General features: G+C 39.9%; 1 protein-coding gene across 1 annotated transcript; it reads left to right on the forward strand.

The window, feature by feature from the left end:
- The first annotated feature begins 25,993 nt into the window (after positions 1–25,993).
- On the forward strand, positions 25,994–54,427 carry xirp2b (xin actin binding repeat containing 2b). The gene is made up of 9 exons (XM_030786649.1): positions 25,994–26,116; positions 26,333–26,379; positions 39,492–39,651; positions 41,830–41,961; positions 42,666–42,728; positions 43,010–43,076; positions 43,214–43,311; positions 43,791–53,211; positions 54,336–54,427. The coding sequence occupies exons 1-9, from the start codon at positions 25,994–25,996 to the stop codon at positions 54,425–54,427; spliced, it is 10,203 nt and encodes a 3,400-aa protein (XP_030642509.1).
- Positions 54,428–60,948: the final 6,521 nt, after the last annotated feature.

Here is a 60,948-nt window from a genome sequence, read left to right on the forward strand (position 1 = left end):
TTTTTTCTCTCTGTAAACCTTAGAATGTGATATTACAGAAATGCAGACGGGAGTTCTGGCTTTGCCTTCGCCGCTACGTGTCGGTCTCGCCCCGCTTTCCGTGCAGACTCATTCCAGTCACGTACTATTGAGGCATAATCAGGTACGAAACGCCCCCCCCCCACCCCACCCCCCCTCCCCAACTTGTCTTCACCCCCACCCGCCTCCCCCCCCTCCACAACCCCATGTCAATCACAATGCACACCTGAATAATTCATTGCAATATATTTTATTTATGTCAGTATTTTCCCATGCCACCTAAAAGTTATAAGAAGCAAAGACTGATGCTGAGGCAGTACTGGCAGAACACCTCTCAAAGCCAGCGCGTCTTTCATCTTTAAAACACGCCCTAGGAGTACGGGAGTAACGGGGTCTGCTCTGCCGCTCAGAATGCCTGATTATTCAAGCTTTTTTTTCCCCCCAAAGAGACCCACAGCATTTTCATATGTAAAACTCTTCGCTCTGATACTATAGTGAGTCTTTGAGAAAAAGAGTTGTTTGTATTTATCAAAAAAAAAAAAAAAAATACAACCTCAAACAACTCAAAGGTGAAGCATGAAAATATAAGATGATAAATTAGCCATGGCTGTGGCTTTTTGTGGAGTTGAATAATGTCATGTGTTATAAAACCCAAAGAAAGTTTTGTACCGAGAGAAAGAGTTGGAGTGAAGTTACACACTGAAACTAGGCCATCAGGATGAACTCTGGAGTGACTGATAACATGTAGCCTATTATTTAAACATCTTATCATACTTTTATAAAGTATCCAGCAATAGAAATCCTTCATCTTACCTTAATGATGTCACTCATCTTTTTGCACAATCATGTATCTTTGAAAAATAGCAAGCATAACAAATAATGTTGATAAATCCCAAAACAGTAGGTATTCAGCAAAACATACTACTCAGTTAACAAGGGCCCTCTTAGACAGCTGAGCTATGCTCCGTTGATTGACAGGTAGCTCACAGCAAGACGGCTCAGTCTAAAATTAGGCAGGATGCTGAGACACACAGCATGTCACAAAAAAGATGAGTAAACCGCTCATTTATTCTGGGGAGAACACATAAAAAAAGGCTATTTTCTTTTTAAATGTAGCGTATCACTAGTATGTCCAGATTTTAGAGTTAGCTATATGAGCAGAACTGAAGAGTTTAAACTGCCCCTCTAATTTAGCAACCTCATTATAACTGAGTGAAATGTATTAAAAGGCCAAAAGAATACAGAAACATTCCTTACTGCTTATTACCGAACAAATCCCTTACTTTAAGGAGTTACTATCAGGCAAGACTCGTCAAATAAATCTTCACACACAGAATCAGTCCAGCTATTTTATCTCAAAATGCCCCTTTACAAGCTCTCATTCTGAAATCCTTCCGTGGCCAACACTGTGCCGAATTATGCAGCACTAAAAACGACTTTACTAATAATAACAATAATAATAATAATAATAAAAACACTACAGCTTCAGCATTCCACAAACTGCTTGACACTCCTTGACTGCTTTGTATATTTTACGATTTTTCAAGGATAGAAAAGCTCCTCTCCTTATTCAAATAGGAAACTAGGCCTATATAATGTTGCAATCCTACCACGTCACTGCATCTCCCAGTCTAAACTGATGTTAGATTTCACCGCCGTTAAACCCCCCCTTTTTTTTTAAACAACAGAAGCTCAAAACATTATGTAGCTGTCCTATAAACTATAACAGAATCTCAGTCTATCAAGTTTACGCACTGTACTGCCAAGAAAGCGTCAGCAAGCCCGTCAACGACACGTCAACGTGTCATACTGCCTGGGTAGTCTGAGCGATTTAATTACTAATGACAAAAGCAGCCGCAAATCAACTTCCAAATCAAGAGATTATTCTGTCAGATTGGTGCAATTGACTCATCAAACAGCTATGGTAGACTTCTCCAATTAGCAAGCCTGTGATTCATCTAGTATCTGACTAACGTTGGTTTCTCTCCAGCTTGGCTATTTCCAAACGCACTAGAATGTATTAACATACGGCAACTGTCTCAGGAAAGAGTTTTTTCCCCCACATTAAAATTGGTTGCCATAGTTACGCTGAGGGAGAGAAGAGAGAGCGTAAGTGCATGGTGGGAATGATCTGAGGAGAATATAGAGTATGAGGAATCACATTTGTTTTTGTTTTTTTGTAATGAAATTGTTCTCCGTAATGACACTAGCCTCAGTTTGGAGCGTTAAACATATCGAATACAATGTGATGCACTCGCAAGCGACGACACAAAGATATTCCTCGAAACAGTTGACGGTACATAACTGTTTCTCCCAAGCGTTATGTACTGTCTTCAACAACACAGAAATATACTATGTCTGCTTCCATGAATGTGTATTCAGTATCAAAAGCGTTTGTGGCGTTACAACACTTTTAAGATTATATAAAAAACAAAACAAAACAAAACACTGTCCTTTCAACTCCGTGGTTAAGTGTCAGTATGAAACCAAACTGAATTTTCGCATTAACTGATCGTTCAATTGCTAGATAATACAATTACATTTTAATAAAATGTAATTGTATCAATTTTGTACATTTTAATAAAATTATTAACCAGAGAAAATGAGGAAAACCAAAATCGTTATATTACTCATGTAGAAAGCACATAAATCGTTAAGACAATAAAAACACTGCAATTGTTTGGCTGACAGGGTTTGGTTAATATCCCTCTATTGGACTCTTTTTTTTAAAAGAAAATTGTCACATATTTAGTGCTGGCAACACTCATCCTGGGATTCGGCACTGTGCATTCGGGTGTGAGTAATTAACAAAAGGCAGGGTGAAAAGTGCGGCCCTTCTTCAGCACGCTGTTTATGAAACATCTGCTCACATCTGCAACATTTAATATGCTAATCCTACTGATGACACATAAATGAATGTTTAAAAAAAAAACATATAAACTAAAGCACACTTTTATGTAACTCTATCTACAAAAGCTCAGGAGACAAGTTTACAGTGATTTAGATTATTCATTTTAAAGTCAACCAAACAGACAACTTCAGCCCCCTAACAGACTTTACAAGTCGCATATTGTGTGTCACAGGAAACAAAGGAAGAAGATTCATGTAATGGAGCCATTTATACAACGTGTTTTATTGCTGTATTTACTGCAAGCTTTTAAAGGACCCCCCCCCCCTTTTTTTTTTGAGCATATTTCATTTGGGATACGTAATTAGCTACAGAGACAGACTGAACATTCTTTGCTGGCGTCATGGCAACGCATGCTGATGTCCTTTTGGACCAGGCCTAGCCGTGCTTGAGGGAGGGCAGACCAGAGAATCTCTGCATGAAACACATCAAAAGCCGCTCCTCTCCAATTCATCTTCAGGAGTTCCACCGCTGAAGACAAAACGCACATACCACACATGCTAAGTCCTGACGGGTTCATTTGAATGCCACAGCATCCGCACAGAATGTCATGTTTCCCAATCATAGCTTAGAGATTCAGTTTGCAGCAAAGCATCTTTCATTGCACTAACGTTTGGATCTACAGTGTACAGACACACGGCCTTGAAAAGAAAGAAAACATTCAACGTTATCTTCCCTCTTTGTAACTAACATGTCTCTGTTCCTAAAAGCCTGGAAAGTCTGGAATGGTTTTTTTTTCTTCTTTTTTTTTCATGGTTGAGAGTCCTTTTGTTCCTTAAATCAGAAACAGATTAAGGCATCCTCGCTTTTTTTTTTCCTGAAGGCACATTAGAAAGCAGAGCATTCTCACTGATCGGACTGGTTGTATGACTCCCTCATGCAACGCCACTAGTCTTTGGCCCTAAAGCAAATCTTGTTGCCTGACCTTTTTTTCTGCTGTGTCTTACAGCTGTAAGCTAATGTTTCTCTGGGTCAGGCTTGGAAACGAGCATGAACCACAACTGTTCCCACACAAAGGGAAGTCAAATAGATTTGGCTTTTGTGTGTAAACGCACAGCGTCTGTATAACGTCCCCCCCACCACCACCATCACCTCCCTGTCCCCTCACCCATGCAGCAGTCATGCAGGGAGGGCTCGTTCACCGCGGTTATCAGTAAACGCAGCACCACCTTTCCTGTGAATCTTTAATGGCCCAGATTCAACACAGCCAAGCACCAGCCATCTGTGCACTGTTAGAGTAATGCATAGAGAATCTACCCATTCAAATGACCCAGCTTAATGATCCCTCCCAGCATACAGTAAATACATTTAGTAAATGTTTCAGTATGCTTTCACTGTGTCACATTTAGTAATTAAACCATATTGTCAAGGGAGACAGACATTAAATAGACAGGCTGACGTATTTAAGAGAACAAAAGCCTCTTCACTGATTTCAATCAACTGGCTGATAAAATAGGGATAGAGAGAAAGAAAGAGAGAGAGAGAGAGAAAGAGAGAGAGAGAGAGAGAGAGAGAGAGAGAGAGAGAGAGAAAGAGAGAGAGAGAGAGAGAGAGAGCACGCCAGAAGAAGACTGTCAAGCACAGCTGACTATGGAGGTTTTGACGCTGCATAACAAAGGATGGAGACTGAATGATACACCATGGTCACTCAAACTCCCCTGTCACTGTGTCACCAACACAGTTTCCTGACTGCAGCAGATAACTATCTCTGGCACAGTCAAACCTTCAAACACCAATGGCTTCGCATGATATAATCCAGCATTTTTCAACAGCATGACAGGGTTGTCAATAAAGATAAATCCAACCAACAGACATCTACTCACAGCAATCTTCAGGAATGTCCACACAGAAAGTCCTAGCACTGCTTATATCCACAACAGCCTAACCACCAACTGGTGTAAAGTAAATGACATATACGTTCAGGATCTTTCTAGAATCCCACAGATGAAAACTGTCACACAAATTCAGGTTGATGCAAGACAACCAACACTTTTCCAATGGAGAATCTCCATCTATATGATTTGTTCTCTTGAAACAGATGTTAAATATTGATTTGTGTGGACCAATGTCAACATTTGAATGCCATTTCCATACTTTCTTCATTTATATACACTCTTTCTCCATTGTCAGTTCTCCTTTTAATTTTCAAGATGACTTGACACAGATTGTTAAAAAAAAAAAGAAAAGACAGCACTGGTTTAGATCAGGGTTTGGATTTGGGAAAATAATACCAACTTTTGAACTTTCCACAGGACTTTTTGAGTGACATTTCATGCATTGATGAAGTGAACATGTTATTATGTGTATAGTCATATCTTAATGTTTTTTTCTAAATGTTATTTGGTTTCTTTTTCATTATATGAGGCTGCATTTGGTCTCTTTACTCATAAACCAATCTGAATGTCTAAACATCAAGAAACAGTAAAGCAGAGAGCATTTTTACAATTATTTCAAATAAGGTTGAAATCAATGATAGATTTAAAGGAGAGGCTTGTTCCTCCTCTGGCAGAATCTTATTTAATAATTAAATAAGAATTGATGGCTGTTGATAGACAGAAACTACCATTGCCTTACCTTATACAGAGGATGTCAGTATTTTCAGATCCCTAAGAAAACAAAAACAAAAGAGGCAATTAACCTTGAGGATCAAGCTACATTTTTCAGCAGCTAATTATAGAATCTCATTTACTCCAGAACAGAAAATAATGATAACAAACCAAATAATTATTTACTCTATCCAAATTGCAGCAAATTTCAGTATTCAATCTCCTGGATTTATGAAACGTTTCCAGTGAACACAAATGATCTGAAAATGAAATCATTACAGAGAATTACCACTAAGAGAGAGAGAGAGAGAGAGAGAGCAGAATAAGACAATCTTCCCCTCTCTTTTACTCTATTTTTAATCAACAGCAAATTACAGATTAAAAGGACAGGCATTTTACATTCTATCTGACATTTTTACGGAAACATTTGCTAATAATATAGTTATATGACAGCCTGTGCTGTTCTGCTGTCATGGGTAGAAGCAGCCATTATAATCGAGGTCTGAGAGAAGGAGAGTGCTGTTCATCTGAGCATTCCCTCATTACTAGAGGCAGAGCTCCCAGGAGAGGCAGGGGCAGGGCAGGCTCTGTGCCTGACACAGCTGCTTCAACTCAGGGAAAGATGTGACGACAGTCAGTCCCTGCTTACGCTCTGTTCCACTGCCTCACACAGGCAACAAAGCCACTGAGGTAAGAGCGGGTTCACACACGCAATTACCCATACTCTGACGCAGATATTCACATACACACAACACGCGCGCGCACACCACACACACACACACACACACACACACATATATATACATACATTAAGTGTAACAAATTTGATCTTGGTCTGACTACGCTTTGACTGGACTCCGTGAGTTAATGTGATTATTTGAGGATATGACAAAGAAGGTTTTCTGCAAATTCATGAGGCTAAATAGATAAGGGTGTGATGATCAATGTAAAAAAAGCTAATCATATGAGTAACATTTTTAACATCACCATGTAATCTAATATACTTCACCTGAGCCACAGGCTATTTCCAGCGTCTCTACGTTACACGTATTTAAACCCGATATATCTACTTCGCCTGGCTGGAACACCATTGATACATCATTGATACATAGACACTGCACCAGATGCAGAGAACACACCTAAAGCTTCGTTTAACAAAATCCATATAACAGTAGAATAGCAGGCACACGTTGAAGAATTTAAGGAAAGAACAATGAAACAAACCTGTAAAAACGGAAGGGCAAAACTGACAACGAAGAATACATCGACACTTACCATTCATATCGTTAGATCATTGTGAAGCCACTGACCAATACTGTTTCGTTTACTATCAAATGCTCTTTGAATAAACTGGCATTAGATGAAGTATTGTCTCTGTATAGCATATCATTAATGCATATACGATTTACAAAAATAGCAGCGCTGTTCGTTACAGAGCAATTCGGATTACCCTACCCGGCAATTGCCGCATCTACACAATTGCACAGGAGAGAGGGGAGCCCTGTTCTTCCGGCTGCTCGTGGGAACAATGGTGCAGGATCAGTCTGACAGCTACACCAGCAACGTGACTTGACTCGGCCAATCAGACCACTTGGAGCAAAGACTCAAGAGTCTCTCACAGGGACTTCGGACCGTTCATCACGTTGAACCTGCATTGGGGGACTGACACATCCAGGGCTCATTGTGAGAGATTACTCTTACATACCACTTTCTGTCTCTTCAGGAGATAGAATATCTTGGATTGAATTTGCGCTCTACCTTTACAAAATATTTACAGAAATGTTTTTCTTTTGTTTGATATCAACGCAAATTTAATGCATAATAGCATTGTTTTACTTATAGGAAGTTTTTTTTTTTGCTTTAGACATTCCTTAAATGCCAAATGACCACAAATGACCAATTCGACATGAAAACATCTACAATTAAGGTTCAGCGCACATTCCCTGTAATGTTCTTCTGACAGTTCAGTGTTGGGTTATTAAGCGCTGTATCAGGTAAAGAGGATAACACATAGATCGACGCTATACTTACTTCAGACTTTCTGCAATTGGTATTTAATCATTGGACGCTCGAAGAGTGCTGTGAGATGTGAAAAAATCCAAAGGTGTCTTTCTCGATACGGTGAAATATGGAGATATTGAAAATATTAAATAGTCACTAACAGTTCGCTAAGGTCAGCGGACTGCGCACGGTACATGATCGAACTAGTTGTAATCGTAAAGCTAGTTGTGTCCATGAACACAGATACACATTGCGGGATAGACATGTGGTTAGAGTTACAATACGATTACTATTGGTAGGAAAGTCTAATAAAGAAGCAAAACGTACCAAAACAGCAGCATAAACCTCTGAATCTCTCACGGTGTTAAGGGACAGTTGACTATTCCCGTATGTTATGCCATTTTCGCAGTATGATCAAACACTGACACTCGGTGGAAAGTATATGTCATTACACTGCTAAAACACGAGGAGTGTAAACGGTTATGTAATACAAGGCCTTGCCCTTTTAAGTCTAGTGAGTCTTCAGGAGACTTTTTGATGGTTTGCCTCAGAGTAAAGCCTTGACGATAAGGGCCTTTATCAGTGAGTAATTACAGACTTATCGCATCGCAATTAATCGGTTTAACAGGCATTGTTATGTAGGCTGTGGTGCTATTTATTTTCTGGATATTACTCAAGATCTCATGTTTTAAATGTGCACTGACACGTATATAAGGTAACGAAGAAAAGGAAACGACAACAGAAGATTTCTTTATATTATTAGAGAGCTAGAATGTGGGAAGAGGCCAGCAAGTATTTATATTATAAATATATAAACATAACCTATGTGAACTGTTAACATTAGTTGTCGATCAGTGAGGTATAACATCACTCCAAGAGAGCTGAAAAATCTGACTCTCACTCCAGGAGACCGGGAAAAAATGTGATTTCGGCTTAGCTGAACTCGCATTCGCCCAGACTCTTTTTTGACCGTTGTGTGGAGCAGTATCAGTAGCGGCTGGTGAACTGGAAACAGAGGAGGAACAAGCCTCTCCTTTAAATCTATCATTGATTTCAACCTGTTCCCGTTAATCCGCCTTGCTAACGATTCGCAGCATTATTAACACCAATCGCGCAAATAGACTAAATGATTATCAGTGTCATTTTGTGATAGAGTTACTGTTTTTTGCAAACCAGTTGAGACCTGAGTGCTAAACTTTATTGTACATTGCACTCAACGCTGATGCATTATACAGATAAAAGATACTATTTTTTCTAACCTAAAAGTTTATTCTTAGAAATTGAGATCGATTTCAATAACTTTTCTAGGGTTTTATTTAAATATGAATATCTTAACACAAGAAAGCTACAGTGTAAACACATTGAGGGATTCGTTTTCTAATACGTTTTCAGATAATTGCCATCCTTGTCAAATAGTTGCAAGCTTTAGCTTTCGCTATAGCTCACAAGCCTCAGACAATCTACGGTGTTTCGCGAGCATTTAAACGGCAGACTCTTGCAAATCAGACGAGCGCATTTGACATTAATAATCCCTGACGTCGAGTACAGAGCGAAAAGTACAATCGTCCACAAATTACAAGAACGTGTGGGTAAGACAAATGCTACACAGTTCAGTAAAGAGAAATAATACTAGCACGAAATGACACTGGTAATCATGTACTCTATTTACGCGATTGGTGTTAATTATTCTGCGAATCGTTAGTTTTATTGCTAATTAAGGCGGATTAGCGGGAACACGTTGAAACTAATAATAGATGTAAAGGGGAGGTTTGCTCTCCCTCTTTTTCCAGATCACCAGCCGCAACTGAGCAGTGTACTGCTAAGTATGGTATAAACTTAGGTTAGTACGTGGTGTGCGTTAATACAGAGATATCGATAGCTCCATATACAGCAGAAAGGGTAAATTCGCAGTCTCATTTTGAGTCCAAAGTCATCGTTTGTATTGTGATGCACCCTTACCTGTTGACCAATGGATGTAGTTCCTATGTGGAACAGTAGATGGTGCTAGCACCTTTTTCCAGTCTCGTTGTAGTTTGCAGTCTTCCTATAGCTGTGTAACATGTATTCTAGTGTTTCACATCTATATGATTAAATGATTTTCAGGTCTGCTACTGAATTAAGTTATGAAGTTATTCACAGTTATTCAATAGTGATATATAATTTATAACATATACATATTACCCTTTTGAAAACATGACACTTTCGTAAAAAGTCCTGCGTCAAAATAGCTACCAACCTGAAAAGTATCAAACACTGAGTCTGAGTCTAACTGTAGTTATTTAGAGGAATGAACCAGAATGCTGTTTGTGATGTTTTGCTAACTCTATTCTTCCATATGGTCAGAGGTTCTGAATGAGTCAACTAACAGTATATGACACTTCTTTCACATGTACAGTCAGGTGTGCTCAGAGAGGTAGGTGTGTGTGTGTGGGGGTGGGGGGGGTGTACAGTGTTATAATATTACATAAACAATGCATATCACTGCCCATGACTTCTAGTTCAGATCCTGGGATGTTTGAGCACAATTGAAAAAAAAGCACCTAACTAACTAGTTAACTAATTAATTAGCTAACTAAGTAACTAACTAACTAAATAAAACTACTGCTACCACTGCTGCTACTAACAACAACAACAACAACAACAACAATAATGTCAGACTTTAGCTGGACAGAATCTGCTACTCCATGCTGAGTGTGATTTAGACAATGGCAGACAAGTGCAACTAACCCTGTTTGTTAACTCACATTTAACAACTGTGACAGTTCTCACTGCAGATGAATGAATAAAAGAAGGGTGAATTGGCAAAAGGTTTTTCATAAATCTGTGTTTTAATTGCAAATTCACACATGGCTGATTTGCTGATTATTACAACAAGTCATTAACGTAAGAGCAGCCCAGAGAAGTGGTGAGACTCTAAAGAATCAATTTGTGCCAAATGGTTTGGAATGGCCTTCAACCATGAACATAAAATGCAAATTATGTAGGTGTCCGTAGAACTGCATCTGATCATTTTAAAAAGACTAAAAATTTCTAAAACAAGGAGAAATTATGACATGAATATTAGTCTTTATTTTTTCAAGACAGCCTTATTACCTGGCAAATGACAAGATACAGTGATAATACTCTATATTTAAATGAGATAACTTCAGTCTGATCAAGCTGTGATTTATGACTGAATGGATAATGATACCAGATTTGACACTTACATTATGTTAATACGGCAGTTAATTGACATGTTAAACATTCAAAACATTAAAATTCTGTTAGCAATATCCAGGATTTTTACTGTTGAAACATGTTTAGCACAAAACAAGATCATTCTGGCACAATATACCGTGTTTGACAATGCCGCTAAATGTAAAACTATTAAAATAAAATAAAATGCAAAACAATACAATTCTATCTACGCCACAAGGTGTGAAACCCTTGTTCTATGTATTTGACAAGCGTACCCTTACAAAACAACTAATTACTGCATAATTGGACTCTTTACAAGCATTTACAGCCAAGTATTAACATGATGGAGGGGTGCTCAAGAGGAGGTATAAACTGGCTAAAATGACAGTTGCTTTCCCTTTTACACATTTGTGTAACATTGACATTCGACTCTAATATGTAATTTGCCTGGGCATCCAGGCGTGTATAACTACCTTTCATTTAATATTGGAGCTAAGAATAATTTCTGGGATTGCTCTGAGCCTGTGCTGCATTACAAATATCATAGTGCCTAGCAACGGTGCCCTGGTGTCTTGCAAAGGAGAGAAAGACCGTTTATAATGATTTGTAAGTTCCAGAATCTTTTGTGGATGGTTAAAACGGATTTTTAGATGGTTAAATATGGTTTAATTGTTTTTCTCTTCTTACCTCTTTCCACTCGTGCTCACGAAGACAATATAGCTACCGTTTAGCTCTGCTTCCCCAGGGTTTACTGACAGCAGCGGTGAGGAAGCTAAGGTGAAAAGTGCACTGTTTAGTATTTTCTATGATAAATAATGTGTTATCTATTTCCTTGCCCCTTGTGGGTTTTTTTTTTTTTTTTTGTTCTATTTCCATTCACATGTTCACTTCATGTTATGTGGCGTCATGATCCTGATTTCCCATGCTCAAAGTGAGCCAAGTGTGCTCCATTCAATTGAAATGGCATTTATTAACTCAAATCAGTTCTCCACGGGTGGATTTGCCTCATATTTCCCATCACTCCTGTTTTGTGCTGTGCAACTGTGGGTTGACATCTCTCATTAGCGCTCAGCTCAGGTTGGTTTTGTTAATGTGTGTTCTGCCATGCGCATTACAACATCGTGTTTTTACAACAAATCTGGGGAAATCTCATTTTTTTTTAAGTGTCTGCTTCTGACAATAATCTAAACATTACAAATTTGACTGAGGATTTGAAACTGTTCACACATTAGCTATCAGTCTGTGTGACCAATGGCCTGTGTAATTTTAACACAACACTTTTTATAGTCTTTACATCAGCCAGCTGGGTGTTTTGACACAAAAAAATGTGTTTCCTAGGCTACCAGTTCACTCTGTGATTCGCTCTGTGTGCCCTAAACATCCTTAAACAAATCAGACAAATCCTTTGGAAGAATAATCATGAGACATAATAATTAATAAGGAAGCAACAAAACAGCTAAATATAATTTCTTTTCATTCTCTGTCTAATGATGCTGGATAGTTGCTACATGTTGTTTCAACAGCTGTGCCATTCTAAACTAATAGTTATGACTCTCTCCACAACACATAGACACTATGATGTGTGTCAACTGTTTCAAAATAGGATGTGACCACTGTGTTGTGCTTTAAGGGTCCTGATTTGTAAAAGCTAATAGTAACATGACCACTGATTTAGTCAGGGTGTTAATAACACCTTTTTCACTGGTGATGTTATAGGTTGTACTTGCACTGGTGCCAGGCCTGTGTAAACTTGAACAGGATGGCATCATTTAATGCTTTATGTGGGCTTTCGGGCAGAGGTGAGCCAACAGCGTTCTCCTGAACAAGGTGGTAGTAATGTAATACTCAGGTCAGGCTTGCGTCGCGTACTCATATTACATTCCTCTCTAGGCTTTGCTGAATTATGCATATCTAAATGGAAAGCTCAAACTATCCAGTGTCCCTCTGTTCACCATCAAAACCGCTAAACCACTTATTCACTCATTCGTTTATTAAAATTGTGGATTTTTATTTTCCTCCCGCTTTAAAGGTATGTTTGGGAAAATATTCTTTTTAGCCCGAGGAGTCTTCAGACACAGCGAGATTGGAATCCTCTCAAATGTTTCATTTCTCAGCGCTTGTTTCTGCTGTACGTTTTCCAGCAGAAGCTTAACCTTGTGGATAAAGAGGAAGATAGAAAGGGGAGAGAGAGAGAGAGAGAGAGAGAGAGAGATTCAGTTTCCTCTACAATGGAAACTCAATCAGGAAACACACCAGCGCTGAATGGCCCCAGAAGCCCAAGTCCTCATCCCCGTGCTGGCCAGAGAATGCCAAACACAGAACTGGGGCATTCAGAGACACACAGCTGACCTGCCTGTGTAAATGGAGGGAACTGCATGATCCTGCGGACAGGCTGATTGGTCTGTTGATGTTTGTAGGGCCCCTTGACCCCCACCACAAATACTGTGAGTACAAGTGCTGAAACTAATACATGTCTTTAAATTATATGTGTGTAAACTTTCAAATAAATTAAAGACTCGCTCAAGACTACCTCTGCCTCACTATTCCGACAAAGCTTTTTGGCTGCTTTTCTCGTGTTTGTATCGATTTAGTCTGAAGCCTTCACCTGTATATGTCTCATGTGTTTATAAAAATCTACAGTCTATTTGTATTTCACTGAAGAAATCACATACTAAAATAATGACTGTCCATCAAGAGGCATGGAATTTGATGGCAATTTGCAAATGCTCTGAGCACCTTGTTTTGTTGAAGAAAAATCTTGACACCTTTTCCCATGTACATAACTTACCAACATCTTAGCTCTTTATTCCTCCTTGGTTGAAGCACTGCTTACCGACAGCAGTGACCCATTTTGCGTTTGAAAATGATCTGCAGTGAGAGGCATAGGAACTAGCTGGGTTTGTAACACTTGTTCCACTGCTAAACGTGTACTGTAAAAGGTGTACTGTGCAGTAAATGTCCTTTACAAGCAGTAGGTTTCATTGGAATGCACAAGAGAGGATGAGCAGAACAGTTATTATTTCGTATCAGCCTAGCTTAGTAAAACACCATAAACATTTATGGAAATCAGTGTTTTATATGCAGGGGAGCTGCGCTTTGTGAATCACAAAGGAAAAGGGCAATTCTTTGTTGTCTTCCTGTCTTGCACATCAGCAAACAAATGTTCAGATCACTTCTTGTCTTGAATAAAGAGCAGTCTTCCCACCTTAGATCAGCCAGCTGTGTCATACAGTACAGGGTATTATAATACAGAGGAGAGATCTGATGATGATACATGTCAAGAGAACAGTGTGAGCCTTAATTAGGGAAACATCGAAAGTCCATGAATATTGTATCAAAGTTTTATAACAACACCAGTTTCTCTCAGGTTTCTCCCCCCTGTCTATCTGATACGGTGCCAGGGTTAAGAATGAGGTTTTATTTAATTCATGTCGCATAGTCAGATTTAAATGAGCTTCCATATAGATTAAATTAGCGTCGAGAAAAAAAAAAAAAAAGGCATGCGCTGCATGATTTGCGAGCTGTTGAATTATATTTACCGTGTATACACATGCTGCCAAGAGATCACAATCGTTTAGGTACAAGGAGATTTTTTTATTTATTTATTTCTGGTTTGTTTGTTTTTGTTGTTGTTATTTTGTTGCAAATGCTGAAAGATGCCACAGGTATTTTATTTCTTTGCTGTTATTAGTAACATACTCGGAAACATGAAGCGTGCCAAGACACGGTGCTCTCCCCCACTCAGTAGTGGTTTTCAGGATTTGTTGACGCACCTGGAGTGTATTTTGTACCACTTGGCAGGATGTTTCTCCAGTTTATTGATTTTTGTAAGAAGTGCATGCCTTCCGTTTCACCCAAGCCTCATTTGAGAATTGTTTGCACGCTCTCCATCTTATAAAGGGTGACTCAGAGAGAAGGCAAATCTGATTTGCCAGGCTGTAGAATGAGCTATTTAACAAACATAACTCAGCAAAACACCACAAGTCAGATAGAATCATTCACCGTGTGCTTTTACTGCGTCTTCCTGCCTCACTGCTTGTCTTTTCCTGCAACACTTGCGGGTTCCCAGCCAAGTCGATTCAAAGACATACGAAGATATACGCAGGATATGAACATTTAAAGAAACTGGGAAATGCATTGGGAAAGAGTGACATAATCAAGAAGTCTTGTCTCATCTCACAGGCTGCTCAGGAGGTCTATGACACTTATAGGATTAACCGAATGCCTTTCCTTATTGTTGAGTTTTGAATTGCCTTGACTGCATCCACCGAGTCCACACACTTAAGTCATTTTACACCTTTGAAAACTTCATTGCTCTGCCTAAATCTTTTTCAATCCCTATCCGCTTTAAATTGTATTGTACTGCGTTTTGACTGAAGGAGCAGTTGGATAAGGAGAGGTCAGTTGAGGGCAAGCCACGGTTGTGTTCTCATACTCTGCCTGACCACCCTAAAGTCCCAACACACAGCTATGAGAGGATTACACTCTTGTTGTGTTGTTGAACTCTTGAATGGAGGGGGGATTACGAATGGTCCAAAACTTCATTACTAGAAAACTGTTTTCCCCGTCGACGTGACCCTATCTATCCCCCTCTTGGGTCATTCAACCATTTAAAGCCTTTGTAGACCAAACAAAACGTCATTATAGCAATTCTCCGGCAACTCTTGATAGCCTATCCCACACCATGCTAAGAGACTGTTTAGAATGCAGTGTCATACTCAACGGTGGAATAACTTGGCAAGAAAGATTTTGGTCATGCTGTAATTTATTACATTTAATCAGGGTTTGTGTCTAATTTGTTTAAATTCTACTCTGTGTGTGTGTGTGTGTGTGCGGGCGTGAGCGTGTGTATGTATGCATGTAAGGAGAAAGAGAGAGTGAGAGAGAGGGAGGGGGAGGGGGGGAGAAACTTTGAGTTTTGAGTAATTTTGCTTATAATGAATATTAATTAGAGCTCCCTAATTTTTCTATTTACTTTTGCTGCCGTTTCTTTCACCCTTCTTGTTTCTGCTTAATGTGCTACACAGGTGCATTCTGGGTATTGATTATTGTAGTCTTCTCTGCAGCAAGGTGACCTGATATGTAAAAAGCAGAGTGTTGGATCTTGATGGTAATTATATAGAACCAAAACAATGGAGCCGATGAATAAGTCCATGCACTTGGTACGGAAGGATTTTTAGTAGTCAGTGAGGAAACGCTCCGCTATCAGGATAACTATAATTTTCTGTGTTGTGTGCTGATTGTGTGCCAGCATGACTTTGAGACGTCCTGCGTACTCCTACAGGACATTTCAAGACACTATGCTCACTTCCAAATTATGAAGTACATCAATCCTGATTATATACCTTCTCATCTCTTTGGTAACGCATTCTGAGAGATTAATTATGATTTGTGAGACAGTGCAGAGTAAGCCAGAGTAGGATGGATAGCCTGTAGCTGGGTTCAATCACATACAGCATTCTAATGAAGACAAATGCTACGCCTTCTGTGACACCCTAATGAAAGATGGATTAGGGTAAAGGCGTATTAGTGAATGAATGATAGCCAGTTGATCACTGATGCTGATTCCATTTTAAGATGCCTTTATACACAAGGGGTATTGCCTTTTTTTCATGCTTGTGTGTGGGATGTATCGTGGTTACAAAGGATGTTTGATCGAAGTTATGGGCTTGTTTCATTTGTGCTCTTGAGACCAGTCGAGATAAATAACTTGATATGTTAAAATAATGACTTAAACATATTGCTTTGTTGGCTTTGACTTGTTTCAGAATTTGTTTTTCTCATATATAGGGCAGTTTTAACATATGCATCAGATAAAGCATCTCTACAGTGGTTTTGCCAAAGGATTCTGTAGAGGAATATTCAAGCTATATTCATTTAGGCACTCTGCTTGCCATTAACTTCAGCTCTGACTCGATTGTTCCACTGAAGCAGTAATACAGGCATCTCTAATTAGCTGCAAGTGAGGCAAACAAGGAAAACAAACAACCTCCTTATACCTTTTGAAATGCCAAATGTAATTATCTTTATGCACCACTAGGGGGCAGTGTGACGTTTAATGAGATTTTCACCATGACCCTCAGCAGTTTATTATGAAATGTTTGGCTACAGCAGACAGCACAGTCTGTCAGAAAAAGTGTGGGAAAGGTTCCATTTCAGCCATACATTCGTCCTAATTTGACTAACTACAGGACAAAATATGAATTATAATTTTGTACTTTTTCATGTGAAGATTATGTACTTTAGCAGGGTATATTGTTACTTCTCTTTTGTTCTTTAAAAGGGGCATCTGGTGGATGAATGAAATTGTAAACTGTAAACAAAAACACTCTTATAGGATGCGTAATTACCCATCAGGGTGGTGTTTTTCCACCAGTGATAAATCTCTTTTCATTTTTAAATTGGAGTCCGTGGGACATAAATATTTACACCATAACTTCTGTGCTTGCTCAGCTGTATCTTCCATAAGTTCCTCCATAAGTGCTCCGCATAGCATTTTAATGAACACAATGAACATGATCTGGGTAAACACAACATCCCTTTAGAAGAAAAATCCACATAACACCTGTTATATAAAACCTATATAATAAAACTGATATACTCACAGAAAAATCAGAGCAGTCTTTTCATAATTTAACTTGAAAATAGACAGGTAAAATGAGTCATTAAAAAGAGGATAAAATGATAGACATTTTGAGCCTTAAAAACTCTCATAATTATTTGCACAAAGCAACTTTTAGCACAAATCTGTGATAGAAATGTTTGCAAAAAAAAGAAGGAAAAAAAAAAGTGAGCCCCCCTTTTTTTCTATTGCTATCAAAGGCTTTGTTTGTGAATATGGCTGTCACCACAAGCCTTTGATAAAGTGTTTCATCCTGTCAACACCCTTGCATGCAATGTTTATAAAAGCTCGGTTTCACCATGCAAGGACACAGACAGACAGACTGACACATACACAGACACGCACACGCACACATGCACACGCACACGCACACATACGCGCACACACACACTTACAAAGGCAAACAAACATCCCCCCCAAATACAAGAATTACTCATCACGCCATTCTGTGATCTTGGCAATTCAGCTAAGCCTGAAATCGACAGACACCCCACATTTGGGCTGTTTGCAAAACACACTATGTGACGATCTTTTGGTGGCTTCCTGTTGGGAATGTAGGTCATTTCCAATGCTTGTCATTGGTCTTTTGTCACTTGAGACAGTTATATTTAGATTTCTTTTTGAGATTTCGTTGTGGGTCTCAGATTGGGTGTCAGAGGCTAATTATATGTCCTGTTTCCATGAATGTCAGGGTTATGCCCATCCTAACACGTTCTGGGTAACGGCGGCTGTAATTTACACCTCATGGTATATTTCCTCTCAGTTTGAGTTGTTTGAAGCCGTTCACTGTCACTCTTTTCCTAAGTTATTTATTTTGGGCCTGCTATAGCCTGTGGAGTTGTATGACTTAGCTAATGCTGACACAAGGAAGTTTTTTTTTCTCCTTCTTTTTTTTTTTTTTTTTTTTTGCTCTGTATACACATTCTGCCTCGTGAACATATTTTTACACATTTTGGTTAAGGGCTCTTAGTTTGACACTCCCAAGAAACACACACACACACACACACACACACACACACACACACACACAGGTACATACAAACAAAAGAGGAAATGTTATCTTTCCATTTGAAGTACTTTGCGAATCTGGGGACAGTAACATATTGTTATTTCACAGAGAGAGCCCTCTGGACTAGTGATTTGTTTTGTTTCTCTCTCTCTCTCTCTCTCTCTCTCTCTCTCTGCCTTTCTCTTTCTGTGTTTTTGTATATCTGTTGGCAGCTTCCTATGACCTAACTAATGTCTAATTCTCTAACTTAACTAACTTTTGCATAATTTTTGAATGAAAGTACTTGGCTATATTAAAGCTTATCCCCAGAAACAGAGTGCCCGGAGTATCCACAGAGTGTCATAGAAATACCAGAACCCTTTTTACTGAAGTGCAGTCATGGTCACATTTGCGGCAGAAGAGTGTCATTCTCTATGACATGGGACATATGCTGCTACGGAGGAGGAGATGAGTTCAAGCCAGAGACTCCAACTTAAGATTCCTATTGGATGTGTCATTTTAATCATTCTGAGTAGTAATAGCTAAGGGAAAAGGTTTTAGCCAATTTTAATTTTCAATATTATAAAATCCATCCTTGGATTGGCTGGAGATCTAATTGGAATTGTGTGATGAAGCAGTGGTACGCTGTGTCCTCCAGTTCTCTCTCACCTCTTGTCCGCTGGTCTCCGTCATCCTACACCTCCATGCGTAAGATTATTCCTCCTCCCTTTCCTTAATGTGTCTGTGGGAATCCAAATTGGTCTGTGTCGAGGCCTATTGGTTCCTTTCCAGAACAAAATTCCCTGGCCTGACCAGCTATAAGCCTCGTGCGTAAATTACAATTTTTAATCTTGCACTTCCACATGGAGCCAAGCTAAGCTCCCCACGTGAAAGAAAGCAATATGCTTTCTGTCTACAAGACACTTAAAACAGCACAGAAGGCTTTGCCTTGACAAGCCGTACAGCTATTTGTCCTGGAAATAGTTTTTCTTTAACCGGAATTGAAAATTGTTCCGTTTAAGAAATGGGATAAGCTCCTTCTGGCCAATCACGGCGCAGCATGAACCAGCACGGCATAAGTGGGAATTTCATAGTGTCTTTTGTCAGATATCAGTGTGTGTGTGTGTGTGTGTGTGTGTGTGTGTGTGTGTTAGTTATTGTGGATACAAGCAGACAAATTTGGAAGCCAGCATTCCAAATGATAAAAGATTATAGTTGTTCACAAAGGTCAACAAATCTTTCAGGTTAATGCATTTCTCTGTTGGTGGTTATGAAATTTGTGTATAGTTTCAAATTGTCTTAGCATATTTATTTATTTAGTTAGTTGGTTTGCTAAATGTGTACGCACAAAGGTGTTTCAAATCTCTTTGAATAAAGAAAACCTGTGGATGTGTGCCGGAGAACATTGCATGAAAGCTGTCTGAAACTGTCTGAAAAGAAACTTGTAGAAAAACTCAAATGTTAAGGGAACGTGTGAAGGTCATTTTAGATGCCTGTATTTCTAGCATAATTACACATGGTAAGGCAGAGATATGTCCTCTGTGCATAGGCTATCTACAACAGAAACTGTAAGAATCATCCTGTACCTTAGCCTCAAAGGCCAATGGAATCAGTTATATTTAAATGTAAAACATTATAAATTTAAGGCTAAAATTCAATATATAAATTTAAAATTTAAGTGTCAACACTTTGCATCAAATTATAATAAGTTTCACAGGTGAAATTAAGACATAAAATCCAACATGTTAACACAGTCTGAATTGGTCATTTTAATCCTTTGACGTATTCAGTCACAAATATGTGATCATTACTGACTGGTGTTAGTTATTTCTGTGAGGCGAATAACCGGTTTAATGGAGAAATTTGGGACAGCTAATTTAATCAAATGACCAGTTTGTAATGTCCTATGTTGTCATGTATAACTTGTAAGTTTTATAATGTCAATTATAGAATTCTTCCACCTAAAATACTTTGACATAGCAACAGATATAATATAAAGTGCAACTTGTTTTTGTAAAGCTTGTGGCCGGGGCCGAGGGAGTTGTCAACGCTTTCATCTAATGTGGTCGCCCAGCAGCAACCAAATATGGTCTAGGCTTGAGAGTGCAAATGGTCTCTCTCTCTCTCTCTCTCTCTCTCTTGTTCAAAAGCCTCTGGTTTCAATATCATTTCTTCCCTAAGTGTCCTTGACAGGAGATTTCTTACAGGTGAATAAAATGCAGGTGGAGGTACTACACCGGAGGAAAATGAATCTGTGGGAACACCACAGATGAACACGGCTGGATGAAAAAATCTGTTTTTAACCGTGGTGGAAAAACACGATTAGAACAAGTCATGTGAAAGATACACCGCTGAATGTTATCGTGATGTTAATGCAGCACTGTAGTACACACATATGCATTTAGTTTTAGTAGAGCATATACTCTGTGAATAAGTCAAAGAAGTATAGGTAAACATATGGGGAAACGTTCAGTACAAATTCAGTGTTCAGTCGGTGATCGATTAGTTTGATGGAGAACAGTCAGTGGGACAGGTGACAATGTGTGAATACTGCTGACAGCCATTGTCCTTACTGAAATATTGATTTATCAATACAAAATGATGGGGAAGGTGTATAGTTGTGTAATATTTAGTTTTGTTTTGCAAATGCAGCTAAAATGCTGCTGATCATGTGAGACCGTGGACTACAAATAATATAGATCTAGTTTCAAACATCTGTGCTGATGTATATTTACATTTTGGAAATGGAATCAGAGGCTTTGGAAGCAGAAACAGAAGCGCGCTGAGGGTGTGTTGGATGAAGTAGAATTTCTGTGCCAAGCAAACAAATGGAAATGGAAATGTACAACTCCGTGATTGTTCTGCCTTTGTCATCGCACGGTTTCTCAGTTCTTTCACTGTGGGTGCTTCTCTCTCTTTCTCAAAACATTCTTTTAGCAGATCCTCGGAGGACATTCACCAAAGGCAGAAAACACTCTTTTCCCGGCTCACTTTGGACAAACTGCTCCTCTACGGTGCCGTTTGTTATCCGATGTTATGGGAAAAATGACAAATCTGCAAATCTGTTGTTTCTGTCTGCTCCCCCATGTATATCATTTTTAATAACAGTAATGTACTGTGCTATTACTATGTTAAAAAAGATATGTGTGTGTGTGTGTGTGTCTGTGTCTGTCTGTCTTTCTGTCTGTGTGTGTGTGTATATAATTTTTTTTTTTTTTTCATTTCTTTCATTTTATTTGCACAGAGTGATTTTGATGTGCATGTGAATGGGTCTTAAAAGAGTGAGAGTTACAAGACTATTGCAGTTTTACAGTACAATGTCAATTTACCTATCTATACAACAGCAGTATCCTCACAACTGTAGCCAAGACCATTACTGAAAATATTTGGAAGGAAAAAAAGATGTCATGCACGATACTGCAATGGAACACGGGGTAGGGAAAGTCAAATTTTGTAGCAACTTGAACTGCCCCTCACAGAATGAGTTTGTGGTTGCTATCTCGATGATTGGTCCCAATTGTGCGTTGCCGCATGCAATCCTTTTGGACTGTCATACCTTTGCAAAATGTGGTGCGGCTATTCAATACATTCAGCTGTCTTGTTCAACAGCAGACAGGCTGGTGCAGCAGCCCTGCAGTGACATACTGAACAGGGTTTGTTTTTGGATGAGGAAAATGCGTTTCCTAAAAATAAGCCTATTTGTGAATACAAATTTGTGGAAAAAAGCCTGTTTTCGTACATCCTGAATTGGTGTGCATAATTACAAATTGAATCAGCCCGAAACATAAGGCTGCATTCAAAACTGTGTTGGTCTGTATCATTTGGCTTTTATCGCCTGCATGTCGTGTGTTATAGACAGTGACCTAACACATGCTACAAATCCACAAATGAATCCTGATTTAAGCCCCACCACTGACATGCACTGACACTGACATGTTAACGTGCACATTTTTAATTTCTTAATATGTTCAAATTCAAAATGTGAAAAAATGTTGCCAGGAACCTTCTTTTTTGGTTCCACTGGCTTTTCATACAGGTTACTTGTTAATGTTTTATCATGCACTTGTGAAATGGTACAACATCTGGCCTGGAAACCAAGTAAGTAGGTGTTAAAATTATTCCACAGCTTCTCCAGAATTTCAGGCAAAATGTTTCAATCATAAAAATTGAGTAGATTCTGAAGCAACATATGTACAGAACAGTCTACCAGATATGAATGTAAGTTTCATGAGACTGATGAAGGCAGCAGAATAAAGATTTGCATTCATTAGGTGTGTCAAAAAGAAGGCAGAGCAGGACAAGTGAATGTGGATGTGCTGTGTGTATGTATATGTGTGTGTGTGTGTGTGTGTGTGTGTGTGTGTGTGTGTGTGTGTGTGCACGTGTGTGTCTGTCTGTGTGTGTGCACATGTGTGTATGTGTGTGTGTGTGTGTGTGAGAGAGAGAGAGAGAGAGAGAAAGAGAGCGACTGGGAGAGTTAAGATGCGGGCTATGTACACAGGCACAGATTCATAACATGTTCTATGAACCTTATATCAATTATACACTACAAGCTCATTTATAATACATCGTAGGGCATTCATAATGTATTGCAGGGCATGCTATAGTCTAGTAAATCATAGGCTCCAGTATAACCTTATTTGTAAGCTCTTCGTTTCATCAGCTTGTCTGTTTCACCAGGTCACTGTAGACACAAGGATTGCAATTATATTTTGAGAAGCATGACTGAATCAGTTCTAAAGAACACATTTTCATTTTCATCAAACATCTGACCGCAAGCTGTCAAGGTGCTAGGGTTTCACACCAGGGGGCACCAAGGCTTATTATCCCCTCCTGTCCTCAAACACACACCCACACACACTCAACACACCGAGGCCACTTACCACACCCTGCAGTTTTCCCAGCTGTGCTGCTGTGATGGCATTGAAATAACCTTGAATATCAAAGTGAGTTCAAATTGAGACTTTAAATAATAATAACTCAATGAAATGAAACAGGTTGGTCATGAATTGTTTGAGCAGGAATGCTGATTTAGCTATACAACAAAGGGGGAAAAAACTACAACAGAGATGCTGACAATCTAATATGTGCTTGGACTGAACTTAAGATAATGACAGCAAAATGTCTGTGTTCCAAAGGAATTTTCCCATGACAACGTGCCCAAAGGAGGCATACAAAGAGTATGTTTTTTGTTGTGGCTTGTTCTCTCTCTTGATTTCTTGTTTATTGGCATCTGCTGCACACATGACATCAGTTGACCAAACTGACATGTCACCCAAATATGCTCTTATGACATGTAACTAATTTGGTATAAAATACTCCTTACCCAATAATATACTCTAACCCAAATAAATGCACAAAACTATTGGTGTCACACAATGAGAAGGACATGGCAGACTGATCACATGGTTCTCTCTCCTCTGTCCTGGGCTAACCAGAATGACCAGGGTTGACATAAATCTTGCTCCACTGTGCTGCTCTCCTTGCTTGAGCAAACCTGTTTTGTGGTTCCCAACTTTCTCTGAAGCAATGATGAATTTTTTTAGAGATGTTGTGGCCATTCTTATGAAATTAGCATGCCCTTTTGTCCAAAGCCACCAAAACTGCACAGAAACAGTTGTGATTAGTGTCATTGAAAGGTCCCTGTCATTTCTGATGTTACAACATTATTTTAAAAGATAGTACAGGATGTTCTTTAAGCCTATTTTTTCCCCCCATGAGTGACCCCCACTCCCTACCATCTACAGGTTGGCTTAGGTTTGAGGCACAGAGCAAATACACAGTTCAAACTCACTTGTCCACCTCTACCGACCCCCTGTGATACACTGAAATTCATTAAAAAAAAAACACTCTCTCTCTCTCTCTCTTTGCTTCCTCTCATTCCTGCTACCTCTATCTGTCTCCCTCTGGAGAGCCCTCTCTCATTTTCGATCCTGAGTGAGGTGCAGCTCTTATGGCTCCTGTCAGGCAAATTCGTAGTCTGGTCCATCCGTACTGTTGATTTCTGAGCCTAGCTTGAAGAAGGCCCCAGATAGTCTCCTATTCAATCGTCCACTCCTATTCACCTGTCCTTCCACATGCCTCTCTGTCTTCCTATCTCAGCTGGACTGGAGTGTGTCTCTAATTACCATCCCAAACCGCCTGCAGGCAAAGACAGCCTCCATCCTCAGCCGCGTCGTCTTTCTCACTCCCCTCAGATCTCAGACAAAGGGCTGTCTCTTCCACGAATAGACAGGCGAACTTTGCGCGCCTCCCTCTCTATCTCTGCAGTTGGCTGTTTTTGTCAGGCAGGCACATGCACCTGCGTGGGCTGGCATCTGGAGCGGTTGCGTGTGATTGGCTCTAGAGGGTTCTATCCTAGGTGGATCAAAAGACCCAGGATGTTCTGTAGGAAGCGCTTCGTACAAACATCATGTCACCTTCTACTGAGGTGAGAGAAGAGCAATCCATCTGACAAATAAGTTTAATCCCCGGGCCAGCTACAGAGAGGACCTGAGGAGAACAGATCAAAGAGCTCAGATACAGTATTGTTCAGAAAAGTGAAGAAAATATTGTGTAACCTTGAATCTAAGAAATTTTAGAGATAAAGTCATACATTTCTTATTAAATTTTGACTGAGATTACCACGAAAATTTGAATGTGTTTTAAACAAAGGAGAGTGTGACTGTAAGTTTGTTTGCAGCATCTTTCTGAGAAGTTCATGCGTCATGCTAAAAGTTCAATTATAGCCTAGTCTCCAGAATTAGTAAGAATGTTAAAACAGTATTCAAGCATTTTCACTACACACCTCACAGCGCTTTCAATTAATCAAACATATTAATTGCTGCCATTTGCCCCAAGCGTGAGCCTGCAGAGCTCAACAGGAAAATGGAAAAAGATCACCAGCATACCTTTGACCAACATTGAGTCACCACTGCACTCAATCACATTTGAAAGCTATGTATCCCACCCCACATTAGACCCAGTGACCCTAATGGGCAGTGCTGCTGACAAGAGAAATGAGATAGCCCAGCGTCTTTGATTTGTTTCCAAGAAACCCCAAAATCTGGATCTTTGTTATTTTGTTCCGCTGCTTCTGTGCTGCGTATCTGGGGCAAGAAAAATGCTCTAGAGAAAACAGACTAGTTCTGCTCTGTAGGAAATTCCAGCCATGCTGGGAACAGCTGTCAGTTGTACATACCCGTCCCTGTGGGATATTTAAACCGATATCACAAAGGAGCTGGTCCTCCACAAGCAAGCCCATGGGGCTGCCAGAGGTGATCCTTGCTGACCGGGGAACCACGCTGATCGTCCCTGTAGTATGGTGCAAGTGCATCAACTGCACAACTACATATACCATCCCCAAATGGTTGCAATAGACGCAAAAGCCACATTCAAGAAGGCTGTGAATCAAGATGGGTGAAAATTGGACCTACTGCTGCCCAATGTCCTGTATGCCAACTGAGAGTTGCCCCAAAGCATCAACTGGCTTCTTCCTGCTTGAGCTGCAGTGCACTAGAAGACCCTGGGGGTTCCTGGGTATGGCCAAGGATGTGAGGGAGCCAACAACTGTCTCCACACCACAACATGACAGAATGTGGGCAGGTGATGAAGAACCAAGTCATGAATATCATTCAACAGTACATGGAGGCTGCCTAGCATGCCCAGTAGTTAGCCTATAATCATTTGGCCCAGCTCCAAGGATTCCAGTTTGGAGACGATACAGCTGTGCTTGTTCCCACCTGGCCTGGACCATGGTGGAGGAACTGGGGCCCACTGACTTACATGTAAAGCAGTTCAGGAAGAAGATGGAGCAGGACAACCACGTGAACCACCGCGGAGGAGCCGGCAAGTGTAGGAAAAGTCACCATTTCCAAGTAAGAATGTTTGGCGGTTGGGCCAACCCCTTTGGTATCACTGTGCACCAAAAGCTTACCAGATCCATGAAGCATGAAAGCATAGCTGCTCCAGATGGAGATGACTGAGGAGTCCTGCAGCCCCTGGTTCAGCCCACCTGACAAGAAGCTGAAACTACACATTACTTGCACTTGTGCAATGATTTCTGTGAGCTGAATGTTGTGTTGTTATTTTAGAACTATCCTGTGGCTCAGGTGGATGAACTTATCAGCACCTGTGCAAAGTACAGTGCACTTTCAGCTCAAACCTGACAAAGATCTTTCGGAAAGTTCCTCCCATGCTTGTCACTCCTGCGAGGATTGCCATTGTCTGCCGCCCCTGGCCTTCACCAGTGCTGTATGCTACTCTTTGGACTGCACAGACCCCCAGCCACATCCCAAAGATCAAAGGACACTATGCTCCAACATCATTGGCCTAATGCCCCCACCTGTCTGAATGACTTCCCCATCTACTCCAAGACATGGACAACTGTTTTGTTTGCATTCTTGAGCTGTGCTAGACAATATTAACTGCCAAACCCAGGCCTAACACTGCAGCTCGGTTTCCACCGACATTTTGTGCATTCAACGCTGTCAGAAGGCCAGAACAGAATCTATCAGACAGTTGACAGGAAGAAAAATACTTCCAAAAATCTACAGAACCGTGTAAAATATAAATGCCAAAATATTTGTCCCATGAGAAAAATGGACCTCAGACTTTTCAGTCAGTGATAGGAGTTATAAAAGTATGGACTTATACCTGGTGTGAGAAGAAAACAAAATTTCAGCTGATTTATTGTAAGTTCTCCAGAGCTGAAATAGACCATTGCTCACTGGACTCCAGCTTTCTATCTTGTCATTATTTTAGCAGAAAACTATATGCTTTATTATTGGTGGGACAACAGTAACACACCTCTTTTTCAGCGACTCAAACTGAACTTTGCAAATCAATGATGTCCCTCAAAAACCAAGAATTCAAACTTGAAGAAATGTGGAACATGTTTTTGGAACATAATTTGTCTTACTTCATTATACCCCCATGTTCTCAAGTGTCTGTTTTGAGTTTCTGTAATGTCCATGTTGAATACCTGTAACGTCTGTTTCTTGTTTTTTTGGGGGGTTTTTTGTCTTTTTTATTTATATATATATTTTTACTCAGTCAAATCAATGCTGGGTAGCAGTCAGAAACAGTCAAAATTTCAGTTACTTCAAATAAACAGAGTTACAGTTCAGTCCTCTCTGGCAACTTTTGTTTATTGATGTAATGGGATATCACAGAAAGTCGAATAGAAATTATTGTGACTGCAATGGCATGACTTTGTGTAATTTGAAAGTATTGATTGTTATGCTTGTATACATGCCTTATGCTGTGCATAAGATGTAAATATCAATTAAGGTCTTTAAGAAGTTAACAACAATATTGAAGGAAGTATTGCCAATAACAAATATTTATTTGTGAAAAAATGTTTCATTGGATTTTTCCAAACTGTGATTTACTGTATATTGTAGCATTATTTATGTGTACATTGATATGTATGCTCTTTGTTGAGGATGTGTACACTGACATGTGTGTTCCTTGAAAACTTGCAACCTGTCAGAGTGAAGAGTCAAGTTGAAGTTGAAGCTCAAAGTTTTGTTTTTTTTTTCTTTTCTAAAGCCCAAAGTTTGAAAAATATGTTTACTGAATCTATGTGTTGAATGTCTGTTAAACTGGATGATTTATAAAACAGAAACGGTCTCAAAGTTTTTGCAGGGATATAGTGCATTTGCACAGGTTGGTCTGCGTGAAATCAGAGAGCCAATCAACAGACTGTCAATTCCTGATTGACAATCCGTGGATTTCGAACTTTCGAATTATGCCAGGAATCTATCATGTCAGCTTTTTATACTTCAAGCACACTGTCAAGTCAAAAGTCACAACATGGAATTTCAATCCAAGACCCAATCAGCTGTGACTGCTCTACGCCAACTGATGATACTAGAGAGGAAGTGGGACCTGCAATTTAAACTCAGCAATCTCTTCCAAAGGGAGATTTACACATGCCTCCACTCATCAGTGCTCTCTGTCTCCTCAAAGCCCATCCCTCACCGGCCTGAGAGACAGAGATAGAGCTTCTCCAACAAAGCCCAGCAGTTTCTTTAATCCCCGGTGCTCAAAGGCCCATGCAAGTCCAGTTTACGTCTCAACTCCCAGCCCGATTTGGGATATCAAGGCTGCCCATGTTTGGCTACAGCCGCTATAACGCTGAAACAGCCCACTTTAGTTTCTTTGGCATCTGAGAACAATTCTTCCAGATGGAGCTTTTTGTGGTATTCTTTGTCTGGGTATGGGAGTCTCCGAGTTTTCAGAGATGTGTTCAGGAGAAGTGTTGCATGAATTCAAAGGCTACATTTCAGCATGTATTCCTTGACTGCTGACCGTGTCCTTTTTAAAGACGACTGCTGGAAACCCCCTGTTTGGCTGGAGTCAATAACCCTGCACTCAGTTAAATATATCTCACACAAATGGAGCTAATAGGTCTTCTTCTCCTATAGCCCAGACCAGTGTCAAACTCTTTCCGTCACCCTGTAGCAGCAGCCATCCCAAAAATACACTTTCTATACCATAGCCAGGCCAGTGATGAAAAGTGTAAACATTAATATTCTTCCCATAGAGGCTTTTTATAATGAGTGGAGCATTTCTTCAAAACAGTGGTAAGGGACAATCTATTATTGTGTAATATTCTGTTATTCTTGAGAGGAACAGAGGAGGTGCTGAACTTCATACTGGCACTTTGAGATGTTTAAAGACGAACAGCAGTTTGCAGCTTTTGTGGGTTTCTTTTTTTTTCTTTCTTTTTCGGGACGGAGTGAGGATTACAAAAGATGATAATTTGATCCAGTGGGAGATTATTCCTGAAAAGATCCTGTTTAAGTATTCTGTTATTCTTTCCTTTTGTCTTGGCTGGACTTCTTAGGGATGGCTTTCGACAAAGAAGGGAGATGACGGGAAGACTCCACTGCGTTGGTGATTAGTGGAGTTTCGGCTTTGTGCTGGCCCTCAGTATGCGCGAGCTCATCTCAGAGAGAGAAATTACCACGGAAACACCGTTAGGGGCACATTTGATTTGCAAATAGTTCGAAAAACAAAAGCGAGGTGCTTGTACCCTAAAGGACTCATGATACGCATTTAGAAAAAGCTGGTTCACTGAAATAGCTTAGTAGCTTCCTGTGGAAAAAAGACAGATGCAAGCATTTCCGGCATTTTACTCGAGGTAGCTGTAGCAGCAAGATTAAACTCTGCATATGCTTGAAACAGTAATTTGATGTACTCACACAGAATAAAAACACAAGATATACATATTTATAAACTCCAAACAATTTTACACTTATGTTGTAACTGAAAACAAGCTTGCATTTCCTTCATGTACTTCTTAAATTTTTGTTAGTAAGCAAGTGAGGAGATAATACACAGTGAGTTATATTCAGTATAATTCACACGAGGATTAGGGCCAATTTTTCTTACCATATGTTATTATTATGTGCTCAATGTAAATGCCCCATTCTTTTCCTTTCTAGTGTTGTTTTGTGTTGTGTTGTGTTATGTCGTGTTGTGTTGTGTTGTGTTGTGTTGTTTTCTCTTCTCTTCTCTTCTCTTCTCTTCTCTTCTCTTCTCTTCTCTTCTCTTCTCTTCTCTTCTCTTCTCTTCTCTTTAAAACTGCTTACTCATAATGCTAGTGTGGCCCATTCTAGTCCAGTGCAGAGAGGGACTGGTCTCCACACTTCCTCAAGCCTTTTTGCTCATGCTAAGATATGATCATCTTGTGCATGAAATGCTATTTGGGGCAAAAAAAAAAATCACACAACTTTGAATGTATTGCCATTGGTTTTCCTTGGTTTTCTTTTTGTTTGTGTTTGTGTAGTTGTTTACACTTATTTTCCTCCTAACTGAGGGAAATGAGCTCCTTCTGAGAAGAAGTGGCTCTCACAAAAGTGTGTCAGTTTAGCAAGCCACCCTTGGCATGGCAAGTTTTTGATTAAATATGAATGGCAGATTTCCTCACTGATGTCTTGTGATAAATATGCATGTGATTTCTCCACTCTAAGTATGATAGTACAATGTCTTTCTGTTCATCTGCTCTGTAAATTTTTCATTCCACAGACCACATTAAATATTTATCAGTTTCATAATTAATAAAATCATTTTGCAGCATCAAAATATTTTGATGCAGATTATTACTCCCATATACAGTACACAGACACAACAAATTTAACATTTATATATTTCACCAGGAATTTTAACTTTTTTTTTCTGTCTCTCTGCAGTGATGTCAAGTGATCTTTTGAGAGCTTGAGCAAAGTCTGAATAGGTGGTGTGTGTGTCTGTGTGTGTGTGTAAAGGTTGAGTTGGCACCAGTGAAGGTTAGGAGAATGATTGACTTTGACAGAGTCAGTCTGTCAGCGCGTATGTGACTGTGTGTGTGTGTGTGTGTGTGTGTGTGTGTGTGTGTGAGACAGTATGTGTAAGTTTGTGCATATGTGCTCATCTGAGCCACTGGCATTCAGGTCAGAAACTGTGGCCCTGACACATGCAGACACTGCACATTGTTAATACTACAGATCACCCTTTACCCTGTTTACTGAGTCTGCAGTACCCCTAGACTACACACCTCTCCAGTAAAAAACATATGCGTACACTATGGAAAAGGTGCCTGAGAGATGACATGATTTCAGAATATATAATATAATATATAATAATAATAATAATAATAATTATATATATATAATAATAATTAATATATAATAACACATGTGGTAAGGCACCAACATTTTTAATGCCAACTTAAAGAAAAAAAAAAAGAAAAAAAAATATATATTTATATACACACACACGCACACACACACACACACACACATATAAATATATATATATTTATATATAATATACAAGTTGGCTGATAGAACATAATGGTCAGGGATAATATGACATGCACACTGACCTGTGACATGAACTTTAAAAAGTGCCCCCGTGTCCTTGTGTAAATGTTTGACGATGTCTGTGTGAATTACCATTATCCGGGATTGATGGCTGAAGTGGCATTAGGGCCGTGAATCACGGTCTATAGGTGACTGGGTGATGTAAATTCCATTTGGCAATAGCAGATGAGTGAGGAGAGTGCTGACACATCACTGGGGGTTTTAGCCCAGCCTAAACCTTTGACAGCTTTACAGTATTGTATTGCAGCATGAGGCTCAGTGTTAAAACAATCTCTATAAGCATATGGCCACTTGCAATCACGGGTTTTGTTTTTTTTTTCCTCTTCCGATTAAAAATTTAAGAGTGTAAGTATGTGCCTTTGACAAACAATACTGTTTTATACTGAGTGTAATTATTCATTTTAGTTACAAGGCAACTATGGAACAACTGTTTTGATTCTTTTCTCCACGTTCATGCACAATAATAACACATTAATATGGAAAACTTATCAAATGCAGCTGTAACATACGAACGTGTGCATACAAAGCGGCCAAATTGTAAAAACCTTGGTGTCATTATACGTACATTCTTTGAATATGCTGTCTTGTTACTGAAACACAGTTTTTTTTTTCTCACACCCATTTTGTTAAGTGAGTTAAGACATAGCTTGGATGCTGACGATTAAAAGAGCCATTACAGGACAGTGCCATTGTTAAATTGCCCAAGATCTAATACCATCTTGTTCTATTGCACCTTTATCTGTCTCCAGTTAGCCTGCGGTGTCTGGTAGGTTTCAGAAGCCCAGACTGTGCCAGTGGGCTCTTTGTTATTGGCTATATCAGAAGCACCAGGCGACTGAGCTAGCGTCTAAGTGTCTCTGTGGCTGTAAAATATGATCTTTTAATATACAATTCTGTCTGGGAGAAAGGCCAGGTTTGGGGTCTTAGTAAAGTGAATCTGACTGTTAACACTGCACAGTGGCAGCAGAGGTCTGGGAGAGAATACTGATTGCAATGATTTTTTTTTTTTTTTTCCAGAAAATTGGCTTCTGTTCTTTGTAGAAATACAGAGGGGCTACTTGCACATTTACCTTTGTACTAAATGTGCCTGACTACCATCGTCTCTTAACTCCTAGACATTACTAGGAAGATAAATGATTTGGAGTTTCTGCCACACTGAGTGGTTAGTGCTGAAAATTTGTGGTCTCTCCCTGTCTCACAGCTAGCAGTGTCATGAATTAGCCACAGCAGCAGTCTACATGATTTTAAAATGATAAACTATGTAGTAAAATCATAGGAGGGTTAAAAAATATATATATATTCTCAGGGTAAGATCGAATTATCAGAGGACTTCTATCATGCGCTGACAAAAACAAACATTTATTTGTTTATTTGCTTATATTAAACAGGTGGATGAATTTTTTATTATTTGAAAACGAATTTATGTTTTATGGCAAGAACAAGTCCACCAAAAAAATAGAAAATGCAGCCTCATGGCTGTTCATCTTCCATTTCTAATGAGTTTCAATTACTGTTTTTACAAACATAAAATGCTGTTTTTACAAACATAAAAGACCTAAATTACTTTTCTTGATGACTGTTATACTGCGTGGATGAAAGCATTAGTTGCTGTTATGGGTCTTTTTAATCTTTTTCTTGTCTTAATTTTTTCTCTCTCTGTTTTTCAAAAACATCTCTTTTGTAGATGACAGAGGAATATATGGATCCTTGTAGGATCTTTGTGGAGTTCCGACATATCTGTTCAAATTTACGGCCAGAATATCAAAGATCACAACTACAAATCAAGTTCACTGAAAATAACCTGTAGGGTTATGTCTTTTGGCATTGCAGGGTATCTGTCAGTCATCTTTAAAGCCCCACCCCCAATCATTCTGGCATCCTTAATGAAACAGAACAATGTATGTGGAGCTCATGAGGACGCTCAGAGCTCAGTGAATGTAAGTTATGATGTCAACAATGCCTCAGTGACAGTTACATAGACCCTGTCAGACTTGTCGAGTCACCTGTAGAAAAGGTTACACTGACCTTAACCTGTTGTATGTTCCACATACCATATAATCCATGTTTTAGGCTAACACCGTTACAGATGAAAACAGCATCAATCCCCCAAAGACCTTTCTGACGCTGCTTACGGAGCAACTATAAATAACCAACTCAGCCCTTTTCAGTCTTTCTGCTTCTGCTTCTGGGAGTATAAACTGAAGTGCAGGACAGTTGTGTAACAGAGGCAGAATCTTTCATGAAAGCCAAAAAGATGTCACATTTGTTTAAATCAACTTACAGAGTGGTGGTCACTTATGCAGAATATCTAGGGGCAGAATCATTAAGGGGGTGGGGGGGGGGGGGGTTCTAGGATTTTCAGTGAGTTAACAAGTACAGGGGGAAGTCAAGGCTTTGATTTCAGTTAGCCTAAACATTCTGTTGGCTCTCATTTAAAGGCCCAAAGCTTATACTATAATCATTGGTCTTTCTTTTCATTCTGTTCTCCTAGTTGGATCTTGAATAAGATGTCTGAGGTCCGTCTATGACACTACTGCCTTAGTCTTTTCTTTTGTTCTCCTGTGTGAATCTCACTGTGTCCTTTCCTTCAGTAGATAGGGTCCTAGTGTCTTTCCTGCTTTGTTGAGTTGTTCTTGGCTCTTGGCATAAGTTCAGTGATGAAGTAGGGCTGAGAGGGCGTGATGGAAGTCTCTGCTTAGCTCCTGTGGATGGGGATTCATCTGACAGTCACAGCTGGGGGTTTAACCCTGATCCGCACAGCATGATCCTGTCCCAGCGTTAAAGACCAAAGGACACACTCACTCTAACTGGAATTTATAGAAACCCAGCCTCCAGCAAAGTGTACAGCTTGATACTGAAAAAGATACTCTTTTTTTTTTTTTAATGTTTTATGAGTGAACACACTTTTTTGTCCCCTTTACATGTACACAGATGAATGTCTCATTGTATCTTTAGTGTCAGCATTATGACATTTGATCAAGTAAATATGCACGTCCTGCAAAGCTGTTATTTTTCATAAGTATCTTTTTTCTTTCACACATTCTCAGTTTCAGTCTTTCTCTCTCTCTCTCTCTCTCTCTCTCTCTCTCTCTCTCTTTTTCTGCCTTACAGCCCTCCCTCTCTCAGTGTGCGTGCTCTATATGTCAAGGAAATGCAGGATCATCTTGCGCTGGTGTTCCATGCAGTGCTGCAGATGTACAGAGGAATGTGTCTGTCTCATTTCAGAGGAGAGGTAATGGCGTAGGGGAAGGTGTCAGTTTCATATATTGCCATGTCCTTCTTCACAACCGCTCCGTCTGGATCGCCTGTAGCATTAAGGCGCAGACTGGATATCACAGGCTGCTAGGCGCCACACTCTCACCATTGGCCCAGATAAAACCAGTGGTTCTTGGGCCTCAGGTATCCAGAGCAGCGTAAGGAGTCTCTGAACCCCCAATGCTGCACCCATGACCTAATTCGATACTCCCCACCCTCCCAATACTGGCTCTGTTACTGCTACACTGTTGAGGCATTCCAGGATGCAAGTTTTGTACATAACTGTACCCAGGCCAGTAAATGAATCCTGTTTTGTTTTTTTTTTGTTTTTTTTTCACGTACTTGGAGCACTGTTGACAGGAGTAGCAGTGGAAACTTATGAATGGAACATAGAAAGTTTTATTGTGTTGTAATGATCCTTCACTGGTTGGTACTGATTGTCATTTCACCGCACTGACACCATTTTGGTGTAAGTCATCTGTGATGACAAAATGAAAATGAAATGATTTATCTGTGTGGGGAGCATGACCACCTTACAGGAAGTCCATACTGGTGGATTTTTGGGGCATGACATGGGAGGCACGAAGGACTGACTGGTCCAAAAAAAGCATCAACACCCCTGGCACTTTATGGAGGGGGGTGAGTGTGGGGGTGAGGGGCAGAGGCTCCAAAATAAAACCAGCTGTCAGGATCTGCTGGTTGCAAAGAGGTTACCACACTTACTGGAGCAGGTCTCCATCACAACTGGGATTTGCTGGGCTGGTGCGGACTAGACTCACACACCCTGCTGGCCAGGGGTTTCCTTGGCTTCTCTCTGTGGGATTGTATCATAGAAACATCAGAGTAGTGAATACACATACTTGGTGAGTTGTAGTTTGTTCAACCTGAAATTTTCCCCAGAGCATTTCTTGTGGATTGACAAGGATGGATCAATAGTACGGTTTATCTTAGTAAATGCGTTTTCGTTTTGCCCTGAATGCCTGGATTGTATTTTTCCTCTGTGGGTTGTATGATTGCACTAAGCATCTGTTGTTGATTAAAGTGCATCCATATGATTGAAGTGCTTTCATCTTTGTGCCGAAGAGACTTATGGTAATGTTGTTTTGGTGTATTTCAGAGCAGCTTTACAGATACATTGGGGCAGGCAAAGCGCTGCACAGCAGGTGAAAAGCAATTCTAAAAAAAACTTTGATTTTCTCCACGGGTGGAATCAGTTAGTAAGGATTCTGTGGGTTATCGTTAATGGTGATTTCACTGATCAATCATCAGATTAAATATACTGCATTATGGATTTTCTGGGTAATTTATAACATGTGCTCTCTTTTTTAGTACCTCTCCCTTGTGTAGTCTACTTTGCATTAGAAACTTGCTTGGCTTCAGAAGTTTCTGGTAATTATTTTCAGCGTTGTCAATGTGGACGTTGTATGATTTGACTTGAATGACAAAGGCCACACTGTTCCCATTAAATTTCAATATTGCCTATATATGATTTTACTTTTTATAATTAAATTACCATAAAAACTCATGCTTAATTGCTAGTATGACTCCAAGAGATCACAATATTGGTGTACAGATTACTGGAACACAGGTATGGAAAGGGTAGTTTTTCTAATCTTATGTAAAATGTGTGTGAGTCACAAAAGCAATCTGAGAATTAGCAGTTAAAAAAAAGAGAAGAAAAGAAAAGAAAAAAAAACAAAGAAAAAAAGAAAACAGTCTCAAACCTCTGGCTGGCCTGACGGCCAGTAGCCAGGAGTCTCTCTTTGGGAAACCTGACTCTCTTGGACAGCCTAGTTAAAAAAAGATTGATTTATTTTTGCAGGGACTCGGCGCCTAGATTACTTCACTTTCCTGTTATGTGAGCTCCAAACTGAACATAACTTGTCACAAGATATCTCAGAGCTGTTGTCACATTTTTTCAACATCAAACTTTCAGACAGTGTGACATACATTTCTGACCGCTAGGAGTAAGGACCACTGTCGAAAATCTAAGTATCGTTTCACATAAGGTTATCTTCTCTCTCTCTCTCTCTCTCTCTCTCTCTCTCTCTCTCTCTCGTTACAAAAGTGTGCATCCAGGATCGTCATTCTTTCTGAAGTCTGATACCATTTTTAAAAGCATTTTAAAATTCTCAGTGAGAGTGACTTGACTTATTTTGGGAGGTTGATGTCCTAGTTCCCTGTCATGTCTGACAGGTCAATAAGTTTACACCAACATACCCAACGTGCTTATGAAGCTAAACAGAAGTGCAAAAAGAGCTCTGATTCCACCAACATTAAAATCTGAAAACTCTTCCACAAGCCATATATAGAGAACTCCAGTGTTGTCTTGATCTGTAGGGACTGTATGAATATTTTTCCCCCAAACTTCTTCCATGATACAAAATGAATTCAACAAGAGTTTAGCCTCTTTGAGCAGGGATGAGATGACGACACAGGGGAGCCTTTGATAAAAATTTGACACATTTTAAAATAACAGATCATAGTTATGTAAGTATCCTTCTGAAGTTAAATAGGTATCAGTACCCTAGATATAGTCATCTACCCCATGATACCAATTCAGAAATCAGTGGCTTGGCCTAGGAACAGTGCTCTGGCTTTTGATATCTTGCTTTGTCACTGTAAGCAAGAATCGAGTCATTTGTATTCTAGGAGCACTTTTAAAGGGTGACATAATACGATTTCACATATGTCTTCTGGTACTAAAATCTACTGCAAATGGAACTAGATAGTGAGTAGGGATTTGTAACACTATAGTCAGCACTGTAATACAGTCACAGTTCATTGCTGCATACGATGAGGCAATAATTTGTCTAATGAAAGTGGAATCTTCTCAAAATTTGATTGATGGTGTACATAGTGCTTAATCAGTATAAAAGAATAAAAAAGTTTGGCGAGGCCATCTTCTTATAAACAGTTTCTTTTGTAAATTATGGATAAATGGATAGTCCTGAATGTTTCTCTGAATGGCCATTTAGAATAATTGCCTGCTCATTTCTTTCATGCCAGTTTGGCACAATAGATGTGGCTTAATTAGAAATATTAAGCAACAGTCATAATTGCTCAGGGAAGTGTGTGTGTGTGTGTGTGTGTGTGTGTGTGTGTGTGTGTGTGTGTGTGTGTGTGTGTGTGTGTGAGACTGGATGTGAATGTTTGTGTTTGTGATTTGATTGACTGTAGCTAAAATATTTGTTTGCCAGTGGAATACAAATATTTTTACATGTGATATTTAAAGGGGATGGAGAACAAATTTTCAGCCCATCTTTCACTCAGTTGTTTTCAATGGTTACCAAACACATTCATGGCCCTGGCAAAATATGAAGCATTTCAAACCAAATCCATTGTTAGCAATGTAACAGGACAAACGAAGCCTTGTTGACTCAAACATTCAAATATTTGTTCATGTGTATTACATGCCTGAAAAACGATTAATTTTTAATTAAGCAACTTTTTTCCACCGACCCTTAGATTTGGAGAGGATACTTTGCTTAATGTTATAAGTGTAGAGTTAGGATATTTTGCTTTGCATCAATGTTTTTTGAGCATTCCAATGTGATTAAAGATTTCCGTAGAGGAAAACAGATCGGCTATAGACAGGTAAATAACTTAATTGTTGATCAGAATCAACACACAACACAGTAGCTCTGAGACAGAACGATAACAATGCTGGGAGCAACTGACGACCCAAATTTATCCAGCCTGACTTAACAACTCCAACCAGCTGATGAGTGAACGCTGTTTATCAACAAATTACCCAGTGCGTCAGCAGCACTGCACATGTGTGTGTGTGTGTCATAAGATGAAAATCAGACCTTTTGCTTGAGGGAAACAGTAAAACAAACAGACAGACCCCCACAGTTTGGCATGATACAGAAGGACTTTACTTGCAATATAATTAGGGAGCTTCAGTCCCAGTGCGTACAAGCTGGTACATGAGCCTTGTAGGTATGGAAACAGTAGTCTGTGTTGCCAGGACATCATTATATAAGTACCGTTTTACAGCAAGAAAATCCACATTTTGCCTTTTGACTGGACCACCGCTGTGACATTTGCAATTAGTTTGACTTGGATGGATCATGATTCCTTCAACCTGGCAACACTGTCTGTGAATTTCTCCTCATAAGCTTTGTATAGGAACTATATTTTTAGAGTGACATCATTCGCAAACAACACTAAGAAGTCGAGCTATTCTATGGATGACATGGGTTATAAACAGTTTGTTGTCGGTAGTGGATTTATGGGATATGAGTGACTTTAAAAATCAGTTGGCACTGACCCAGGTAAATGTATGTACAGCCAGGCTCTTGAGAATTGAGCAGTGATAACATGTAACATGAAGCTAACATCTACAGTAGCCCTGGTTTCCAATAATATGACATCCTTGTAAGGCACTCAGCTATATTTAAAAATGTCTCCCCTTTTTGACCGGTGCTTATGCAATTTGTCCTCTCTGCGCAGTAACATATGTAACTGGATTGTCTAGGCAGTAGCACTATCCGTACTATAAGTACTATAAGTACTGTACTAGTGCTAGTACTATTTTCAATTTTATGAATAAATGAATGCAATACAGATTCTTCTTTAATATGACTTTCCATACAAAACTCATTCACACACACACACACACACACACACACACACAAAACCTGGCTTTGTGGTTTTGACTGATACGTCACTACACAATCAAAACTAGCAAAACTATCTTCTGCCAAATGCCACATGAAAATGTTTGTTTTCTTATTGGTGGAATGAAAATCTAATTGGTAAATATATACATGTTGGTGAAGTTACATGTTTGTTGAGTGTCGCAAAATGTTTCCAGGTTTATCAAAACTGTCTTTGGTTTTACCTGTTTACCACTTCAGTGTGATCAAGGAGACTCAGTCACTAACAAATGTGAGAATATATTGTAATTTGATTAATTGTATGACACATTTTAACATTTAGTTCAAATAATTAACAGCTTAAAAACGACAGCTTAAAAATAAACACTATTACATCACATTTCAACGCTCATAAAGTAATAGACGATTAATTATACAACTATGAGATATTTCTCTGAAGGATTTCATGCCAAAGATTGAAGTTTAAGAGCATTCCTTGTTTATTTGTTTCTTTTGTTTAGTGCAGCTGCAGGCAGCGTGGTTAGATTGCAACTAGGACGTCAGGAGGAAGCAGACCACCAGAGGGGCGGAGCTCTCTCTGAACCAATCCCACTGCAGAGCCGCAGGGCCCTGTACCAGGCAGCCGTATACAACCAGGCGAACACCAGTTATCCCAGCTTGGTATGACCACAATACAATACGTAATAACACGGACAAACCCACTAACAGGCACACTTAAAAATACATGTATCATAATAAAACACACTCCAATTAAAAATTGAGCAAATTTAACAAAAAGACGAATTTGCTTCTGTGCTGCTGATTATCTATTGTATTAGAACCAATACAATTTGCAGCCCTTTGACTGTTTCACACAATGACTATGATACCATGTAATCAGTCAATATCAACAGAAGAAAGTCTATTTCATCTCAAAAGAAAAAAAAAACATCAGTCAATATCAAATGAATAAGGTCTGTGAAGTGTTCCAATGAAGAATAGCACTGTCAGTACATTGATTACAAGACTATTCATACACTCTCCAAAAGCAGTGTGATTCAGTCAATATAAACACATGGATTTAAAATTTTGTCAGAGGAAATATTGTTAACCACACTATGTTAAAGTCGAGATAGCAAAATATTAAGGTCATTGCGTTCTGGCTCTTCTGATTAGCCTTCATGTCTGAAATCGTTCCCTTTGACTGCATACTAGTTCCTTTCATTTAAAAACAGAGTTGCTTTGATTTATACCTATTGACATATTAGTCATATTAGCTGTTTGTTCTAAGGTTTTGTTTTAATCTACGTAATGGCCTTTTGTCACTGGTAAATGCTGAGAGAAGTCAGATCTTGAAAGTATGGGTATAATTTCATGTCAAAACACTGAGTAACATTATGATGATATGGAAAAGGATCCTGAATATTTACTGGCTGAAACCTGTTTATGGGTGTTTTTATTCTTGATAAATAGACATCTATGCTGTATTTTGGTGAATGTTTACCAAATGTTTATCACTGACTCACTGAGTGACAGTTGCAAGTCCACACTCTGTTGCCTAGCAACAATATAGCGTTTATACCTTTGCCATGGTATTATTACTGCATGTACAAATAATTTTGCTTACCAAAAATAACTTAAAATATAAATGTGTCCTTATTGTTGCTTTCAGAGTGGAAGCCATTTCAAATTACATTGTTTCAATATTCTGCATTAATGACCCATGACCTTTTGGGAGGGTTTGAGCCTCAAACTGTGTCAGCTGGAGGGAGAAAACATTAAATGTGATGATGTCATTGTTTGTGGCAGTTGTTGATAGCTTTGTCAGGCTTTATCAGCCCGACATGATGACAGCAGAGCAGAGAGGGCGATTAGTGGACATGCTGAAGGAAGGACACCCGACACCTTTTTTTACGAATTCCAGGCTGGGAATAGTGTAAGAGTCCATCACAGGCCTCATGACTGCCTCCTACAGGATAACCTTGAAAACATCCTTCGCACATGTTGCATACGTCCTAGCTAGGGTGACCATATTTTGGTTCTCAGAAAAGAGAATGATGGGTGGAGGGGGGTTGATGCATTCCCCTCTGAACTTATGGGGAAATTTAAGTGTATGTCACTTTATGTTCCTGTCATTGCGCATGTAAGGCTGATGCTTGACAGTGCAATGTGAAACTGCATTTGTACTTAACTGCCACAATACATAGCCAGCTAGTCTTTAATAAGACAAATAACTGCTAGCATAATAACAGTGGGAAGATGACCTTATTTCTTTCCATTCAAGTTTTGGTGGCGTTACGGCTTTCTTAAGGTCTCTTAGCTGTTGCTGTGGTGTTAACGGTAATGAATGAGATGCAGTTTAACTAATGTTTATGGCATGATAGTATACATCATGGTGGCGTGCGAGAGGGCGGGACCTAAAGAAAAAGGTCAAAGCAATGCAAATGCACACACAATGAATGGTGACTGTGGAAAGCAAAAGCCTAATCCCGGACATTTTTGGAGATTTAGAAATCCCAGCTGGATGCATTTTTTAAGTCCGAAAAAGAGGACATGTCCACGGAAAAGAGGGCATATGGTCACCCTAGTCCTAGCAAAACATGGAGGTTTCTCCTTTTTGGCCTTTGCAAGTATGTGTTCCTTTCACTAAGAGTCAATTCACCATGATCTAATTGCAGCTTTGTCTGCAAAATTAAGCTTGTAATTTGTGTGTGTGTGTGTGTATGTTTGAGAGAGAGAGAGAGAGAGAAAGAGAGAACAACTGTACATAAACAAAATGAAAGTCATCTTCAAGGCATTTGCAAGACGTTATTGTGTTTTCAGCAGCATGTAGTAATGGTGTTTTCCTTGCTTCATTAGGTCATGGAGGAAGCTGAGGTCTGCTCATTGCCTGGGGGGCTAGCGAGCGTGCGGAGACAGTTTGAGAGCGAGGAAACTTCCACTGCACACAGCGCAGTTACTCAATTTCATTTCACACATAGAACTGTGCAGGTAATTCATGAAGCCTACTGCATACAGCCCATAAAAAATAAGACTAATGGAAGCTGTGGAGACATTCAGAATTAAAATACAGTCTGGTCAAATTCCCTCTCTCAGCCTATTAGTCCTTCAGTCCATCCACACACATATATAGCCATTGTAAAGTGCAAAGTTTTATCTGCAGAATAAACAATTTATATACAGGCAGTGTGAACAAACGTGAAGTGAATGGTAAAGCTTTTGTATAATGTTACACTTTAAGAGCATAACTTCAGTGCTCTGACAGTTTCAGGCTAAATGCCTACATTTCCCTCCCTGTTATTATCCTGTTGTACATAATGGCATGTTGGATGAGAGCATACACTACGTTATGAGATATTGGGTTTGTTTTTACTGCCTTGGTTGGGAGATACCAGTTCAGTTTTAATTGAGCTAGCCTAGAAGTCTGAGAATATACTGCACAGGTAACCCAAAGAGTGTCTTGAAAGAGTACATAAAGAGATGGGATGTCTCTTAAAGGCAATCTTCGTGGTTTCTCTGCAAAATAGTTTAAATTCTCTGCTGAGTCCTCTTAATCATCTAGCTACAGTTGTGTTTGTCAAAGTGAACACCAATTAATCACATTTCAGAAGTCGTTTGTGCAAATATGCACACAACTATATGTCTCTGACTTTCCTTAGCCTGACAATGTATGATTTCTGTCACTTGTTTCATAGGAAACATCAAATTCAGTGCAGCTGAGTGCCAACCAGCAGGCCCTATTTTTCAGTGATGAAAAGGTACTGATGACTCAGAGAAGTTTGCGGCTGACACCAGACATGACAGCTGCTGTCCTCGAGTTATGCTTCATCAAAAAGAAAAGAACTTGTCAAATTTATTTGTTGACCACTGTTCTGTCATCTGAGGGAATTTACTTGTGGAGAGTAATCCAAGAATGTGACTGAGATGAGAGAATAAAACTCAAACAGTTCTACTGATTAACGTAATACACAGTAGCTTTCACTCTAATTTATTGAAGTTATACTTTACAGTAGTTATGACCATGTCGCCTGTTCTACAGATTTCACATGAGCAAAATATTCAACAGGACGTGACTACCAGCATTGAAAATCATCATGATGAAACAGGTAAGAAATGAACCCATATCAGTTTTTACTGTGTTAGTACAGTGTCCTAAAGATGCTGAGCTGCACCTTATACTTCAAATATAGTAATTATGGGATGGAGAAGTTTTGAAGTTATTATATTACGTTTTTAGTTACAGGTGAGGAAGAGGAATACTATCCAAGGCTCTCAGCTAGGGAATTGGCACAGCACTTTGAAAAAACAATTGAAGAGGCTGCACCCAGCAAGAAAATTAAGGTAACTCACACATCAATACTTTCATCTTCTGGTCTTTGAATCATTTGGGTTGTTTTGGATTTTTTTTTTTTAAATTCAAATCACAGTTGTGACTTTAATTTTAAATGAATGAATGAATGAATGAATGAATGAATGAAAGAAAAAAAAATCAAGGTGAGAATCTCCTGTTGTTGTGCAGTGGCAAATTTCCCTGCCGAGCAATTATGCCTAATGCTTAATCCATCTTCTCTGAGTTACTTTATCTCCAAACATTTACTCTCAGCCCTAACCTATTTTTCCTTTTATTTTCTCTCTAAAGTAATGCACTGTTAATCTGCCTACTTTATCAAAGCGCAAACAGGGGCATTTTACAATAAATTGCTTAGCGTTGCAAATGCAGTTAAAACAAAAAGCAATTTGCAAAGTGTATATTACTATGTAAACTACAGTTGTGAAGATCAAAACTGAATGACACAATAATTTTTTGTCTCCTCAAAAAGACCGAGCGTGACATCACCCAGAATCTGTGCACGTCTATTGCTAGTGTGTCCCAGCATACTTCAAAGAGTGAGATATGTGAGACAGTGACGGAAACAACAGCTGAGGAAGAAGAATATCTGGATTCTGTATCTGCCACTGATGGTGAAGAGTTGGATTATCTCCCTCCACCACCCCCCGACTTACTGGAGGAACCCTCAGAACTACCGGAGTATTTCCCTGAGCCACCTGATTCACCAAATCCAATCAGACACCCCATGAACAGAGAGCAGTACTTTAAACAGAGAGAACTCCTGGAACTCAAACGCCTTTGCAAACATGTCCACCCTGATGTCCGTAAAGATCTGGAGAGAGAGTTCTACGATGAAGTGACAGACGAGGAGAGAGAAGGACTCCTGGATGATGACGGACTAACAGCTGGAGATGTGCAGGAGGCTGCATATGCATTTGAGAATGGTGGGAGCACGCCAAACAGGAGTCCTGAAAGGGAATACCTAGAGTGGGATGAGATACTCCGTGGTGAAGTTCAGTCGATGTGTTGGATGTTTGAAAACAAACCTTTGGATTGCATCAAAGATGACTCCTCAGATGAAGAAGAGGGCCAAGACATCACTAAACAGGAAGTCATCACTGGTAGTGATGTTAGAAGCACAGCCCTGATGTTTGAGACTCAGCCCATGGATTTGTTGGGAGTTGACCACAGTTCAGCACAACAAAAGCAAATGTATAATAATGTGGCCAAAGGAGATGTTCGGACAGCTGCCTGGTTATTTGAAACAAAACCCATGGACACTCTGAATAAATTGTATAAAGATGAAGAGCAGACTAAAGAGGTAGTCTTCACACAAGAGGTGACAAAAGGAGATGTCAATTCAGTCAGGTACATGTTTGAAAATCAACAAATGGATTCCTTTGGTGTCACAGAGACTATTGATGAAAAGCACCTTTTGAATCTGAAGTCAGTGCTAGAGGAGATCAAAACTGATGTGAAGAAAGTCATCTGGATGTTTGAAACACAGTGCATGTGTCTGTTAAGGGAGCACTCAGGTGAAATGGTGGAAATCACTTCAGTCCGCAGAGAAGAAACAGAAAAGGGGGATGTCAAAACGTCACGGTGGCTGTTTGAAACAAAGCCTCTGGGTGAAATTAATGAGAACCTTTCTCAGGTGAGGCTCATTTCTGGCATATCCATAGAAGACAACCAGCAAGGGGACATCAAAAAGGGTCGCTGGTTGTTTGAGACAAAGAGATTGGACTCCATAAATGAGGAGTGGGAAAAGTGCCAAAAGGCTGAGAAAGAGGAGATCATTGGGGCAGATGTCCGCAAACACTGCTTGGTGTTTGAGACTCAACCCATGGACACTTTGAAAGATGATACAAATGCTAGACCTGCGACCCCAGAGGAGATAATAGGTGGTGATGTGAGGTCTGTAAGACACTTTTTTGAGAGTGCTCCTAAGAATGAGTTGAAGGAGCTTGCTGAGGTAGGTAAGCTCAAGAAAATGGCAGCAACTGAAGAGGAGAGAGGGGATGTTAGACATCAAAAATGGAAGTTTGAGAACCAGCATCTGGAGAACATCGGGGAGGAGCGTGCAGATGTTGGGAGGCTTAAGAAAACGGTAGCATCTGAGGAGGAACGAGGTGATGTGAGACATCAAAGATGGTTGTTCGAGAATCAAAAACTGGAGGATATCAGAGAGGAGAGGAAAGAGCTGGTTCGCATGGTCAATCTTGAGCTGAACGAAGAGAACATTTCAAGCTTCAAAGGTGATGTGCAGAAAAATTGCTGGGTTTTTGAAACTCAACCCATGGATACTTTGAAAGATGATTCAAATGCCAAACCTGTCATTACAGACGAGATTATAGGCGGTGATGTAAGGTCAGCTAGACACTTTTTTGAAACAGCCCCTAAAGAGCAGTTGAAAGAACTTGCGGAAGTGGGGAAGCTGAAGAAAGTAGTGGCATCTGAAGAGGAGAGGGGGGATGTAAGACATCAGAAATGGAGGTTTGAGAGTCAACCACTAGAACAGATTGGAGAGGAGAAGAAGCAAATGACAAGAACAGTAAACGTGGAGGATGTTGAAAAAGTGGACGTCAGAAATTACAAGCAAATCTTTGAAACCACTGATTTAAGCAGACATGATCAGACTCAAAAGATACAAGTGGAGGGTGTCACCACTGGCTCCGTTAAACTGAACAAAGATCTTTTCGAATCCACACCTTTATATGCCATGCAAGACAGCTCAGGTCACTACCATGAGGTGAAAACCATCCGTCGAGAAGAGGTTGTCAAAGGAGATGTCAGGAGCTTTAAATGGATGTTTGAAACCCGTCCCATAGATCAGTTTGATGAAAGCATTACCAAATTTCAGATAATCAAGGGGATCACCCAACAGGAGATTGAGTCAGGTGATGTCAAAACAGCTAAATGGCTATTTGAGACCCAGCCTCTTGATGCAATTAAATACTTCAGTAACATTGAAGACGAGGAATATGTTACCAGAGAAACCACTGAGATTGTCAAAGGTGATGTAAAAACCTGTAAGTGGCTGTTTGAGACTAAACCAATGGATGAACTGTATGAGAGAATCGCTCTCAGGAGAGAAAACGAAGATGACGTCCACAGGGGAGATGTCAAAACATGCACCTGGCTCTTTGAAACACAGGCCCTTGACACCATACGAGACGAATCAGAAACAGTCCTGACAGCAAAAACAGTGAAACAAGAGGACATCCAAGGCAAAGATGTACGCATGGCTCGTTTCCTATTTGAGACAGAGAACCTTGAGAACCTCACTGGAGAGGATGACAGAGCTTTTAAGACAGTTACTGAGATTGATGTTCAGTCTGGAGATGTATCACGTATGAAGTACATATTTGAAACACAGTCTGCTGATGTGATGACCTCGACCTCTGAGGAGTTCATGCATAAGCTGAGGACTGCTCAGGCAGAAGATATACAGAAAGGAAATGTAGGAAACTGTAAGATGCTCTTTGAAAACCAGCCAATAGATTCAATCTGCGAAAAATCTGACGAACAGAAAAATATACGTACCGTGATGGATGTGCAGGGGGGCAACGTTGACAAAGGCCGCTTTATTTTTGAGACCTACACTTTAGATAAGATTCAGCAGGCCTCTTCTGAATCAGACATTTCCAAGTTGCAGAAAATTATTTGTGAGGAAGAAGAGAAGGGTGACGTAAAAAACTATGCTATGATGTTTGACACGCAGCCTCTCTATGCCATCCAAGACAAAGAGGGCCACTACCATGAGGTCACCACACTCACTAAAGAAGAGATATTGAAAGGGGATGTAGTTGGTGCCCGCTGGCTCTTTGAAACAAAACCTCTTGATTCCATCAGGGACACGGATGAAGTTTACCTCATCAAAGCTGTCACAGAGGAAGATGTTCAAAAAGGTGACGTGAAATCAGCAAGGTGGAGATTTGAAACCCAGCCCCTGGATAAGATTGCAGAGGATGTCAAAGTCTCTGTGAAAACCATTGATGACATTCGAGGAGGGGATGTAAAGACAAACAAACAGCGTTTTGAGTCAGACCTATCCTCACAGAGGTTAGTTCGTACTGTTAGCATGAGTGAGATCCACAAAGGTGATGTGAGGACAGCTAAATGGATGTTTGAGACACGAACCATTGATCAGCTCCATGGTGAAAATTCTGAGGATGAGATGGAGAAGGTGACGATGGAGGAAGAGGTGAAGGGAGATGTCAAACAGCATGTGTGGCTATTTGAGAAAAACCCACTGGATAGCATTACAGATAATGTTGAATCCAAGCAAACGGCTCGTGAGGAAATACCAAAAGCTGACGTAAAGACAACAACATGGTTGTTTGAAACAACACCGCTCCCAGAGTTTAATGAGAGCAGCACAGAGAAAACTGAGATCATTGGTAAAAGCATCAAAGAAACCCTGGATGAACTTTATAGTCAACAAATGGTCGCATCAAAGGGGATTCTCATAGAAGCAGACGAGATAGGGGATGTAAGAATGGCAAAGTACAATCTGATGAATAAAGAGACCCCTGAGATCCAAAAAGAGGAAATTATCAAGGGTGATCTGAAGAGCATAATGATGAACCTCTTGAACAGGCGAGAGGAAGCAGGAAGAGGGGTCATCATTGACGCAGACGAGCGGGGGAACGTCAACAGCACAGTGAGACAACTCTTCAGCCAGCACACAGGAAGCAACGTGGAGAAAGAGGAAATTATCAGGGGTGATATTCAAGAAGCCATAAACAAACTCCTGAAGGAGGAGAGTTCAGCTAAACGAGGCATTCTCCTCCAGGAGGATGAACGGGGAGATGTTCGCATGACCATATATTCTCTCTTCAACAAACAAGAAGATTTAGCCATCGAAAAAGAGGACATCATCAAGGGTGACGTAAAAAGTACACTTCAGAGACTCTATTGTCCGGAAAACCAGGAACAGGTAGCTAAAATTAAGGTGGACGATGCAGAAAAGGGAAAAGTAAGTTTCTATTCAACCTGTATAGAGTCAGGGGCATTGGATTACCTTAAACAGCTCCAGACAGATGTAGATGAGACACTTCCAGGCAAAGTTGAGAAAGAACAGATCATTGGTGGAGACATTAAGGGTATGAAACTGAGCCTAGAACGCAATCAAGCCCAAATTGAACGTACTGTGGATAAAGAATACATAGTCCCTGGTGATGTTCACAACACAGTGAAGGTTTTCATGACAGAGCCTTCAACATCGCTCAGTCATTCACAACGAGAAGAGATTGTGAGAGGTGATTTAAGAGCTGCTATGAACTCGCTGACACGGTCCATAAACCAGGCTGTTGTCCTGGAGAAAGAAGAAGTTGTGAAAGGTGACATACCTACCACCCTGCGATCTCTCAGGGAGGCCCAATATCTGTCCAAAGAGGTAGAAAAACCAGAAATTGTCCCAGGTGACATCAAAGGAGCACTGAAATCCCTTAAAGGTTCGGCAACTACCAAAACCGATATTGTCGTTGAAGATTTGGTCCCAGGAGACATAAAAAGCACATTGAAATTGTTGGAGGAGGCTAAACAGGTGGTGAGGGAAGTGGAAAAAGAGGAGATTGTTAAGGGTGACATTCATACGGCAATGCAGAGTCTGCAGGAAGCTTCTAATGAGAGAAAGATTTACCAGCAAGAAATCGGTGTCCAGGGAGATGTCAAAGGCACTATTCAGCTGCTTCTAGAGCCACCACCCTCTCCCAGAATGCAACGCAGGCCTAGCACAGAGGGAGATGTGAAACTGTCCATTAAATCCCTGTATGAGATGCAAGAGCAGGTGCAGTCAGAAAAAGAGGAGGTGATAAAAGGCGATGTTAAAGGTACAATAAAATGCTTACTGGAAACCGCACAGCGTGCAAGTCCCAAAATCCCCAGGAAAGAACCAATCAGAAGGGTCAAAGTTCCTGCTAAAAACGCATCACCATCGCAGCAAGAGTTCCAGGCACTTAGGCCAACTCCTGCGATCAAAAACCTCTCTAAGAGCAATGAATCACAGAGGAATGTACAGAAGATTGCCACTGCTAAATCAATGCAAAATGAATACATATCTCAGGAGAGAAATGAAGTCACATCCCACACCACAAGCAGCAGTACACATGAATCAGAAACAACAATTCTAGAGCACAAAACGATTGTTCAAACGCATGGCATCAAAACTCTGAAGACAGAGTTCCGTAACCTTAAGACAAACCACAAAGGTTTAATCCGATTAGATAAAGACAAAAGCATACAAGAGATCCCCATCCCACCCCCAGCAGCTACACCGCCAGTCTCTGAGCTCCCCCTCCCTCTGCCTCCACCTCCTCCTGAGTGTGATAATATCTCCTTTCCTGCCATCAGACAGGATAATGACCTTCCTCCCCCACCCAGTCCCCCTCCTCCACCACCACCACCTCCATCAGAGTCAGAAAAGGCGGATTTGGATCTTTTGCCTCCTCCACCACCTATGACTGAGCAAGATTTCCTTCCTCCTCCCCCCTCTCAGCAAGAACTTGATTCTATGCCGTCTCAGGCACTGAACATTACTCCCACAAAGCCAACAAAGATGACTGTCAAACCAGTCAAGGCTCCCACTTTGCACAAAGTGCCTAAGTTAGAGGCACCACAGCAGTTTAAAGAAATGGAGGAACTGCAGACAATAACTGCTTCACAAGTGATCACAGCAGATGAAACAGCAGAGAAAATAAGTAAAACCCAGATTCGGAGCCACTCATCATCAGTCTCATCCACAGTAACTTCATTAGAAACCCAGTCTTCAGTTTCCTTGCAAGCACCTGAGTCTCCTCGGCCTCCGAAGAAAGTTTTTACATCGCCAAGAATGACTCCTCCCTCCTCACCCACGCCAAGCACCAAATCCAAATCTCATTTAACAAAGTTCCAAACTCCGCTGATAAAAGCGGAGAAGAAATACAGACAGCAAAGAGAGGAGAGCACTCCTCCCAATTCCCCAGCTTTTGAGATTCACATGCATGAGTCAGTCAGCGCCGCACTCGAAATGCTTTCCACAGAAGCCACAAGCACAGTGCAATCAGAGCAGAGCATATCATTTGATTTCACTCGAGAAAAAGCTGAAAAGAGTGTGACCAAAGCCAAATCAGAGCCCGCGTCACGTGACTCACTCAAGCACGTCAAGCTTTCAGATGTTCCCCCAAGCGAGCCTTTCATCTCCTCTGCAAATGAGAAATCTCCTCTTGAATCTGCTGATATTTCCTCTGCTAAACAGCACATTATCTCCCATCAGACATCTGAGGCATCCTCCACTCAGCACCAGACCACATCTACCTCCACTAAAAAGAAAAAGCGCCGATCCATGACAACCAATATACAGCAGGTGACTGCAGCCTCCACCACTCAGTCTGTCATTAGTCAAAAGACTCAGCTGACAGCTGCTGAAAAAGCCTCTTATGATGCAAAAGAGCCCGAAAATGCTCTTAAAAATGTGAATAATAAACTTCAGACAGATGTCAAAAAGGATATCAAAGACGCCCAAGCTAAAGAGCACATCCAGTCTGAGGACAACAAGAAAATCAACAGCCCTTCTCCAAAAAGTCAGAGGAAGAGCCTCCCAGATTCCACCAAAATAGGAAAAGGGGGCACAGAAAACAAAGTCTCAGAAACTGAGCCAAAAGTTCAGAAAACTGAAAATCAAAAGACAAAGAAAAGCATCAAGCCTGTAACTCAAGAACCCAGTGAAAAAAAGGCCACATATCAAACTGAGACTGTGAAAGTGGAACAAGAGAGTGTCCAAGTGAGGGAGAGCATTGACAAAAAGCAAACTGAGATCGAGGCTAAAGTGGAGAAGGAGACAAAACAAAAACAAGTTGAAGAGGCACCTGTTTCTACAAAGGACAGTAAGCCTGAATCTCGCTCAAAAAAGAGGAGAAAGGCGAAGAAAGAGAAAGAAACAGGTCAGCAAACAAAAAGTAATATTTCATCTGGTCCTTCAGAGCCACAGAAACCTGTTTCAACATCTGTTAAAAAACAAGAGGAAATCACTGTTGTTCAGTCACACAAAGCCATTCAGGGGGAACACATTCAGGTCCATAAAGAGGTAATAATCACAGAGAGTAAAGTTCAGCAGAGCTTTCAGCAACAGGGTACGGTAAAACTTCAAAAGCAGGTAAAAGCCTCCCAAAAAAAGAAGGAGGAATCTACGAACCAGCAGATTCATGAAAATTCAAAGGATGATAGCAGAAATGTTCCAATAAAAGTGACAGGAAAGCCAGAACAAAATAAATCTGCAAAGCCCGTGACAGAGAGTGCAGAGACATCACAAAGATATGAGCAGGCACGAAAGTTGCTGTCTCAAATCACAGGGTTACAGGAAGCTTCAGGAAAAATTGACTCTAAATCTGTGAAAACATTGTTGAACGAAATCCCAGAGTGGCTTATTGAACCAAAGGAGAAAAGTGATTTAGAGGGAGCAGCGGTCAAACATAATGAACAGAAGCTCAAAGAAATTATAGCTCATGTGAAAACTCTCATTCAAGAAAAACTTACGGGATTACAATCAAACACCATGAACATAGAGAAACACGAATGTGAGCCTACCTCTGAAAATATTGATTTCAGTGGGACAACACAAAGAATTTCAAAAATAACAATTGGCTCCAAGAAAGTTGAAACTCAAAAGAAAGTGGTTGAAGAGAAAAAGGCCTCACACAAAAGTCAGAAGCAGCAAGAGAGGCGTGCAAAAATGCTTGATCCCAGGGCCCCCTCACCTTCATTAAGGATGCGTTCACCATCACCTACGTTCATCACCATTGAGTCCACTCGGAGGACTGACTCACCTCAGAGAATACCCCCATCACCTCCACCGATGCCCCCAACGCCTCCGCCACGCCGATCCGAGACTCCACGTGTTAGCAGAGCTTCTCCGTCTCCGACCCGCAAAAGAGCTGATAGTCTGGCCCGACTAAGAGACGCCACAGCCAAGCTTTCCCGTGGAGCTTCTCCCGACCCTGTTCCTCACCCTGTACAAGTCACAGAGAGGAAAGCTGAGATTGTGGAATCTCCAGCGTCATTTCACCGACAGATAAAAGTTGAGACAAAGACTGCTGAACCTTCAGAGACAGCTGACATGCTGACAGAGACTGTCTCAGTAAAAGACAGGAAAGAATTCTTTGAAGAGGCTCAGAGAGCTGAGGAAAATAAGACCCACGTTCCAAAAAATCCCATCAATATCCCAGAACGCCTGGGTCCAGAAATCGAAGAGCCTGAGTCAGAAAAGATTGAGAAAGAAAAAGAGAACCTCCCAAAGGTTGATCTGTCTGAACTGGTGAGCAAATTTGAATCACCACAGGTAAAAAAGCCCACTGTAATCCCAGAGCGGCTCAGAAGTGAAACAGAAGACCTGGAACCCAAGAGAGAGAACAAAACCACTCAGCAGAAGGTTGTGCCAGACTTTGACAATGAGGCAATTAAAAATGTTTTTAAAATGGTTGAGCAACATTCCTCTGTCAAAGAGCAGAAAGGGAAAAAGGAGGGGAAAGAGTCAGAAGTGAGTGAAAGCTTATCTAAAGGTTCAAAGCAAGATATTTCCCAAGCGAGTGAGTCAAATTCCCTGCCTCTCCATAGCCAACATGTAACAGTGGAGAAATCAGTCAAGCCCAATGGATTCTCTGAGACAAAGACAGTTACAGAGCACTCACAGAGTGTTGATGAGTTTGGCACCAAGATCAGTGAATCAAGAAGCACCAGAATCATCTCCCAACACTCGGAAAGTGTTACAACGCGATCGGTCCCTTTCTCGTATGCCGACGCCGTTAAACGGAAACCCACTGAAGCGAAAGAGCCGGAGAAGGCCTCAGCCTCTGCAGAGGAGCTGCTGAACAATTTCCACAAGACGTGGACTGAGAGTGAAAATGTGTTTAGAAGTCTGGGTTATAGCGTCTCAGGTGAGAGAACAGTGTGTCACACCTAAAGGAGACTGGTGTGACTCATGAACTTGCTTGTGCTGCATGATGAGAATGGAAGCTAACGGCACATAAGCACAGGAAAACCAGCTTTATCAGGTATTGAGAAGTCAGAACACATTGAGCTGTGCTGGCTGAACCTGAACTCACTGAAATGTGACTACATGATTTTTTTTTTTTTTGGCATGCCTTTCTGTGTGTAGTCTGTGAAATAAATTTTGACCAAGCTCTGCATGCCCTCATCACAAAAATACATTCTTTGCGGTTTTGACATATTTCTTAGCCCACAATATAGTTCATCTTTTATCCTTTAATCCCATTCATTTTATTCAGTAATCAAATCATTTTACAAAGATCCATTCTTTTAAGAGTGTCATCCCTGATCCATATGATAGCAGTTACTTTTCATATTTCCATGACTGATGATCAACTAGAACCTTTTTAGATTACTTAAGCAGAAGTTTGTCCCTAAGTTTGCCCCCCCCCATCTCCCCCTTACATATTTCCAGAGAAAACATAACTAAATAAAAAAGACAAATACTCCTGCCTGATTTGTTGATGTTCTGCTTGTTGTTGTTACTGTTGCTGCTGCTGTTGTTGCTGTTTCTGTTTTGTTTTTGTTTTTTAACCAGATTAATTCATTTACTTGTTGGGTGGAAACGAACTAAAAAATGCTTTGTAACCAACATTCTGGAAATTTGACTGCACCTTGTTTTGTTGCTTGTGATGCATCTGGTGTTTTGGCAAACACCCATGATGCAGTGCTCACGACTAAACAGACTTTAAAGCACCTCTCTATAACCCTGCTGAATGTTAAATTGCCAAAATGACGTGATGTATTATGAAAATATCCGTTGCCAATCTTCAAAACACTTTAAATTAATTTAAGCTCAATCAATCCATGATGAATTGGTGTTAATGATTCTCATTAGTTACAGTTTAGGTTATTAGAACGTATTTCTACCTACTCATGACATTTTCACCTTGATGTTTGACAGAACGTTTTAGCGCTGCTGTGACGATCGACTCACACTACTTAAATGTTTACCTTATACAAGTCATGCTCAGTAAACAATGATGTATTTTGTTAATTTTTTCCTCATCAGATTCGAGTCCCAAAGTCGGAGATGTGCACAGTATGCAGGAAGAGGGTTTACCCCATGGAGTCTCTGAAGGCAGACAAAAAGAACTTCCATAAGTCCTGTTTTTCCTGTGAACACTGCAAGAGCAAATTAAGGTATGCTGAGCTGCGATTACAGTGAAGAAAAAAAATCATTAAAATGGATATTTTGTGATGTAGTGACTTGTGCCTGTGTCATAAACAGACTCTCTACCTTCCACAGTCTGAGCAACTATGTCTCTCTTCATGGTCATTTGTATTGCCTGCCCCATTACAAGCAACTCCTCAAAATGAAAGGAAATTTTAACGACGGTTTTGGACAAACTACTCAAAAGGATGCACTGAGTTCAAGACATGAAATAAATGCCACTGCTGATGGACTTGACTGGAGATACTCAATTTCCCAAAGTAGTGTAAGTTCACTGTCTGACATCTTTAACGCCACAGGAAAAGATTCAGTTAAATCATTGGAGAGAACTGATCAAAATCCAAGCAAGATTTCAGTGGTGTGGCCTCCGCAACCAGATTCTACAAAGAAATCATTTGCTATTGAGAAGGACATTCAATTTGTTAAACCAGTCTGGCCACCTGAAAATGAGGCCTCGAAGTCTCCGAAACATCACCGAAGAAAAGCGCCTCCAAAAACCCGCCTTTAGAAAAAAAAAAAATTATACGATTGTTCCGAGGGGGAGAGAGAGAGAGAGAGAGAGAGAGAGAGGGATCTGATAAATGTCTCAGACAAAGAACAAGCAAGAGTTGCACTACAAATGCTGAAGTGCCTCAAAACAGAAAAGGTGACAAGGGTCTAAACCCAAGACAGGGTAAAGGAGAGTGAGAGAAGGATGGAGGAAGTGTAAACGTTGATAAGATGGAAAGCTGTCTTAGCTAGGTATGCATAGGTGAAAAAGTGTTGTGTGGGCGAGTAGATGGTCAAGCAAGTGATGAAGGTCTGCGCTGTACTTTAGAGAAGGAAAATGTTATAAGAGATAGAGTGAGGTGAGAAACTGATAAAGGTGCGAAATGAGTTAATGCCCAGCTCCGCTCATTGCAGATAATGTCTCAAATGGATTTTTTTCCCTAGTTATTCATTACAAAAGTTGAAGATATATATATAATTAAATAGAGACACGAGTTCTTATTTAACTCCAAGAATGATTTGAAGAATACAGGTGCCAACTATAAAGATCTGAAAATGCTACTATCATGTATCATTAGGGTACAAACAGACATCTCAGAGCTCAACTGTTTTAGGTTTAAAAGTAACTGAGGATCTCAAGTATCAGTACAGAATGATTATGTTAAATTATTCACCACACTTCTCTGATTAGACTTTTCTTTCCTACAATAACTATTCATTTCACCAAGTCCATGAGGAGAGTACCATAGTACTATTAACAAAACCTTTTCAGTTTGTCTCACAATATTTCTTTTTTTATTATTCTTTATATAAGTTGTATTTTGTCCTGGGGATTCCATTCTACATATCTACATTTATACACTTGCCTTTACAAGCACCTGGTGTGCAGTTTAGAGAAAATATAAAATGAATACTGTCTTTATCATCTGTGTCATATCTAATTGGTATTAATCATTTTGTTTATCTTGGACATATGTATCCTATTCTAAACAGAAAATATTATTAAAATGCGTTATTGAAATGTTATTTTTAGATTAGCCTTCTATGATTTGTACAAAAGAATTCCTGATCTTTTAAACATGTCAGGCTGGTACATCTGTAAGTTATCATTATGTACTGATCCGGAAAAAAACAATAAACAGCTCTTAATTCAACATGTCTTCGGCGTTCTGTTCATTTTTATCAGTGAGACAAAGTCAAATCTTTCCAGGTACCTAGTTCATTCATCACAACAATGTACGAGCTAGCAAAGCTGTATATCAAAAGCACAGGTCCTTCTCCCACAAACTTTCAAGACATTAAATGAAGGAAAAGGGCCAGTGGAACAGTTGCATGGTATCATACAGAAAAAAAAACCCCAAAGGGTTTTAAAAGGTCAATTCCTGGAACATGCACTACAACAGGCCACATGTTGAGAAACGTCTTTGACTAGATATCTGTAGAATGTGTTGGATGAATATTTACATTTTAAAAATTCTTTTAGACATTGTAGACCCTGAATCATTAAAAGGATGAAAAGGAAATATACATGTAGTGGGAGACTAGTCTGTTTAAAAATCAGTTCAGGAATGTGATTTGAATTTGAATGTGTTTTTACACATTTGACAGTCCTAATAAATAAAATCTCACAGAGCCTGAGGGGGAAGGAGGGGATATTGGACACTGTAATTGTAATTGACCCTTTTAAGGTGATGATTTAAGGTGCTATTTGTGTATTACTGTACATGCTTTTTGGCATGAGGTGACAGATGATTAATCTGAATAGAATCAATGAGTTAAAAAGAAAGTGGTTAATTACTGTGCTGGGATAACTCTATAATCCCCTCACTTGCCCATTCCTTCTCAAGCTCTGACTGTGCGGACTGAGAGTGCCACACTCACACTCATTGATGCTCGCACCCTCTGTTTTGTCTAATGCTTGAAAATCCCACAGCCACCTGCTCCATGGGTGTAAATTAATCTAACTGATCCAGAGAACAACGGACAACAGTAGGATCTCTCTCTCTCTCTCTCTCTCTGACCTCCAACCACTAGGGGGACCTCAAATGTCCAATAACAATTTTACATAAATAACAGAATTGGTTTTTTGTTTTTGAAATTTTTCACAGTGTAGTCATTTCTAAAGAAATAGAGCGGCATTGACTTCTTCTCCAGACAGATGATGTCCCTTCTTGCTCACATATAATCGCTAATCCGCTAGTATGTTACAATTAGCGGTCCCTGTGTCTTGCAGACACAAGTTTGATTGAAGGGTTGCAATAGAACGTTGTCATACTGATGCAGCAATCGCGGAGCAACCGCTCTTACCTACAGACTATTACATCTACAGGATACATGACTATGAAGTAATATTGTATTAATAACGTGCATTGATGCTAACGTTTACGTTCATTCAAACGTATTCCATGTGTTTTAGTTTCACTGTTCTTTAAATATATCATTTTGAAGTTCCAGCAGGTAAACTCTGAAACAAACAAAGTTTGAACAGGTTAATCAGGAATCTACTTTTTAATCTTATTCGAATGTTAAACTCGAAGCTCATAAAATTAGTAGGTGATTACAAAAAAGCTTTAAAAATTTGTATTGGGACATTTTCAGGTAGCAAGTAACGCTCACCGCGGCTAGTGTGTTTGGTTTTCCATTATACGTGGGTGTGGCACCAACTGTTTGTCTCCCTGTCGATAGGGTGCATCTATCGTATAACAGGTGTGAAAAATTTCCCGCCACTCTGGTGAATGTCAGAGTCAATTTTGAATGCTAAAATAGATTACGGGCCAAATTCTTTATGAAGCTGTAAAACGCACAATTATATTTCGGGCATAGGATATGCAATAACATTAACAAGTGGATTAAGTGTTAAGCTTCGTCTAAATGGGGAAATAGCATTCTTGATAAGTCATTAGGATCTTGAGGCACAGGCTCGAGACAGAATAGTGGAGCATTAGAGACACCATGATAAGGCAGAAAACTATTTCCGACACCATTATCATTGTGAATGTATGCCTTAAGGAACAAGCAGCAGCTGAATAATGAAGACAAAGAACCACGGAGTAAACTTATATATATATGGTAGAAGAATAAATAAAAATATCCCATAGATATCTCAAATTAGCCTGGTTAATAAAAGATCACATTAACGATTAATTTACTTCACATTCTCATTGTGGTAGGATGTGAATTTAATCCCTTCATTATTAATTTTGAGAGGTGTAATTTTTCATCAAGCTTAAATGGTTTAAGTGTCAGACCGTTGAATTATAATAGAATGTGTATAACGATTCCCTTTGAGGCAATAAACTGTAAACTAATCTACTTAGCCCGTAGAAGTGGGTGACTAACGCGCAGCGTTAATTCCAACCAGGTGGTTGAGAAGCAACAGACGCGTGGCAAGTAGGCTACTTTTAGACAGATCAGCGCGACGGTTGAGGATTAATTCGTGTGGTCTATAACTGGACTCCATTATTTGGTACTTAACAGATTGATTTTCATAGAAATGCCTGACAGTTTTAGAACATGTTCTCAAATGATCTAAATGCGTCAGTGACGTGGGTTGCCTTCCTTATCAGATTAGTCGGGTAATCATCTGTCTGTCTTGAACTCTGCTGGATTGTTCTCCGTGTCTGTAATGTGTATAAAGAGTAATTGAATCACTTTCTCAAAGTGCAGTGAAGGCTTCAGTACTAACAGCCCATGAAATATTGTCATGCCTTACTGAAAGAAAACTATCACATGCCTATAACTTTAATATTTAGGTAACTGTTGCTTTATTTATTAACATTGCCGCTTTGTTTACTTTTCCATTTTTGCGAGTTTCTAGAAATTTTTTCACAACGTCAATCGACCTTGCTATTTAAATTTATCTTGTATTGTGCGGGATTGGTTGTGTCGCTATGAAAGAGAGCTCATTCTGATTGGCCAGCTTTGTTGTCAGTTACTTGCTAATGCCACACTGTACCATCACGTTTCCTCTCGAAGGGTATGCGCTCGCAGTGAGATGCTGATCCGAGCACACAACGCCGTAGCATCAGCACCGCAGGTGTCGGTGGGATGGAGACATCAGAACAGGTAGGCGAAACCGCGTCTTTTGTCGCTTTTGATGTCCGGAATTAGAATTCCGAATGCGAATGGTTACTTGCAACTTCGTGCAGCCTGTGTAATATTCAGACACTGTCAGCTTAGAGTGTCGTGGCTTTGCGATCTTATTTCACTAACTATTTCTGTCACGGGTCACGCTGGGTGGACCGCTCTGAATAGGTTTATTTTGTCTGTGCGGTGGCATTACTGTTTCTGTTTTGCCCTTCATGTCTTGCGTGGCAAAGCTGGTCTGACATTTGTTAATGTTACTCCAAAATGCCACCGTTCTACTACACGGGGTAGAACTGGACATCGGGCAAATCTTTAACTCGGACTTTCGCTCGCTGTATCCAATAACCCCGACCATAGGTAACTCTTTGTGCTGCATGTATGTGCTCTTGTGCGTGGCAGTCCACACGACTACTTTACACCCCCCCCTCCCCACCACTAACAATATGGAAACAACTCTCCGGCAACGATTTATTGAATTATATAGTTGTTTTACTTTTCATGTCATTTCTTTCTTTCTTTCTCTCATTTTTTTTTTTTTACAAAGTTCAATTCGATTATGTTACATGGTTTACGTGTAGGTTCGTATAGGAGCTAGTAGTTTGCTGTAACATCGACAAAACCAGGAGATCTGTTTAAAATATTTTGAAAAGACATTGGCAAGTTTAATAGCTTTAATTGATTTCTGTAGAGATTTATTATATTTGGTATAATCGTTTGTATCCGCAGTACTCACTCAGGCATGATACCGTAACGTGGTGAAAGGAGACTCGGTACATTCCTCGGGTACTGACGTCTCTTTATTTCCAGTGCCGTTAACCCGACGTTGGAAGTGTATCTTTTTATCCTTTATCGCAGGTCGTTACAGAGCAATGTAGACTGGTAATCAACATTACCCAGGTTTTGTTAAAATATATTATAATTTCATAGATGTGGTGATCTGAGTTGCCACGGGACGAACACAGGGGCAGTTTGACAAATGAGTCCGCTAGTTATCCAGATGTTTCAGCTACGGATTGAACTTTTCGTCCTAGAAACTATTACTTATCCGTGCGGTATCTTTTATAACGGATCGTTATTGCTAATGGGTACACATTAACAAGAGGTTACGGCTAAGCATTTAGAGGTTTCCTCAGAGACCTCAGCTATGTTTATGTCCATATATACCCCAAATAATTAGATGCATTGATCGTGGCGATATTATTTTTCATTAATTATTACATCCGTCCCTCGAATTGATCTTTCAAATTCAATCAAATTCATTATTCATCTCGGGGCAGTTTGTTTCTCAGACAGCTGCTGTATCTAGTCCTAATAGTCTTATCATTAACTATTCAGTATTTAATCAGATGGCAGCTTATTTGAATTCATACTTCAGTGTGCAGAGGTAAAGAGGGTGTATTTTTAATCAAACCAAAACAGTCAAACCAAAACAGTTCACTCCATTAGTATAAACAAAAATATGCTTCTGAGTACAAACAAAATGTGTTCATAGGTTTATTTTAAGCATGTTAAATCTTTCACTTGAACATATCACATAGATTTGATCAATTTTGACAATACTTATCAAAACTGGATCTTGTTTACATGTAAGCAGATGTGAATTTTGGATCGAGTATATACTGTGTGTGTATGTGTGTGTGTATATATATATATATATATATATATATATATATATATATATATATATATATATATAATTTTAAGTTGCTCTCTTGAATTCTCTCAGTATTATTGTTAAAGAATTCATATGCCATGCCTGTTATCAAAACTCCCAGCACTGAGAAATATAGGTGCTCAGTTAGGTACTCAGTCACACTAAAAAACAACAACAACAATAACAACAACAAAAGTTAATATTCAGAAGTCCATTCTTTCT

Source organism: Chanos chanos, chromosome 10, assembly GCF_902362185.1.
Source record: "Chanos chanos chromosome 10, fChaCha1.1, whole genome shotgun sequence".
In the NCBI taxonomy this organism is placed as follows: Eukaryota; Metazoa; Chordata; class Actinopteri; order Gonorynchiformes; family Chanidae; genus Chanos; species Chanos chanos.

Bases quoted from the DNA above. Each gene is read 5' to 3' on its own strand.
- xirp2b (XM_030786649.1), top strand. From the start codon at position 25,994: ATGGTGGAGGAACTGGGGCCCACTGACTTACATGTAAAGCAGTTCAGG. The intron at 41,962-42,665 runs GTAATTCATGAA...CTTGTTTCATAG, and splicing joins TCACACATAGAACTGTGCAG to GAAACATCAAATTCAGTGCA. The intron at 43,312-43,790 runs GTAACTCACACA...CTCCTCAAAAAG, and splicing joins CACCCAGCAAGAAAATTAAG to ACCGAGCGTGACATCACCCA.